This window comes from Vulpes lagopus, chromosome 6 (genome assembly GCF_018345385.1).
Source record: "Vulpes lagopus strain Blue_001 chromosome 6, ASM1834538v1, whole genome shotgun sequence".
Taxonomy (NCBI): Eukaryota; Metazoa; Chordata; class Mammalia; order Carnivora; family Canidae; genus Vulpes; species Vulpes lagopus.
This window is the reverse complement of record NC_054829.1, coordinates 65,305,025-65,371,297: the sequence shown is the minus strand read 5'-3', so window position 1 is coordinate 65,371,297 and position 66,273 is coordinate 65,305,025. Positions and strand designations below refer to the sequence as shown.

Here is a 66,273-nt window from a genome sequence, read left to right as displayed (position 1 = left end):
ACTAAATTCACATTTCCTTACTGACCCCTCCTGCAAGTCTACTTCCTCTCCACTATCCTGCTTTTACTTCCAAGTCTACATGTCTAAAACCAAAATTAATACATACTCCAATAAAAAATGCCAAGACACCAACAGAAATGCACAAAATGAAAAATGAAAAATGACTAACAAGCATAAAATGTTCAAAATCACTAGTTATCAAAGAAATGCAAATCAAAACAAAAAAGGCATACCATTTACACCTATCAAGTTGTCAAATACTATTTAAAAATTATAATACAGAGTATTGGCAAGAGTGTAAGGAAATGGTCACTTTTACATTCTGTTGACAGAAAAGTAACTTGACAAAACTTTTCTGAAATGACATTTGGCAATATGTAACAAAGCCTTAAAGTGATAGAATTATAACCCAGTAATTTCCTTTCTCAGCATATATTTTAGGTTAAAAATGTGTGACTGATATTATATATGTATGTATCTCACAACATTGTTTATATGCATGAAAATCAGAAATAATGTAATTATTCAACAGAAGGGGATTACTTAAGAATAATGGTATATCCACACAATAAAATATTATACAGCCAAATAAATGCAGTTACAGAAGAAATGTGATGTGAAAAGATGTCCTTGATACACTAATGGTCATGGTAAGTAATGTTAAGTTTATACTAAATAGAAAATGTAGGCAATAGTACAGTGCACAGAATGTAACACCGTATTTGTAAAAACATACGTTTATCTGTAAGTTTACATATATAAGTCTATATATATAGAGAGAGAGAAAAAAATAGATTTGGGAGAATATATAAAATAAAGTGTGATTTTTGGTAATTTTCCTAGTTTCTCTTTATCATATTTTCCATTTATTTCCATAATGAGTATTGTTTGCTTTTATAGTAAGAAAATAATACTGAAAAAAAAACAAATTCATTTCCCTTCCAAAAAATCAGCTTTTTCTGGATTTCTAGTAATGTCAGTGGCATCCTCATTCTTGGTCAGCCATACTCAAAACCATTCTATATTTCTGTATCTGACATGTGTATGCTTTTATCCAAATATCAAGTTTTACCAATTTGTTTCTATTCTGTACCCCACTGAGAAATTGATGATGATTAAACATTTTTGCAAATCAGTTTCTATGCTTAAAATGTGTTCCGTGCAGAACGGAGAAGTTTTGGGGTTCTGATTTGCATGCTGTTAAGACAGTAGAGGCATGCTGAGTTTGTGAGAATTTATCCACTTGTAAATACCTGTGATTTGTACTATATTGGATGTATGTTATACTTTGACAAAAAGGAAACACACAAATCAAAACAAAAATCTGCACCTTACCTACAAAGTAAAGTTCAAAATCCTTAACTTAATATTGAATCCTTCTATAATCTAATATCTATCCTCCTTAACCAGGATCATCTCCAATACTCCTTATAATAAAACCTGCTAATAGCATTGGTTGTGCAGTTCCTCCAAGAAATTCTTAAGCCCTTTTAAATCACTTATTTCATCTGATTATCCAAACCCTCGAGTATATACCAGTATTATTGTCATTAAACTGATGAAGATACAGAGACTGAGTAAGGAGAAGTACTTGTAGCTGTGGAAATTTACTAGGTTTGTCACTCAGTACTCATTTCATTTCATTATTTTCTGGTGATAGCTCCCCAATTTCATAATCCAGAAGATTTGTCACCAGGTGATTTGCTCTCTTCAGCCAATTAATGGAGCACGATTTCTCAGATACTTTTCCTGGACACAAATTTCTAGATTAATAATGAATGGACCGACTATGGCAGCATGAAGAGAATGCTTATTAGTTTCTGCTACAAACCCGCCAGAGATCCCAGGTTCTTGCCACTGGAGCAACATTCCATCTCAAACCCTTAGTTACCCACATCCAGGGATAAATTCCTTCCTTCCATTCTCTTCTCTTTCCTCTCCACTTTCCTCCCCACCTTCTCTCTTTCTTTTGCATAAAACAACCAAAGTATGTTTCTGTTGCCTGCAACTCCAAGGAATTGAATGTGACACTTGCTCAAGATTATTCTGCTAGAACATGTGTTAAGTCCTGAAATCTGAAAGTCTAGATGACTCCAAAGTTTGTTTTCTTAACCATTGTTTTACACTGTGACTGCAATGCTCAAGCGCATCTCTGGTTATTACTGCTTGAGTGCATACTTGTTCACTTCTATCCAATTTTACAGAAGCCACTTTTCCTACTAAGATATGCTTTCCTTGCTTTCCTTTTCCTCCCAATTCTATTGAAACCCTTCTATTGACTATCTATAATACCCACTTCCTCTAATATATTTATTACATTCTTTAAACCATAGAGACACTCTCTTCATGACAATTATTATTTACTGGTAGAATTTAAAACAGAAGGATCTGTTCTAGATCTTTCAAGCTGAAGAATTAGTCTTCAGCTTGAAAAACCACCATTGGTCCTCTGTGACTTATAATACAAAATCTAACCTCAGAACTTCACATGGGAAGGATTTTTAGTCTGGTCCAAATCTACCTCCCTAGTTACATCTATGCTACTTGCTCCTTTTCTCCTTCTTAGCCTGTCCTCCCCTCTCCATCTCCAATACTCTATTGGCTTCCACCTCAGCCACTCACTATTCAGCCTCTTCTCCTATTTTAGTATATGCACTGCTGAAGTGAGCACTCAGCCTCTTCTAATCAGGTGTAAATCTGGTAGCGTTTTACACCTGGTACCCTAACAAACTTAATTGTGCTCTGACGGGTGGCGTTCATTTGTTGTAAAGCTCTCTAGTGACAATTTTTTTTCATTGTCTTGAATTCTCAAAAATTTACTTTTATGTGTGGTGTAGAGAAAAACACACTGTTCAGGCAGTGAAAAGCCTGAGTTAGTGAGCCTCTTCTGACCTGCAGGGTTCAGATCATTTATTACTCTCAACTACTTTTCCACCTAGTAATCCTAATTAATTTATTAATTATGTGGAAATGTGTGGGGAGAATGGCTGCTAACATGACAAATCTGAGCTACACTCAAAGGAATATTTATTTATACTATAAAGAAATTGCATTATATCATTGTTTGAATCCATGAACAAATATTGTAACAGAAAAAAATAATTTCACATATTTTTGACATTTTATTGAAACAGTGTAAAACTTTACATCATTATTACTGATATTTTGCCTCAAAGCTGTTGGCTCATTGAACACGAAATCATGTTGTACAAAAATAAAACGGACTATTTTCCTATAGGTTAGAAGAAGTGTATTGTATGCTGCTGGAAATAAATAATCTGAGAACAAGTATATTAGGAGATACAGAATGCCTTTTTTATGCTTAAAGAAAGATGACATCCGATGCTAGAACTTGACATTAAAAGTTTATACATTAAATGCAACACCTCAACTCGTTGAGACCCAATGGTTTTTTTGCACAAAACTTAAACAGTCATAGCCTCCTTTCTCTATTTTAAGAAAAGGTGAAGCAAGTTTTGCTGCTTACTTTGTTTGGTCCTGATTCAAACAAATATCAGCATAATTTGGGTTTCCAGATTATTTTGGGCATGGGGATTGAACATGGAACTTTTTGTAACAGCATCTCCAGATGTTAAGACTTTTTCACTCTGCATAAAAATGTGAATATATTTATATATTGGAGTGACACTTCTACAGGAAGCCTAGAGACCTATTTGTTTACTATATGTCACCAAAGTTAAGGTGTAAGTGTGGGTAAATTTCACTGCTTGTTTAGACTTTAAGAATATAATTACTCAGTGTTAGACAATAAGAAATGGAAAACACTTAAGTGGCTTTCTTTACCTGGATCTGTTGATTTTGTTTTGTCAACGAGGGCTTTCATTAAGAGCCACTGAAAGTTAGTCTCTCTCAATTGATGTAGTGGTAACAATTTACTCTCTCCTGGCATAGTAAAGATAGAACCTGTCCTTCAATCTGTTTGTGGTAGAGATTTTTTTTTTAAGTATAAACATTGAATTCCTCTGCTTACTTGGAGATGGAAGGTCATTAACAGGGCACTTGAGCAGATTGGAATTACAGTCAATTGAGACGGTGAAACATCCTAAATGGCCTAATGCAGCAACTAAGTGCTTCTTAAATTCCAAAACTTTTACTTGAGCACAGCAATCATGAGTTTCCACTGTCTTTAGTAACTGCTATGTTTTATAGTTTTGTGTGAGGAAGCAACACAAATTTGAATTACTGTGTTTATATTTTTTGCTTAACAATATTGATTTGTCAAGATGTAAGTGTGAAAGTTGATTCTAACTTAGTTATGTATGGTTAAATATTAAAATTAATAGAAAAGTTAGTGAAAGGTAATTTAGTGGCACAGCTAATGTCAATGCAATTTACTTTAACTGTTAGAGATTTTACATTAAATTTATACTGTTATAGCCATACATATGGAGAATATATATATATATATGTGTATATACATATACATATATATATATTCTCTAGCTTACAATCTCTTCAATGTTGGTTTAACTCCTGGAAAGAGAAATTCATTTCCAGAACACACAAATAAAAAGATTTTTTGTGGTTCAAGGTAGAGAATGGACTACAGAACATAAAAAAGAAAAGCTAATCTAATATATTCAAACATAAACAGCTCACAGATATCAGATTTGTAATACTAATGAACAAACACTGGGAAATGTGCAAGAGAAATCCCAAAGAGCCATTGACAGAAGAATATGAGGCCTAAGAATTTATCTTAGGTCATATAAAATACAGTATATGCAAATGATGAATATCTAAAGTTTTATGGTAAATATATTACTATAGTAGATGCAACAATGAATTATTAAGATGAGCTGGATCTTAGTCCTGGTATTGCCGTTCACCAACAGTAGAATCAAGGTCATTTGACTTTACTTGCCATGGCTTTCTACATCTACAAAATGAGAGGATCTTATTAGATAACCTATAAGGTTATGTATAACTCTAAAGTCTATGATGTTAGCTGCACTTAGAAATTGCTGAAATTATTTTTTGTCATTTATGCAACAAATTCAAGTTGCTAGTGAAAATTAGTTAATAAAAGTTTGAATAATTACTACAGTATGAACTAGAGAATCCAGTATCCATTACAAACAATGGTAGAATAAGTGAAACAGGGAGAAGGGTAAGTTGTGAGGAAGGCATATTCAGTCTTACAAAATAAACTCAGAAACTGAAACAATATATGGTGGCAGGCTCTCTATAAATAATTAGTTCAAAGCCATGAGATATTGAAAGGCTGGACTTTAGGAGATGGAAACTGTGAACTAGGAAATAGGATGCCAGTGGTACAGGTGTAGACATCTCTTTGAGATCAGAGTTAAATGGGAGGCAGGAAATGAAGTGGCAACTAAGTAATCGACTACTGTCAAGATTAGATTTTTTTCAAGACAGTCTAGGGCAAGGTCAAAGGTAAAGGTAGGGTTGAGCAAAATAAGAATCAGATTTTTTAAATTTCCTAGATAAATATATCTGAAAAACATCTATAGAATTTATGTTGGGGCAGCAACACATATTTTGTAAACACACACATTTTCAAGCCTCATACTAGTAAATAATATGTTTGAAACTCACTTGTGAATACCTGGCATGGCCCAAGAATAGTACTGAGAAAACAACACCTCTTTTATCATGCTTTGGTACAAAGTCTGCCAAATAATAATATGCATTTTTTGAAATGACTAAATATATACTTACGTAGCAGACTATTCAAAGCCATTATAGAATAGTAAGCAAGTAATAAATGTTCAAAAGTCTGTAACTACACATTCATGTAATATACAGCTGTCACCTTTAGTAGGTTAAATAATGTAACTCTTTAACCATGGCCAATATCTATAACAGCTTACATAGATAACTTTCAAACTTTATCTTGAATATATATATATATATATATAAAAGTTTTTAGACTGAGCAAAAAAAATATCATTCTTATGCAGATATTATTGCAATTAATATTTGACTATTGTTTACAAAAAATTCTTGATCTTAATGCTATTGTGAAGTGTTATTTTATTGCATATAAATATTTAATAATTAAATTGATCAGAAAATTGAGAGACATAGAGAAATCATCACTTTAAATTTTCTATTATTTTTTAAAGATTAAAAAAATAAATTTATGAGAAGGAAAGAGAGCACGAGGAGGAGTTGAGGGAGAAGGACAAGTGGACTCCATGTTGAGCACAGAGCTGAACTCAGGACTTGACCTCACAAGAGTTGGATGCTTAACCAACTGAGTTATCTAGGCTCCCCCCAAAACCATCCTTTTTAATGTGTTCATTGATATTCAGTGGGAATTTATTTAAAACAAATAAATGTTTTTGCTACTCTTGATAACTTAAACTACTACCTACCAGTAGGTATAAAACAGGAATTTACTTTTCAACAGAGTAGAGGATATCAGAGTGGTTGTTATCTTCGATAATTCAAGAGGATCCATTTCCAGCAAAATTTTCATGGGTGATAAGGTATGTAAATCTTAGAATATTTTAAACTATATTTACAAAATTTGTTTTATCACTTCATTTTTGGAATTTGTGGATAACTGATTACTCATATGTCATGATAGTAAGTCAGAAGATCAAGATACCTCTTTATAATTTTTCAAGTCTCCATTTTTGCTCTAGTAGACAGTTGAAGGTAAAATAACTATATTCATTGCATTACCTATATGAAACCCTGTGTAGTAAAAGGTGGCAGGAAAAGGTTAAAAAGTTAGGAGTCATTTTCAATGCTTTCTTCAGCATCCTGTCATTTTGCTTTACTACCATTTCAGATGTAACTCTGGCTATAGTTCTAGGTTGTGGCTTGGCAGTACATAGTTTATGCATGGTGTAAACAATACAAATCAGTCTTGGCAGTAAAGCACATCCTCCTGAGGCATCTCTATCAGAGTAGGCCCTCTATCTTTCTATGTCTTAGCTACTTGGAATTTGGCTAATTTAAACCTACATATAAACACAGGAAAGATTGTTCATTAAGTTAAAAATGCTATTAATTTGTGATAATCAGAAACCTTTCCCATCACCAATATCAGGCAGCAAGATACTTTGCTCATATTTTAAGGAAGAAATTAAATCTTTTGGGAAAGACTTCTCTCAACTATCCATTCATTGTCTGAACATCTGCTTCCTTTCTCCTACTCTCTTAGCCTCTTTTTTTATAATAGTTCCTTTTCTCAGTCTAAAAACTTTTCCATTTCTTACACTAAAACTATTTTCTTTCGTATATCTCTTGGCATTCTCTATTTTATCTTTTCTTCCCATCCACACTTACTGAATAATTGGTTTCATCTCAGATATCTATTACTTTGGGGCAGCCCGGGTGGCTCAGCAATTTAGCACCTGCCTTCGGCCCAGGGCGTGATCCTGGAGTCCCAGGATTGAGTCCCACATCAGGCTCCCTGCATGGAGCCTGCTTCCCCCTCTGCCTGTGTCTCTGCCTCTTTTTCTCTGTGTGTCTCTCATGAATAAATAAATAAAATCTTAAAAAAAAGATATCTATTACCTCATCGTACATTCATCCTCCAGTGGCTTGCAACCTAACTTTGGTCCCTATCAGTCTGAGAGACATTTGTGCTAAGGTCACTGGGGATTAAACCCAATGTACAGTTCAATGCTAATCTTACCAAACAATTCTTTTTCAGTGAATATTAATGATCATTTTCTATTCCCCAATTTTCCATAACACTACATTCACTTGGTTCTTCTTTTACTTTCTCTCTCATTTAGTTTGGCCCTTATATAACTGCTATTAAGCATTACATCGCTTCCTGTGAGAATTCATCCATGATCATGATTTCAGGCATACCCAGCCTATGTGTGGATGATTTCCAAGTGTCTATCTCCAGCCTAGATTTTCATTTTCACTTTATTTAGCCTATATATTCTCAGTTGCAAATAAACTACAAGAACACCAAACTCAACAAGGCTGAAATGGAACTTACCTTTTTTTTAACCCTAAATGAACTCATATCCTATATTTTCTGCCTAATTTGCCTGGATCAATTTCTATTCCATCACTTAAGCTAGAAGCCTACTCCTTGACTTCTTTCATTCTCTCTTTCTCTCCACATTTGAAACCTCAAAGTATTGTATTTCAGCAATTATAGATGTAGATTTCACATTTTAACATCTCTGAAATCAGGATACATCTCAACAAGCAACAATTCAAGCATTGTTTTAGTTTGATTAGCAGAGATTTTATTCCCTCTTAGTGGTACAAAGAGAAATGTTGTATACTATGGTTTAGCCCATGGTGCCTTGCATTAGATGAAATATAGTACTTAATAAATCTATCTCAATATCTCCAACGTCACTACTACTCCTACAATTCAAGAGTCTTCCTGCCTTCTGTCTAACCATTTTTATTCATTATTCTCAACACTATGAGTCTTACATTTACAATGCAATTTGATGATGGAATTGTTCCACTTCAATCTTTCAGTTACTCCCCATCACCTGGGGAATGATGCCCAATGTTATTTACATGGGATTCAAGGCTGTCCATGCTCTAATCGCTACTTTTCTACATTGACCTCCTAAAGAAAAGTTTTTTCTCGTGCTCCCTTTCCCTGAAAGCTTTCCTTCATACACACAGAAAACATCTCCATCTAGTACCCAGCATCTAAAAAAAGAAGACACTTTATCTCTTTAAGCAAAGTTAGATGCCCTATTAAGACTCAGGATCTAGAAAAGGAGATACTTTATCTCTCTAAGCAGAATTAGATGCCCCACAATAACCTAGTCATATCTCCATCTTTGTGCTTACCACATGTACCGTAAGTTTTATTATTTTATTTCCTTCCCACACTTGATAGTGTCTTTTTAAAAAATAATTTTCCTATTTCTAGGACCAAATATAGTACCTGGAACCTGGGAGGATTTTGGTAACTATGTATTGAAAAAACAGTAAATGGGATGTGTCAGTGGAAAAATGACAATTAAAACATCTTTAAACATTGTTTAAAGATGTGATTGCTCATGAATAGCACATGAGGAAACACCAATATTTAAGGGGTGTACAGAGGAAGATGTGCCTGCAAAGGAGAATGAGAAATTGAAATTAGAGATCTATAATCTCGATTGGATAGTGTTGACATTAAAGGCCATGTTCCTTCAACCATATTCCCATAATCACGCTGGTCTGAAGGATGATAATTAGATTCAGAGCAAAGTCACACACACACACACACACACACACACACACACACACACACACACACTGAAATATTATTCATCCATAAAAAGAATGAAATCGTGCCATTTGCAATGAGTGGATAGAGCCAGAGTGTATTATGCTAAGTAAAATAAGTCAGTCAGAGAAAGACACATGAGTTTAAGAAACAAAACAGATGAACATAGGGAAAGGTAAAAAGAAAGAAAAAAAGGAAGAAAGGTGAAAAGAAAGAAAGAAAGGAGAAAGAAAGAAAGAAAGAAAGAAAGAAAGAAAGAAAGAAAGAAAGAAAGGAAGAAAGGAAGGAAGGAAGGAAGGAAGGAAGGAAGGAAGGAAGGAAGAAAGAAGGAAGGAAGGAAGGAAGGAAGGAAGGAAGGAAGGAAGGAAGAAAGAAAGAAAGAAAGAAAGAAAGAAAGAAAGAAAGAAAGAAAGAAAAGTAAACCACAAGAGACTCAACTATAGAGAACAAGCAGGGTTGATGAAGTGGAGGTGGGCAGGGGATGATGGGTATTAAAGAGGACACTTGTTGTGTTCGGCACTGGGTATTACAGGTAAATGATAAGCCACTAAATTCTACTCCTGAAACCAATGTTATACTATATGTTAACTAGAATTTATATAAAATTTTGAAAAAAAAATTCAGGCAAACAGCCTGGCATGTGCAAAGTTCCTGTGCAAGGGATTAAAAAAAATGACCAGTGTACTGCTAATACAGAAAGGTGTAGGTGGGTATAAAATGATGCTGGAGAGTAATTTGGGCCAGAGCACGCAAGGCCTCCTGAATCATATGATGGGATTTTTCCTTGGGGCTATGGAAAGACAGAGGAAAGTTTTAACTCCTAGTATAGGAGGTCATGTGATGCATTTTCTACAGGTAATTCTATCTTGATTGGAAGGGAACTAGAGAGGATACAGGAGAAGGATTATGTTTCTTGCACAAATAAGGGAAATCAGTAAGGTATAGAAAAAAGAACAAGGGATTTCTAGCTGAGCAGGCTTGAGATAGATCCAGATTCTGGCATTTTTATGATACTGTTAGGATAAAATGAAAGAACTTATATAAAGCTTGACAAACATTGGTTCTCTCCCATCTCTCCAAAACCAGGTTCTCATTAAACATTTGTCAAATAACTATGCGTTATGCACAAATCACATTCACTTTCGAATTTTAAAACCCACCTGCACCTTCTATTTAAGATTTGTATGTTTATTATATTGTTCTGAAAAGCTATATTTTTTTCTGAATAGCTATATTATTAGCTTTTTACTCTTGACTTTGTATTTATCTAATGTAAAAAGTAAATTCCAGTCTTACGAGTAAAAACAAAAAAAATGTAAAACTTGCTATATAGACTTAATAAGTAGGTTGAGGTAAGTAGAGAAGGTTACAATTTGGGCCAACCAACATCAACTCTAACCCCTTAAACAATGCCTTCTTTTATGTACTGCACTTCATATGGGTATCAGAGTAGAACTGTGTAATGACAGCCCTAATAGCTACCAGTCATAAAGAAACAACAGAAGAACAAATGTTGAGACTTGAAAGTTGGAAGGATCAATAGCTAGATAGCACTTGTTATATGAGAACTGAAATTAGATCTTCAAAGAAATACTGCCGAAAGCAAAATAAATTAGGTAATTTAGTATGTTCAAAAAACAACTTATTTTAAGGTTTGACTCCCAACACACACTATATATTTCTGTCACTGCTCATCTGGTTTAAAGGATTTATCCAATCCAACTTGTCTTTATCCTCTGGCTATTTTTATAGCTTAAGTTACCCTGTTTGGTGTAATTTTTATAAAATATCCTCTTTTTTTTGAGGATGTATGTGAGTTTCATCGTCTGTAGTTAGTTTCGCAAAGTTAGATATTATTTATTTTTTTATCCCTAGCATCTGAAAAATCATGTAAAACATGGTGAACACATAAAGACATAGTTAGGTAAACAGGCATTAGTGTGGAGGATCTCTGCTCAATTACTACATTTTCAGAGAGCTCCTTACTATCTACGTTCATCTTTTCCTACTTTATGTTTTTTTATGACGTTTAATGCTACCTACATTTATGTTATTTGTAGTCTGTCTCCCTCACTAGAACATATGCCATGTGAGGGTGGGAAATGTGTCTTCCTTACTTCCACATCCCTAGGGCCTGGAAGAGGGCTTGACACAGAAGAGATGCTCAAATATATTTGATAAATGAGTGAATAATCAATATTTTCAGTGTTTCTCCTGTGTTTCCTTTTCATATTTGTCAGTAGTTGATAAGATAACAATAATAATACTGGGAGATTGTTATTCTCTAATTGTTGGGATATATTAGGGCTCTCCAAAGAAGGAACTAATAGGCTCTCTCTATATATACACATACATATAGGTTATATGTGTGTGTGTATATCTGTGTGTGTGTGTGTGTGTATATATATATATATATGTGTGTATATATATATATATATATATATATATATATATATACAGAGAGAGAGATATTTATTTTAAGGAATTGATTTATGCAGTTGTGGGGGCTGAAAAGTGAAATCTGCAGAGCAGGCCAGCAGGCTTGACATTCCAGCACGAAATGATGTTGCAGTCTTGAGTTGGAAGGCAGTCTGGAGGCATAATTCCTTTTGTTTCAAGGTACTTCAGTCTTTTTTTTTTAAGGCTCTCAATGATTGGATGAGGCTCACCAACATTATAGAGAGTAATCTGCTTTATTCAAAGTCTACTGATTTAAATGCTAATCACATCTTAAAAATACCTTCACAACAACATCTAGATTGGTATTTGACCAAAAATTGAGCACCATAGCCTACCCAAGTTGACACATAAAGTGAACTCGAGAGAAGACCTTTTTTAACCCTGATCCTTAAATCTTGTTTCTCGCATAGATTGCCAACACGCAGCATTAACTGCCTATATTCGGCCCTGCACAGCTGCTGCCAGCAGAGGGCAACCTGAGGCGCCCGTTTTTTTTAGGGTCTACTCAACGTCTTCTGCAGACCCCGATCATCTATACCATCTGGGAACTTATTAGGTGCAGAATCTCAAGACTCCATCTTAGGTCTACCGAATTAGAATCTTCACGTTAACAACATCACCAGGAAATTCCTTTGCAGAATAAGGAGCTACAGTGCTCTTCCCAGGGAATTTTGAGCAGAGAAGTCTTCATGTATCCCCACCTTCTACTTTTCAGGTCCCATTTCTTTGCACTTTTTATTTGCATTATGGGTAGTCATATAACTTGTTTGAGGGTAGAGACTGACATTAGTTGGTGTTTTCTGTTTTCCTCTCTTTAGAAACAACACTGGGGCCTAACAAAAATCAGCATGATGCCAAAAGCTCTAAAAACATGAGAAGTAGGCATAGCCTCAACTTTAATATAAGCCATTAAGGAAAAGGCAGCATGCTAGAAGGTAGACTGTACTGCCCTCTTAGGAGAGGAGAGTTTTAGTGTGAGGGCAACACTTTCTTGCCATGTGACCTTGAAAAATGTTTTGCCTTTGACTAAAGTTTCCTATCTACGTATTAAGAAGTTTGGATTAGTTCATCATCTTTAAGCTGAATCCAATCTCTATATATGTGTGTGTATATATATATATATATATATATATATATATATTCTGCGAAATATATATATTATGATAATTCATAACCTGTGGAAATCCAATCTCTGTATATGTATATATATATATATTCTGTGAAATATATATATATATATATTATGATAATTCATAACCTGTGGAAATAGTATGTTGAGAGGTAGGGTAATAATGAAGAGGATTGTTGAGTATAGCGTCAGAGTATTCTCACAAAAGAGATAACCAAATCCTGAAATTCCATTTTTGAGGATTATGAAAAATTCAGCCTTAAAAAAATCTGTTTGAATGAATTAAACAAGAGGCTTTGTTTGGGTACAGAATATAGAAAGAATGTAGGTGCTTTGAATCAGATGGGAGAGAGATGGAAAATTTTGGAGGGTATAGGATGGCTCAAAAATTAGATTTATGGTGCCTATAAATCATGGTTTGGCTAGTGCTAAGCATGCACATAGTTCTATAAAAGGAGGTACCAAACCAGGGTTTGGATTGAGTGGTTTTAGACAAGCAAAATATATGATTCTGATGTAAGGTCTTTAGAGTCACAGATTTAACTTAATCCAAATTCTTACATGATCTTCGTTCTTCCTGGGATTGGAAACACTAGGATCTTGGATAGAGTTATTCCATTTAAACCTCAAAAATAAGCTTCTGAAAGGAATGAAGATTTGACTGCTTATGAGTTGAAGCAGTGTTATGCATACCTTCACCTAGGTGCCTTGATTCCAGTGCTGGATTTTTTACTTTCCCTCACTAATGATATCCACTCAATTAGATAATACTCTATTCCAAAATTGATCCTGACTTTCCATATTTCTCCATTTATAGGCTACTACTGATGAGTGGCCAGGCTCACAATCATCTTTTTTTTTTAATTTTTATTTATTTATTTATGATAGTCACAGAGAGAGAGAGAGAGGCAGAGACACAGGCAGAGGGAGAAGCAGGCTCCATGCACCGGGAGCCTGACGTGGGATTCGATCCCGGGTCTCCAGGATCGCGCCCTGGGCCAAAGGCAGGCGCCAAACTGCTGCGCCACCCAGGGATCCCTCACAATCATCTTTTACCTGGATGACTACAATAACCTGCAATCCAGCCTACATATTCACTCCTGCTGCTCTGCAGTCCACCCCCATGTAGCAGCCAGCTGGAGCTTATTACAGTTAGAATCTTATCACATCTCTTCATTTTTTAAATTTTCCATTGCACTTACAATTATACCTAAACCTCTTTCTGGGGCATATCCTCTCTCCAACATCACTTATTTCAATTTCCTAATCATTCAACATCTTTCAGATATGCTGATCTCTCTTCTTCCCCACATACCAGATTCTTCTCTCCCTAAGGAGTCTTCCTACTTGTTAGTATCTGCCCAAAACATTCTCTGTCATTCTCTGCATGGTGAGCTGCTTCTCAATCTGGGTCCAGCCATGATAGACAACACATAGTTAAATAAGGGAAGCTTAATATAAAGAACTTAACTGTGATAAAAGAATAATTTAAGCTATAAAGAAACTCTACATGGTGCACTAAGGCTGAAGAAGAGTACTCAAAAATACAAACACTTGTAAGTTGTTCAGACATCACTGGAGTATGTGTAGCCACCAGGTAGCAGAGAAGTTTGCTGATGTAACTAGCCCAGAGATAGTGTGGACTTGTTATGTGAACAAAAGGCAACCCCCTGGAATATAGGAGGGGGGTAAGATGATCAGTAATTTGCAGCTAAACACACAATAGGAGTTTAGCAGCTGGCAGTGATATAGGTCTTCAGAGATAAAAGGTTGGGAGAAGGTTTACAGAAGGAATGACTGCTAGATGGGTGACACTCTGGTGTGTGAAAACTATTAACAGGAGAAGAGACCATTATGATCCTCAGATTTGTGGTGGTTCTGGTCCAGACTGCTGAGGAATGGTTACTGCAGGCCAAGGGTGCAAGGTGACAGTTTTCTAGGCCCTTAACCAGAACAAACCCTGTTGCCATCACTCACACTCTTACCATCAACTCTCTCTCTGCTGCCCCCAATCTGCCCCCACGCTCCCACCGGAAATTAGAAGCCTCTTCTTTCTGTACATCTCTGCAGCACTCTGCACTGAGAAAGCTTAACTTCATGCTCACTTTAAAGGACCAGCTTTAAAAGGAATTATTTTTTTTTAAAAAATAAATTGATTTTTTTATTGGTGTTCAATTTACCAACATACAGAATAACACCCAGTGCTCATCCCGTCAAGTGTCCCCCTCAGTGCCCGTCACCCAGTCACCCCCACCCCCCGCCCTCCTCCCCTTCCACCACCCCTAGTTCGTTTCCCAGAGTTAGGAGTCTTTATGTTCTGTCTCCCTTTTCTGATATTTCCCACACATTTCCTCTCCCTTCCCTTATATTCCCTTTCACTATTATTTATATTCCCCAGATGAATGAGAACATACACTGTTTGTCCTTCTCCGATTGACTTACTTCACTCAGCATAATACCCTCCAGTTCCATCCACGTCGAAGCAAATGGTGGGTATTTGTCATTTCTAATGGCTGAGGAATATTCCATTGTATACATAAACCACATCTTCTTTATCCATTCATCTTTCGATGAACACCGAGGCTCCTTCCACAGTTTGGCTGTTGTGGACATTGCTGCTAGAAACATCGGGGTGCAGGTGTCTCAGTTTTTTACTGCATCTGTATCTTTGGGGTAAATCCCCAACAGTGCAACTACTGGGTCGTATGGCAGGTCTATTTTTAACTCTTTGAGGAACCTCCACACAGTTTTCCAGAGTGGCTGCACCAGTTCACATTCCCACCAACAGTGCAAGAGGGATCCCCTTTCTCCGCATCCTCTCCAACATTTGTGGTTTCCTGCCTTGTTAACTTTCCCCATTCTCACTGGTGTGAGGTGGTATCTCATCGTGGTTTTGATTTGTATTTCCCTGATGGCAAGTGATGCAGAACATTAAAAGGAATTCTTTGTTTTGCACAGAGCATCTACTGAAGAATTCATTCAGAACTAAGAAGCAATAAATTGGTGACATACCATCGTGTGTGCCCCAAGCTTAAGTGGCCCTGCAAGTTTAACCCATTATTTTCTAGCTGACCCCTCTATTTCCTCAATAACGCTTACTTACATTTTCTCTGTAATTTTATTTGCTTACTTTTATTTTTCTGATTCTCTAATCAGAAAACAAGCAAATTAAAACCGAGACAATACTGTTGTGTTCATTGCATTCCTAGAGCCAGGAAATTTTTTTAAAAGATTTTATTTATTTATTCATGAGAGACAAAGAGAAACAGAAAGAGGCAGAGCAAGAAGCAGGCTCCATGCTGGGAGCGCAACATGGGACTAGATCCTGGGTTTCTAGGATGGCGTGCAGGCCTGAAGGCGGCGCCAAACCGCTGAGCCACCCAGGCTGCCTGGGGAAAATTTTTAAAAATCAATGTTAAGTGAATTTACAGAATTGACCCCAAAGAGGAGATCTCCCTTAGACTAGCACTGAGAAGATGTTTCCACCCCAAGTTGTACAGACAATTGAAGTTGGAGAAGAAATGAGAAGAGCTGAGATGGACCTTTCAGGCCTGCTTTAGCTTGCTGTTTCTTTCTTTCTTTCTTTCTTTCTTTCTTTCTTTCTTTCTTTCTTTCTTTCTTTTTTTCTTTCTTTTTTCTCTTTCTTTCTTTCTTTCTTTCTTTCTTTTTCTTTTTTTTTAAGAGACAGGGAAGATACCATTGTAAAATTCATATCTCTTATTGTTGGACACATTTAGCCCTTCAGTACACTGCTGATATCCACGCCTACTCAGGTATTACACTAATTCTTCATTGACTTAAGGGGATAAGCCTGTGGTTTTGAATTATATGGAATGCCATCTGATGGTGGATTCATGATGAAGTGCTTCATGATTCCATCTCCACCTACCATGAATTATGGCCCAGAAAACACTGTGCTTCAAGACATCAAAACAACCTATTACTAGGAGCATTTAAGCTCACCATTCAACATATTTTATATAAATAATAATATCATCATTTGATTCCAAAGTTTCTCAATGCCCTCCCACGCCCTGGCAACTTATTTGGTTATCTCATAAGTATAGATCCTAAAAAAGGGCGTGGTAGGGAGAACCTGATTTATGCTGGTTTCAGAGAAAGCCTTTGTGAATGATATTTAAGTTTAGACTTGGAGCTTGAAAAGGAGTCATTTAAGAAAGAAGAAAAAAGAAGTGTTTCAGGCTGAAGGAAGAGCACCCAAGGAAGGAGTCTGGCACTTTCTGGGAGTTGAAAGAAGTGGATGTGTCTAAAAACAGCAAACATAGGGGTGGGGACTGAGGACTAGTAGGAAATGAGGCTTGGCAGGGTGGATCCTTTCCTGTTTAGAGGGCAGGTTAGGACGTTTAGGTTTTATTTTATCTATGCTGGTAACCCACTGGGAGAGTTTGTAGGGAGGAGCACAATCCCATTTACTTTTAAAAAATCCCACTGGATTTATGCATTATTCTACATAGATACAAATAAACTTGTTCTGATCTCATAACATAATTAATAATTTATTAGATATCAAAAACTTTACATAATTAAAATGTTTTATTAGATATTGAATGAAGTTTGTTTTAGTCAAAAAAGCAATACATGTAAAAAGTTCAGAAAAATAAAGAAGAAAATACTATTTACATTATATGGTCAACACATTAGATAAAATAATTTTGCAATGATTATATCACCTATACTTGCTGTCTGTTTCCATATGTTTCTTGATTTTTTTTTGTTAGCATTTTAACATGGTAACATTCTGATTTAAAAAAATCCTCCTCTCAACTAACTGCATAATAATTACATGATTAGATCATACTATCTTATCGGACATTTACTTATTTCTGTTTAATTATTTTGATTTAAACATTTAATGAGTCACTTATTTGTATATGGATATTCGACTATATTTTGAATTATTTTATTAGTTTAGATTCCTAGAAGTGGAATTATTGGCTCAAAGACCACAAACGTTTTGTTACACTTGTGTGTGACCGTGTTATCATACTATCCTCCTGTAAGTGTTGAACATCATGTCTATTTTAAATATTTACAATTAAATAGGTAAATCTTACATGTCTGTGTTTTACTGTTGTTTTAATTCACATTCATTCATTACCTGAGAATTTGAACATTTTATGTTTCTTAGCTATTTCTACTCCCTCTTTTCTGAACTATTCATGCCCTCTAACCATTTCAGAATAGATGCTTAATGCCTTGTCTACTAATTTGCAGGTTTGTTATAAATATCTTTAAATTCTTTTTTGGCTTGTTAATTTTGTTTATAAAGTTTTGTAAACTTCAGAGACCTATTTTATATTTGAATATAATCAATATTCAATATTTATTATAGGTAAGGAAAATAGTCTTCCTTTATGATAATATCTATTAAGTTTATGAAATTTTCCTCCACCAAAAGATTTGATAATGATTTATTTCTATTTTCTTAGAGTTTATGCAATTTTTTAAAAAGATTTTATTTTTTTATTCATTCATTCATCCATTCATGAGAGACACAGAGAGAGAGAGGCACAGATATAGGCAGAGGGAGAAGCAGTCTCCTTATGGGGAGATCCCAGGACTCTGGGATCATGCCCTGAGCAGAAGGCAAATGCTCAACCTCTGAGCCACCCGGCATCCCTAGAGTTTATACAATTTGTCTAGATTTAATCTCAGAATATTGTGTGATGTGAGAATCAAAATGAACTTTTCCAAACCAGTTTTCATTTAGCAGATACATAATGACCATCTCTCCTATGAAGACAATCTTCTAGACACTGGTTGAAACTGGTAAACTAAATAAAATGCCTTGTGGATCTTACTATGTTCTAGTGGGGATGAAATCTCATCATTATTTATTAAATAATCTTCATCTTCTGGGAAGTGGGTGGGGGATAGGTAAAATGAGTGAAGAGGATTATGAGTACACTTTCTTTGATGAGAACTAAGTACTGTGTAGACTGTTGAATCACTATATTGTACACCTGAAACTAATATAACGCTGTATGTTAATTGCACTGGAATTAAACTTTTAAAAAATAAAACAAAATGTATATTTATACCTGTGCATCAAAAAATCTGGGAGAAATGATGATAGGATTATCTCTAGTTATAATGCTACTTTTTATTTTCCCCTTTTTATTTTTTATCTTGTCTAAATTTTTAATATTTATCATATATTAATATCCTATGGTATATAAAAAACAGTTATTTCCAGTCAGGGGAAAAAGTAAAAGAAAATATTTAGAGAAAATATCTAGTGTGTTAACAATAGTTGCCTCTATACAATGATTCTTCTTTTACCCTTTACTTTTTCATGCATTCCAACATTTCTTTAAAAAAGATACATTGCTAGCTACAAACTTCCAGTTATAAAATAAATAAATAATGAAGATGTAATGTTAAATATGACATGACTATAGTTAATACTGTTATATGATATATTTGAAAGTTATTAATAGAATAGTATATTCTAAGAGTTCTTATCCCAAAATAAAAACACTTTTCTCCTTTTTAAGTATCTATATGAAATGATGGATTTTAAATAAATTTACTGTGGTAATTATATCATAATATATAAAAGTCAAAATATTATGCTGTACACCTTAAACTTTGCATACAGTGATATATGTCAACTATATCTCAATAAAACTGGAAAAAAGAAAAATAAATAATCTTCACCTTCTTTACTGGTTTTTATATTACTTTTACTATAAAAGCTTTTCATATATAGAAGAATTTGTTTATAGAATATCCATTGTTTTCCTGATGTGTCCATATTTTTTCCAAAGGTGCTCTCTTCTATTCTATTACAGTGTCATACATGTTAATATAAGGCAGACTAAGTCTATCTTGTTATCATTCCTTTTCAAAAACATTTTACTTATTTTAAGCAGTTTATTTTCCAATGAAAATTTTATACTTTTTTCTCAGTTTCAAAACACTCTATTGGAGTTATGGTTAACATTTACTTGTACCTATAAATGTATTTGGAAACATCAAACAGGTTTATAATTGTAATATTTACATCTGTGAATATGCCATTCCTTTTCATTTATTAAACATTTATTTCTCACTAAAATAATGCTACTTTTCTTCAGTTAGATTTGAAGATCTGTTAAAATTTAAAAAAAATTTAAGATTCTGTTGAGATTTCTCTTAGATTTGTTGTTTTTTCCCTCTTATTTATTTATTTTTTTTTAGATTTTATTTATTTATTCATGAGAGACACAGAGGGAGTCAGAGACACAGGCAGAGAGAGAAACAAGCTCCATGCAGGGAGCCTGATGTGGGACTCGATCCCAGGTCTCCAGGATCACACCCTGGGCGGAAGGCAGACACTCAACCACTAAGCCACCCAGGCGTCCCAAATTTCCCTCTTATAAGTACATTTTTCTTACTGTAACCTCTAACTTACCAAGGACATTTCCATAAGAAAGCTCTTATTGTTCTATATTTGTCACATGTTCATTTATTTTAATAGAGTTCCATAATTCTAATACCTATATTTCTCAGTTTCATAGATATACAATGGTACCATGAGCAAATTGCCTTTCTTTTAATTATAGCTTTGCTTAACAGATTATTGAGATTTGAAACATTATTCAATAATAAAAGTTAAAGTGGAAAATCTTTTATTTACTCAGAAAAAATTTTTTTTTCCCAAATCTGATCTAAATGAACAGGAAAAAGTACCTCCCTGAAATCTATAAACAATATAAAGCCAAACAGAATATCATTATCAAATAATGAGTGAAGTGTGAACTAATACTTAGAATTAACATAATACACGGAACAACTTGTAGTAATTTTATGATTTTATGTACAATTGTGTTCATTTTTTAAAAAGTCACAAAGTCCAAATTCCTCAAATTGTGTAAATTAAATAAATATGTGCAGTTTTTGTATATCAATTATGCCCAATAAAGTTTTGGAAAAAAAGAAATTTAAAAAATCAAAGAAAATGAGAAATTATTCTACATTATATACTTTAAATAATGCTTAATTTGGAGGAAATAATCTTTATATTTTCATAAGGCACAATGGTTACTGGATTCTTTTTTTCAATATATATATATATATTTTTTTAATTGAAGTTTGATTTGTCAACATATAGTATAACCCCCAGTGCTCATCCTATCAAGTGCCCTCCTCAGTGCCCCACTCAGTTACCCCATTCCTCTACCCATCTCCCCTTCCACGACCCCATTGTTCATTTTCCAGAGTTAGGAGTCTCTCATGTTTTGTCACCCTCTCTGATTTTTCCCACTCATTTTCCCTCCTTTCCCTTATAATCCTTTTCACTATTTCTTATATTCCCCGTATGAGTGAAACCATAGATGATTGTCCTCAGATTGATTGACTTATTTCACTCAGCAGAATATCCTCCAGCTCCACCCAGGTGGAAGCAAATGGTGGGTATTTGTCCTTTCTAATGGCTGAGTAATATTCCATTGTATACATAGACCACATCTTCTTGATCCATTCATCTTTCGATGGACACCGAGGCTCCTTCCACAGTTTGGCTATTGTGGACATTGCTGCTATCAACATTGGGGTGCAGGTGTCTCGGTTTTTTACTGCATCTGTATCTTTGGGGTAAATCCCCAGCAGTGCAATTGCTGGGTCATAGGGCAGGTCTATTTTTAACTCTTTGAGGAACCTCCACACAGTTTTCCAGAGTGGCTGCACCAGTTCACATTCCCACCAACAGTGCAAGAGGGTTCCCTTTTCTCCGCATCCTCTCCAACATTTGTGGTTTCCTGTCTCGTTAATTCTCCCCATTCTCACTGTGTGAGGTGGGATCTCATTGTGGTTTTGATTTGTAGTCTCCCTGTCATATTGGCCAATACACAGAAGGCAACTTTAAAAAAATGGATTTACTTCGAAACTACTGGTTCTCTAGCTCAGGAACATACATCAGAATTATCTGCGGAGGTTTTAACAAATATTTAAGTCTGGGCCTCCCTCCCGGAGAAGGCTGCATGGCGGGGTGGGGGGCTGGGGCACTGGCATTTTCAAAAAGCTCTTTGGAGAGTTCGGATGTTTCCTTCTGCTTGGGTCTCTTGATTTTTAGGCTGACTGGCGTACTTTGCACTTTTTGGGCCACTGCTTGGGAGTATGGAGAGCTTTTTTCGCAGATTTATTAGCAGTAGTAAAGAACCTGGCCCCTGGCGCTTTGGTTGTCTGTCTTGGGTCTTTTTTCCCCAGTGAAGAGTTTCTTTCTTTCTCTGCCTCTTCTTTGATTCTTGGCTTCTTCTCTAGGCCATTACCTGGAGTCTTGGGTTCTGCAGCCTTCGGGGTCTCGAAACCCGGAAAGGCCTTTCTCTTCTTCTTCTTCTTCTTCTTCTTTTTTTTAAAGATTTATTTATTTATTTATTTATGACAGACATAGAAAGAGAGAGAGGCAGGCCCCATGCCGGGAGCCCGACGTGGGACTCGATCCCGGGACTCCAGAATCGCGCCCTGGGCCAAAGGCAGGCGCTAAACCGCTGCGCCACCCAGGGATTCCCCCCTTTCTCTTCTTTTCACGGGGTGTGTTGGGACCAGGCCTCTTTTTCTGAGACTTCTTTCCTGCGGCATGGTTTTGCATCTCTACGCTTTCTTTTGCTGGAGTCCCTATTGGTATGAGCAGGATCTCGTCTTTGGACTCGTCTTACACCTTATGCTGGGTTTTTCCTCTACCAGCCTCTTCTCAGGAGCCTGCATCTTCTCCTTCTGGGGGTGGGGGTCAGGGTCCTTCACAGCAGCATCACTAGTTTTGGGGTCTGCGTCCCCTTCCTTCTGGGCCGATGCAGCCTTTCTAGCCTGTTTCATATGCCTTTTGTTTTGTTCTCTTTTTGTTTTTCATGATACTCTTTTTGTTGTTATTGTTGTTGTTTGCTTGCTTCCTTTTTCTTCTGACTAGCAGTGCATATTCCCTTGGCTTCATCCTGACAGCTGACAAATGAGGAAAAGACGGGCAAGGAAGCTGACGTGTCCGTCTTCACATAAAAGAGTTTCATGCTCTCCCACTTCTCTGGCAACTTTTGTGAAAGCCTCTTCGTCACAGAGATGATGTTATCAATGATGTGTTCAACCTCCATTCCAGTGTGGCCAGCATGGATAGTATTGCAAGAACCAGTTTTAGAGATGTTTAAGACAGTGCTACTTATGCATTCATTAATCTCCCTGGATACATTCTTGGCCAGAAGGTTCACAGGTACCAGCATGTTCTTTCCATGGTAGAAATGTCTCCCGAGGTGTGATGGTAAGAGCCACCTGATTCTCACATCAGTAAGGAAGAAGTCAAAACTTCCCAAGAGGCACAGCTTGGCTTCATCAGCTTTGTATGCCTTTTTTAGAGTTCGGAGGGGGATAATCTAAGAAACAGTTTTAATTCCATGCTTGTTCAAAAGCTTCTTGTAAAACCGTTCTGTCTTTTCAGGAGTTAAATTGGGTTCATCCTGGGGAAGTAAACAAGTATTTGTTAAATCTGATCGAATACCATGAAGCAAGGGCAGTCTGACCCTCAGTTATTTACTTGGAATCTTCCATAATACTACCATTAAAAAGAGATTTTCATTCTCATTCAAAAGCAATCCATTTGCGTTCTTCCTGGACCTGGAGTGTGCCAACAGAGCTTCCACCACTTTTCTAATCTGCCCTTTGTCCAGCTGCTCCAGGCAGGCCAGGTTAGCTGGAGCAGAGGCTGAGGCTGTGGCTGAGGATGACAGTGTGGTGGAAGCTCAACCCTCCATACTTCTCTTGCCTCTTGAAAGTGTGTGCAGTACCCAGGGCTGGCTCCTAAACAAGATATTTAAATTCGCTTTCAATATTGGAAGGAATTACTGTGGGTGGAAGGACATTGAGTGGTGTTTCAAAGGAAAAATTATCCAAATGTGTATATATACCCAGAATGGAAAATAAGTTGGACACAGAACTAAATAAGCTTTGTCAGTGGATGACAACCTTAATTTCAAACTCCCTTAAAATGGTCCACAAAAGAGGGAAGTATTCTGCAGATTTCAAATATGTGACATATGAACATTTATGTTATCAATATCCCTTCACCTATTAAAACAAGAAAGCATTTTAAAAAGAAGAGAAAGGACTTCCAGGAAAGATGGCAAAGTAGGAGAATCCTAACCTCACCCTGTCCTAGGGATACAACTAGATAATACTTACATCAGTGTAAATAACCCAGAAAAGGATCCAAAGATTGGCAGAACAGACTCTCCACAGTTAAAAGTAGAGAAGAAGCCACCTCGAAGGTGGTCGGAAAGGCAGGGACATGGATGAAAACTAAAGGAATCCATGGGACTGCCGCCTATAGGCAGGGACAGTGCAGTGCAAAGAGAGGAATAAAAGAAACCTCTGTCCCAGGCACCCCAGGCATGAGGAACTTGCATGGGGAAGATGAATCCCCATAACACTTGGTTTAAAAAATCAGGGACCAATTTTTGCAAGTTTTTATAATTAGTGCATGTACTAGAGGAGCTGGGATATTGGGAGAGTTCTTCAAGAACAAAGGAGCTGGTGGGGACCATTTCCCTCCCTCACACCCCAGCCTAGACATATGGACATCTGTGAGAACCAGTGCCACTACAGTACCTGCTATCTGCATTGCTAACAGCGTGTCCCACCCTAGCATTCTCTTGTGGACACACCGCCTCCTGCTGGGCCTTAGTTTGAGGTCTCCTCCCAGAGCAGAACTGCACAAAACTTGCCAACACCATATGCCCTGCCTCCACACTCTTCTGTGGATCCACCCCTTCCAGCTTAGCCTTCCTTGGTCCCTAGAAGCTGCAGGTCCCCTCCTGCGGTAAATTTGTGAGGAATTGCTGACATCATGTACCCTGCACCCGCGTTCTCCTTTGAACCTCCAATATGCCCTTGGCTAAAGCCCATCCAAGGTAGTGCCCAAACCTGACAGAGTACAAGAATCCCAGATAGCACCAGTACCACTGCAAAGTGACTCTTGGTCAGGGAAGGAAGATAATCACACACACCAGTCCAATTGTAGCCTTAGCAGTGGTTTGGGGACAGACGTCTGGTCAGATTACAAGCCCTACCCACCAATGAAAATTTCTCAGATAAAGCACTCTGCAGGTCAGTGTTACTGCATCTCTGAAAAATGTCTGGTCTTACTCAGCTTAAGCCCAAGGATGCCCCAGACTGGCTTACTAACAACACAGGGACTAAATCCTGCCCACAATAGGCAAAGAGAGCCACTGCAGAAGACTGGGCTGAAGGTAAAAGTAACTTAATCACAACAGTAGGGCACACACAACACACAGAGGAGACACTCCTGAAGTAACAGTTCTGGTGAACAGGGAACATTGCACTGTAGGGCACTAGAGGACCTCCTCTTCAGAAGGCCACTATTTTCGAGAGCAAAAGACATAGCTGACTTCACATAGACAGATACAGAAATTTAGATAAATGAGGAGACAGAGGGATATGTGCCAAATGAAAGAACAGAACAAAATCACAGCAAGAGAGCTAAATGAAAGAGGGATAAATGATGTGCTTGATAGAAAATCTAAAGTAAAGGTTACAAAGACTCACTGAACTTGAGAAAAAAAGTGGTGGACCTCAGTGAGACACTTAACAGAGTGATAGAAAACAAAGAAACCAATCAGAGATGAAGAACTCAATAACTAAAATTAAAAATACACTAGATGGACTAAACAGACTAGAGGAAGCAGAAGAAAGGATCAGTGACCTAGAGGACAGAGTAATGCAAAGCAAACAAACTGAATAGGATAGGGACAAGATAATAATAGAAAATGAAAATAGACTTAGGGAACTCAGCCACAACATCAAGCATAATAAGCATTGATATTATAGGAATCCCGGAAAGAGAAGAGAGATAAGTGGCAGAAAACTTACTTGAAGAAGTAGTAGCTGAAAAGTTCAAGAATCTGGGAAAGGAAACAAACATCCAGATCCAGGAGGCACACAGAGCCCCAAACAAAATCAATCCAAGGAGGTCTACACTAAGACATACAGTAACTAAATGGCAAAAAGTAGTTACAAATAGAAAATTTTAAAGACAGAGAGAGAGAGGGGCACCTGGGTGGTTCAGTTGGTTAAGTGTCCAACTCTTGATTTTGGCTGAGGTCATGATATTCGGGTTGTGAGATTGAGCCCGGCATCAGGCTCTACACTGGCCATGGAGCCTGCTTAGGATTCTCTCCCTCCCTCTCCCTCCACCTCTCTCCCCATCTCTATAAATAAATAATAATAATAAATAAACAAATAAACAAATAAATAAATAAATACAGCAAGAAAAAAGAAAGCAATTACATACAAAGGAAACCTATCAGTGGATTTTTCAGCAGAAATTTTGCAGGCCAGAAGAAAGTGGCATGATATATTCAAAGTGCTGAAAGGGAAAAAAACCCTGCAGTCACGAATACTCTATCCAGCAAGGCTATTGTTCAAAATAGAAGAAGAGATCATTTCACAGACAAACAAAAATTCATGACCACTACACCAGCCCTATAAGAAATGTTAAAGGGGATTCTTTGAATGGAAAGGAAATACCGCAAGTAGGAGCAAGAAAAGTAGCAAAAACAAAAGCAGTACAATAAGTATATCAATAAATATCAGTCAAGGGATTCACAAAATAAAAGGAGGTAAAATATGACACTATATACCTAAAGCATGGGGTGGGTACAAGAGGAGTAAAAAAAAGGTTACAACTTAAGCAACCATCAACTTAATATAGACTGCTATATGCAGAAGGTGTTATATTACAAACCTACTGATAACCATAAATGAAAACCACTAATATATATGCAAAAAGTAAAGAAAAAGGAATCCAAGTATATTGCTACCGAAAGCCAGCCAACCATGAGAGAAGAGAGCAAGAGAAGGAACAAAGAACTACAAAAATAACCATAAAACAAGTAATAAAATGGGAGTAAATATATACCTATTAATAATCATTTTAAATATAAATGGACTAAGTGCTCCAACCAAAAGATAAGGAATGGTTAAAGAATCAAGACTCATCTATATCATGCCTATAAGAGATTTATTTCAGACCTAAAGACACATGCGGATTCAAAGTGAGGGATGGGAAAGCATTTTTCATGCAAATAGAAGTGAAAAGCAAGCCAGAGTAGCAATACTTACATGAGACAAAATAGACTTTGAAACAAAGATTGTAACAAAATACAAAGAAAGACACTATCTAATCAGTCATGAAGGGAACATTCCAAAGAAAGCTATAACAATGGTAAATATTTTTGCACCCAACATGGGTGTACACAAAACAGCTAACAGGAAACATAAAAGAAGTAATCATTGGTAATAAAATAATAGTAGGAGACTTTTAAGGCCCCTTCTATTGGGGTAGGGGTCTTAAAATAATGAATAAATTATTCAAACAGAAAATCAACAAGGAAATAGTGGCTTTGAATAGTACATTGGACTAAATGGATCTAACAGATATATTCAGAATATTCCATCCTAAAATAGGAGAATACACATTCTTTTCAAGTGCACATGAATAGATCACATATAAATCACAAAGCAAGCCTCAACAAATTCAAAAAGACTGAAGTCATACCATGCATCTTTTTTGGATCACAACACTGTGAAATTAGAAATCAACCACAAGAAAAAAATCTGGAAAGACCACAAACACATGGAGGTTAAATAGCATGCTACTAAAAGAAGAATAACTGAACCAAGAAAATAAAGAAAAAATAAAAAATACATGGAGACAAATGAAAATGAGAACACAATGGTCCAAAAGATTTGGGATATAGCAAAAGCTGTTCTAAGAGGGAAGTTTTTAGCAATACAGGCCTACCTCAAGAAACAAGAGAAATATTAAAACAGCATAGCCTTATACCTAAAGAACCTAGAAATGGAAGAACAAACAAAATCCAAAACAAGTAGAAAGAAGGAAATAGTGATTAGAACAGAAATAGGGTAGAAAGTAAAATTCAAAACATTAGAACTGATCAGTGAAGTCAGGACCTGGTTTATTGAAAAGATCAGTAAAATTGATAGATAGGCAGACTCACTAAAAAAAGACAAAGAGACAGAAAGAGAGAGGACTCAAAGAAGCGAAATAACAAGTGAAAGAGAAGAAATAACGACCAACACCACAAAAATACAAACATTATAAGAGTATTATGAAAAATTATAGGCCAACAAATTGTACAAACTATAAGAAATGCATAAATTCCTAAAAATATATAACCTACCAAAACTGCATCGGGAAGAAATAGAAAATTTGAACATACTGATGACCAGCAATGAAATTGAATCAGTAATCAAAAAAAAAAAAAAAAAAAAAAACTCAACAAACAAAAGTCCAGGATCTTTTGGCCTCATAGATGAATTCTACCAAACATTTAAAAAGAGTTAATACTTATCAAACTTTTCCAAAACATAAGAGGAAGGAAAGCTTCTAAATTCACTCTACAAGGCCAGTATTACCTGTTACTGAAGCCAGATAAACACCTTAGAAAAAAAACAGAACTAGAAATCAATATTTCTGATGAATAGAGACACAGAATCCACAGAAATATTAGCAAACCAAATCCAACAATACATTAAAAAAATCATTTCACTACAATCAAGTGGGATTTATTCCTGGGATGCAAGGATTATTCAATTTTTGCAAATCAATCAGTGTGATATATTGCAATAGCAAGAAAAAGCACTTGACAAAATACAACATCCATTCATGATAGAAAAAAAAATCTCAACAAAGGAGGTCTAGAGGTAATATACCTCAACACAATAAAGGCCATATATGAAAAATCCATAGGTGGCATCATACTTAATGGTGAAGAAGTTGAGTCAGGAAGATGACAGGACTGCCCACTCTCACCATTTTATTCAACATAGTACTGGAAGTCTTAGCCACAGCAATCAAGCAAGAAAAAGACATTAAATGCATCCAAATCAGTAAGAAAATTTCACTATTTGTAGATGATGTGATATAGAGAAATTCCTAAAGACTCCACCAAAAAATTGCTAGAATTGATAAGTAAATTCGGGAAGGTTGCAGGATACAAAATCAATATACAGAAATCCGTTACATTTCCTTACACTAATAATGGAGTAGAAGAAAGAGAAAGTAATAAAATCCCATTTTCAATTGCACCAAAAATAATAAAACATCTAAAAAGAAACTTAATCAAGGAGGTGCAGTGAAAGATCTATACTCTGAAAACTATGAAACGCTGATGACAGAAATTGAAGACAACATAGACAGAAAGATATTCCATGCTCATAGATTAGAAGAACAGATATTGTTAAAATGTCCATACTGCTCAAAGCAATCTACAGATTTAATGCCATCCCTTTCAAAATACCAACAGCATTTTTCACAGAACTAGAACAAATAATCCTAACACTTGTATGGAACCACAAACACTCAACTAGGCAAAGCAATCTTGAAAAAGAAGAAGAAAACTGGAGTTAGCCTAATCCCAGATTTCAAGATATACTACAAAACTATAGTAATCAAAACAATATAGTACTGGTACAAAAACTGACAGATCATTAGAACAGAGTACAGGAATAAGCCCACAATTATATGGTCAATTAATCTTTGAGAAAGGAGGCAAGGATATGCCACAGGAAAAAGTCTCTTCAAAAAAGGAATGGATTTACCCCAAAGATTCAGATGCAATGAAACGTCGGGACACCTGCACCCCGATGTTTCTATCAGCAATGGCCACAATAGCCAAACTGTGGAAGGAGCCTCGGTGTCCATCGAAAGATGAATGGATAAAGAAGATGTGGTCTATGTATACAATGGGATATTACTCAGCAATTAGAAACGACAAATACCCACCATTTGCTTCAACGTGGATGGAACTGGAGGGTATTATGCTGAGTGAAGTAAGTCAATCGGAGAAGGACAAACAGTGTATGTTCTCATTCATTTGGGGAATATGAATAATAGTGAAAGGGAATATAAAGGAAGGGAAAAGAAATGTTGGGAAATATCAGGAAGGGAGACAGAACATAAAGACTCCTAACTCGGGGAAACGAACTAGGGGTGGTGGAAGGGGAGGAGGGCGGGTGTTGGAGGGGAATGGGTGACGGGCACTGAGGTGGACACTTGACGGGATGAGCACTGGGTGTTTTTCTGTATGTTGGTAAATTAAACACCAATAAAAGTTAAAAAAAAAATAACAAAAAAAAAAAAAAAAGGAATGGAAAAACTGGACAGCTCCATGCTAAAGGATGAAACTGGATCATTTTCTTACACCATACACAAAAATAAACTCAAAAGGGATTAAAGACCTAAATGTGAGACTTGAAATCTTAAAAATCCTAGAACACAGGCAGTAATATCTCTGATATTAGCAGTAGCAACATTTTTCTAGATACGTTTCATGAGGCAAGGGAAACAACAAAAGCAAAAATAAACTATTGGGATTACATCAAAATAAAATCTGCATAGCAAAGGATACCATCAACAAAGCTAAAAGACAACCTACAGAATGGGAGAAGATATTTGCAAATGACATATCTGATAAAGGGTTAGTATCCAAACTATATAAAGGACTTATGCAACTCAACACCAAAAATAATAATTAAAATGGGCAGAAGATATGAACAGGTATTTCTCCATATGGATGGCCAGCAGACACATGAAAAGATGTTCAATATCACTTATCATCAGGGAAATGGAAATCAAAAGCACAATGAAATATCACCTCACACCTGTTAAAATAGCTAAATAAAAAACATAAGAAATGACAAGTGTTGGTGAGGATGTGGAGAAAATGTAACTCTCGTGCACTATCGGCAGAAAAGCAAACTGGTACAGTTACATTGGAAAACAGTATGGAGGTTCCTCAAAAAATTCAAAATTGGATTCAGAAGGGCAGGTGAGTGGGGAGGCTCCCAGACGGAAAGGGTGGGGGTGACCTATCCCCAAAAGAAGGCCTAGTCAGCTGAGCTGCCCCTGTGTCCCTCCTTGCCACCCAGGTCCAGGATGGGAGCAGGATGGCCTTAACACTGTTTCTGGTTATGCTATGTTCCTCTATTCAATTGCAAAAAGTAAATTCTCCACGTGGGGCCCAGACTGCCCACCACCTTGGGGTCCTCACTGAGCGGCAGTGCAGCCCCCTTTGCATCCTTGATTAAACTTGGAACCACTGAAAAAAAGGGGTGTCCTGGGGAGCTCAGTCAGGTAAGCCTCCAAGTGTTGATTTCAGTTCAGGTCATGATCTCAGAGCCCTTTAATTGGGCTCTGCTTTGGGCATGCAGCCACTTAGGATTCTCTCTCTCTCCCTCTGCCCCTCACCCACTGCTTGTGCTCACTTGCATGCATGCTCTCTCTCTCTCAAAAAATTAGAAATACCATGCTATCCAGTAATTCCACCACTGGCTATTTACCCAAAGAAAATGAAAACCCTAATTTGAAAAGAGATATGCACCCCTATGTTTATGGCAGTGTTATTTAAAATAGCCAAATTATGGAAGCAGTCCAAGTGTCCATTGACAGATGAAGATGTGATACACACACACACACACACACACACACACACACACACACAATGGAATATAACTTAGCCATAAAATAGAATGAAATCATGCCATTTATAATGACATGGATGGATCCAGAGGAGAAAATGCTAAGTCAAATAAATCAGTCAGAGAAAGACAAATACCATATGATTTTACTCAAATGTAGAATTAAAAAAAAAAAGAAAAAGAAAACAAAGAAACAAAGTAAAAAAACAGACTCAACTATAGAGACAAACTAATGGTTGCTAGAGGGGAGGTAGGTAGGGGGATGAGGGAAATAGGTAAAGGGGATTAAGAGTACATTTATTATGACGAGCAGTTTGTAAGGTAGAGGAGTGCTGAGTCACTATACTGTACACCTGAAACGAATATGGCACTGTATGTTAACTATACTGGAATTAAAATTTAAAGAGCAAAAGATAGAAAGAGAGAGAGAGAGAGAAGAGGAAGAAAGGAAAGAAGGAGGAGAAAAGCTGTCATTGCCTTTTTATTTTAATGGAATAACTCACTACCAAACAGTACTTTGTATTTCGCAGATTTTTTCTATTGTTCTATAATTTACCAGCCCCAGGACAGGAAGTGCATTTTCCTAAAGTAATATATTGCATGAATATATTGCACAAACAGCAAAAATACTGCTGTTGTTTAGTGAATATAAAACAATAATTGTAGCAAAAATTATCCTGGCACCCTAAATAAGGCTGATATATGGCAATGGAAATATGCAAAGGAAAAAATAAAACAATAGTACTTATAGTACCTTTTGTTTATTGCTCTCAGACACCTATGTTACTTTATTAATACTCATAATGTCTTTTAAAGGTTCTGTTATTTTCATCTATGATTTGGAGGAAGTAGCTGAAACACAGAAGGGCTAAACAATTGTCTCCTAGTTGAATGGCAAATTAGATGAAAATCCAATATCCACAACTTGCTAGATCCCAAAGACATATTAACCTTAGCCTTAGTAGCTATTTACACATATGTATGTGAGATCTTTCTTTCAAATAAAAAGGAAATATAACCAAGAGAAAACAATAAATATTTTGTTTTTTTTTAATATTTTGTTTTTTAATATTTTGTTTTTAAAGAGCTATAAATTCTAATTAAAAATCCTTGAATAAAATACCTTAGTGTATCTGTTAACCAGTGTAAAAAAAAAAAAAAAGTAAAGAAAAATTTAGTAGTTTAAGAATTAGAACAGGGGATAAAATAATCCTGGGATGAGTCCAGTACCTTTTGTTTATCCATGGGTGGATTATCTGCTTTGTGAATTATTCATGACTAATTTTGAATCTTAGAGCTGTATTGCCCCACTGCCTGGTTAGCTTCAAGGCCCTTTCCTCCCACTACCCAGCTGGTGTGTGCTCAGGGAAGACAAACGCTTTTTAATATGAATCCAAGCAAAACACAATTAGGAAAGCAAATGTGCTAGAAAAATAATAATATCACGGATTACAAAGCCAAATATGAAAGATTTGAATGTTGCCTACCCTTTTCAAGTATCCAACTACTGTTTCCATATGATACTTACGTAACCAAGTTGGGCCAGTCATATCACAGAGACCTTTCCTCTGTAAGTGAGGCCCCTGTCATTTGGTTTGGTCACAATAATTTAATTGCAGAGTGTGTCCATATCATAGCAGTAGCTGCAAGCCTGATTCCTTTCCAGAGGCCCATAGGCTCTTCCAGAAGAAATAGCACCTTCTACCAGGAAGAACCACAGCCATAATTTAAGCCAGCCACTGTTCCCTACCCTGCTAAAAATACCCAGAGCTAAAAAGGACCTCATGCCTACATTTGAAAGACTGCAGAGTTCCCAACCACCTCACAGTCCATCTCCCCAACACACACACACACACACACACACACACACACACACACTCACTCACTCACTTCTCAGAACTTTTGACACAAAAAGGTCTTACTGTAGATTTTGTGGCTTGAGTAGGTTAGCTAGTACACATAAATACTATCATATTTTTAAAATACTATCATTTTTAATCAAATTCTGTCATACTCATGGATGTTTTACCACTTTTTGAATGATAGAAAGCTTTTAGCAGAGTTGCATCCAAATGATTTACTTCCTCAAAAATTAATGACTTGCATGTACAGGTACAAAGATAAAATATAAATTTCCCTAAAGTTTTCATTATGCAAGAGGACCACTACTTCAAATACATTTTTAAAATTAGGAAAATAATACATGCTTATTACTGAAAGTAAATTCTGAACTCTATTATAATTTGATTAATCATTAAATTCACCAAATTACTTTTCCAAATAAATTGACTCAGACGAAAATGCTTAAAACATCCATTGATAATTTTAGAATATATTTAAATAAGTAATCACTCTTTATATTACCACCTTTCTTTTTCAAAGAAGGCTTGCAATACCACTTAGTGCTCATGTTTAAGTTAATGTTTATTAACAAATTACCATTTGCTGTTACAAGTAGGGTTTCATTAAATGACTCTCATAATGTAAGGGATTTGAATTAAAGCATGTACTGTACTTCTTTATGTGTTTTCTTTCTTCTTTTGCAACAACATGTCTAAAGATTAGCATAATTTATTTTCAAGAAATTAATGCTCTTCTTCAGAGTAATAATTATTCTCATTTTGACCTGTTGAACTAGCTTCATATTTACAAAAAATAATTAAGTGTTGATCAGAATGTGCATCTTCTGAGGCTTTCTAATCACCAGCTCTCCCAATCCAGGGCATTTCTTTGCTGACCCAACATAAATATACTTAACTAATGAGTTATGGACCTTTAAGAGCCTTCTCTTTCTGCACCAAATTCTCCTAAGAATTAATTCAATTTTTTCCTTCATTTCATAGATGCATTTTCTTCTTATTCTATCTTAGTTTTTGATTTTGCTGGTTGCTCAAGGGAGCTGATATGGTAATTTTTTAAAATTTAAATTAACAGCAAAAAATTGTAACAAAATTCCATCAAGGTTACAGAGGTATGCCCACTTCATTTACATTAATTAGAAAACTTCTGTCCCCATTGTAATTTTCTAACAGGAAATGCTCTGCTCTGCAAAATTTTATGTGATTTTTAAGGTTTGAAGCATAGAACATAAAAAATGGAAGGGACCAAATATATAATCAAATTTAACCCATCTTATTTATAGATATATAGATACACTTATCAAGGCCCAGAGAAGTAAAGAAATATGCATAAAGTCACACAGGTAGTTAGTATTAGATGGTATACTATTTTTATGTAGTTCAAAAAAATATATTTCCTACATTAGTTAATCACTTTTAGATTAGTGGTAAATATATATATATATATATATATTTATTTATGAGTTTTATTAATTTTGTCAACTAATAATTACTGTTAACGTAATGTTGTATCCTGGATGTGATCCTAGAATAGAAAGAGGAAATTATTGGCAAATCAGCTGAAATCTGAATAAAATCTAGAGGTAAGGTAATAGTCATGCACAAATGTTCATTTCTTAGTTTTGGCAACTGTACAATGGTAATATGTTAACATTAGAGGTATTAAAAACAAGATAACAGGTCCAAAATGAAATTGCTTTTGCTAAGTCCACATCACCAAACTGAGGCTTAAAGTTTTGAATCTCCCAGAAATGGAATCTTAATCAGGAATCGTTTGATCATCACTAGTTAGGTAACCTACGTGATAGATCCCCATGATCCCTAAGGGAATGTAACTTTGCAATCAACAACTTCCTTTTTTGTCTAACTTGCTTGTTCCCACTCCCTTCTGCCTGTAAAAGTCTTTCATTTTGTATAGCTTCTTAGAGCTCCTCTTCACCTGTTAGATTGGATGTATACTGATTCAAACAGATTTTTGTTCAAATAAATTCTTAAAACTGTTAATATGCCTCAGTTTATCTTTTAACAGAAGAAACTGAGTAAAGAGTACACAGAAACTCTGTACTATTTTTGTAACTTCTCTGAAAAACTAAAATTATTCCAAGAATTATTTTAGATAATTTTATATTAAAATTGTTATTTATGATAATTCAGAATTACAAATAAGGTAATTTATCTTAGACATTTGTAAAAAAGAATAAGGGGGGCACTTGGGTGGCTCAGTTGGTTAAGTGCCTGACTTTTGGCTTCAGCTCAGGTGTGATCTTGGGGTCCTGGGATGGAGCCCCACAACAGACTCTGCGCTCAGAGTAGTGGAGTCTGATTGAGATTCCCTCTACCTCTCCCACTCATGCTCTTTATCTCTCTCTCTCTAAAATAAATAACCTTTAAAAACAGCTGTTCAAAGATGTTCCAAAGGAGTCAAGATCTTTGTATTCACCAAGTTCACAGGTTATTAGAAGAGGGCTACCTTGAGTACATCTTGAGTAGACAGCATTCTTTGGTCAGCTGTAATTCCTGGAAAAGGACTCAGCTGTAATCTCTTGGCAGGGAACACCTCTGGCAGCTCGAAGAATGAACACATTGGTCCTGAAAAGGGGAGCTGGTTGTGCCATAGCAGCTACTAAAATGAAGCCAACTGTTCAGCACAATAATTGGTCACAGGATGAATGTGAAATTAGGCAAGGAGGAAATTTTGCTAGGCACAGGAAATTAAAGCCAGGTGAATTTTGCTTAAATTGTTCTTGTTCCAAGTACTTTTTCTCTTGAGTTTTTCATGTTTGTGCCTGTAATTATTTATACATTTTGTAACATCTATCCCAAGATGTCAGTAATTGGAACTGGAAAGGAAATTTAAGAAATTTAAAAAAAAACACAAAACTTTTGGATCTTGAAGAGATATGATTTTAGATGTGAGAACTACATAAAGAAAGTCCACTGAGTTTTCCTAACCAAGGGTATAAATCCTCACCCCACTTTTAGCTTCTACATTTGTCCCAGTGAAGACATCTTCATTTTCATTAGATATGGTGAAATTATGTTATGATAGCAAACCAATCCCCAAACCTCAGAGGTTTAACACATCAAACCTTATGTGTCTAATATGGGTTAGCAAAGGTACACAGAAGACTATCGCTCCGTAGTGGCTCCATCGGAATATACAGATTCTAAGATCACTGGTGAAGAAGTAGAGAAGAATGGGAAAAACATACCTGTTCTTGAATGCCTAGTATCAGAGTGATATTTTGAGTGATGATCCATCGCCTAAATCTTGCCACATGGCTCCAACCTAACTGCAAAGCAAACTGGGAAATGTAGAGGAGAGCATGGAGTACTAACAGGCTTTGCCAAAAGTGGCTAGTGAGCCTTCTGGAATATTGTTATACACAGCTCCAACCCAATAAAAAAAGAATCAATTTACAGGTCAATCGCCTTTATTTCATTACTGGCTAGATTCTTATCCATTAGTATCATCTCCTCTGAGCAAAGAATAAGGTCAATCTTTGTGCCACACATATTTTTATATCAGCTATATCGGTTAGGGAAGCAACAACTTGAACATTCAGACAGTTAACATTTTTAGGAACACACATAAAAGCACTTTGAAGAGTTGCATAATCATGGGAAGGCAACTTTCATTTAAAATATCTTTTGCATTTGTTAGGGAAATTATCTTGATAATTCAAAAGTCCTGGACTTAAAATACGTAGGCAGGGACAATATATGCGCTGGTTGTTTTATAAGGAGCCACAATGTATTAGGACAAAGAGGATGTACAAAAGTGGCCGGCAAATATCCAAACAGGACATTAGTAAACAGCACCAGAGGGGGAGCCTTTAGTATAGAGGCATGTATTTCCTTACCATATGGTCCTAGTTTTTCAGTTGAAATGTTTTCCCTCCTGAAAAAAATTGCTTCTCTTCCCTGCTAACGATACAGAAGACTGGTTTTATAAATTAGAATTACCATTTGTCATGAGTACTGATCACTGGCCTCGAAGTCTTTTTATTACAGATGGATAAAGTAGTGGCTAAACACCTGGGCCCGAGAGTCAGACTGTCTGGGTACAGTTCTTGGCTCTGTCACTTACTATGTCCCTGGGTAATCAATTAACCTCCCTGTGGCTCAGTTTCTTCATCTATAAAATGGTCATACTACTATTACCTACCTAAGGGAGTTATGTTGCAACAAAAGAGTTACTATTTTAAAAATGTTTAGTAAAATCTGTTTATTGTTGTTATCACTAATGTTTAGCCCCTTATAAATGGTTTTACAAGAGAGGAAGCCTTTACAATGAAGTTAAGTCTAATATAAAACTTACCAAATAATGGTGCCGAAATGAAATTTCAAATGCTGAAGTAAGTTTTACCAATATTATTCATTTTTTTCCTGATCCACAGTTTTTCTTTTCCAGTTCTAAGGGAAAATATGCTAGCATGTTCTGTTTATTAACCAATGTATTTTCTCCTGTCACAGTTCAAGAGGGCAATTAAGGAATAAAAAAAGGACAAGAAAATCTTTCTGTTTTTCACATAGTGAATTCTACATGGCCCTGCTCTATCCCCGCACACATACCAGTTTGCCCACCATCCCACAGCAATACAGTGGTTGACACTCTGGCTGGAAAGACAAAGCCTCATGAACGGAATAAATTCTGTCATTTCAGCTACCCACTCTACAGAATTTGTTATGGCAGTCCTAGTATGTGAATACATCGTATTTTTTGATTCAGTAAATCCAACCTATTTGCTTCCTATCTACTCTCTGCCAAGCAATCTTATGATACATAATACGCTTTGTCTCCTTCACCATTAGTACTTCTGTTGGAGAAAATAAACTAAGTGAAGAATCATATACTTCACTGGTTCACTTCAGAAAAAAAATATTCTCACTCTGAAACTTTGGAATGATGATAAACAGTTACATTTATGTTATTTAAACTCTATCATGCATTTATCCATAATAATTTTTAAATTTGGAAGAAGTGAAGTTGAAATTGTATTTAAATTACCATTCTTTGCCCCCTCTATTGTACTCCCCCGAGCTAAGTTTATTAATATCAAAGATTTCTATTCATTCTATGTAAATTTACTAAAGTCTGTTAAATCTCCTGATTGCTGACATTTTAGAGTTTTATACACGTTTTGTCTCTCTTTTGACAAATCACACACACATCTTCAGGGACTCTTATTACAGAGCTAAGTACATTGTCTGACAAAAGCTGAAGAATTTTAATAGATAAATGACAAATTTTAACAAAGAGCTCTACTGAGTTAATTTCTAAAATCGTTTACTATATGTATAGAAAACTGGCAGAAGTAATTTGATGAAGTGCAGGTTTTCTATACATAATAAAAGGAAAGACAAAATTATTAGTAGAATATTCGATAAGATCCATCTATTTGATGGATAACCACAAAAATAATCTATCAATACAAATATATCTTCTTGCTTTCTTACCAGGTTCTTTTTTTTTCCTAGACTAAAAAAAAAATAATGTCACCAGTTATTAATGTCTATCATTTCCATCATTTAGATTGCTGCCTTAGTAGGATTTAGAATGAATCCAGAAAGGTCAAGTTCAAATGAGAAAAAGAAGCACAGCTCCACTACTGCAAAATCATGACATCCTAGATTTTAGAGACAGAAAAGCTTTATAATTTAAATATATCCCTCTGAGTAGTTACACTTTCTATTGAATACTTGGTTTACAGTGTGTGTGTGTGTGTGTGTGTGTGTGTGTGTGTGTCTATTTGTGAAGGACTGTGCTTGATGGGATCACTGCATGATCTATTCTCTGCAGGTGCCAGACAAGGTCAGAGAGAATCATCATCACAAAGTGAAGTGATTTTCTTCTTTACAAGCTCCTGATGTAAACAGACTGATGAACACAACAAGATCCTTACTCACTCTCATGATATCATACACAATCACAGCTAAATGTTTGTCTGTCAAAGCCTGGAGAGTCACTACCAGATTGTTGCCTGATTAGAATATAACCCCAAATGGTGTTTCCTTGGTTTTAGTTAGTGCTTATTTTTGCAAGATTTCTGAGCTCTGTAACAAAAGGTCAGAGAGTGAGCACTGAGGCAAGGTGAGAGTTTAGCCAGCTCAGAAAATGAGCAGGCTGTGTGTGTAATCGAGCAGCAACAGTACTGACATTTGCTGACTGAAGAGCAAAAAATAAGTAAATACAAGACACTTCTTATTTTAGGATCAGAAGTTACATAGCTCATTCCTTGAAAAGAGAAGTTTTGTAAGCATGTGGCCCTTAATCTTCGCTAATAATTTATGCTTACGTTCAAGACATTTTTAATACATTTCCTTATAGACTCCAACTTTACTCCTACATTTATTGCCAGTCAAGCAGCAGCTTTTAGTATATGGAAGCCTCACTAAAAATTCACCTTTTACGTTTCCTACCCAAGACATTTAATCAGAATCTGGACCCAATCTGTCACATCATAGTTAGCAGCAAGTGAGGAGGACTCAAGATCCTGCTGGTATAAACACACTTCTGGAGGGAACAGCCAAATAGTTTGGAAGTTTGGATTTCTCTTAAGAAGAAAACATTCCATGGATAAAGAATGTTCCAGAATACGTTTAACACGTTTGTAGACTTTCTGGGAGTGTTAAGCAATTATTTTTACTTAAAAATGGAAGTATAAAATGACATGTGTAAAATTTACAAATAAGTCAGATCTGAAGGGAATGGGAGATAGTTTCCTATAATTTAGTATAGAATTTTCTTCTAATAATTATATCTTAATCTTGTACAATGTCTTCCTATGTTTAAGAATTATGAGCAGTAGGGCAAATTCTTGTTTTTAAGACATGGAAAATAAGATGGAAAACTGTAGCAGCTGAGTTATAGTCTACTCCAAACATATGCCAAGTCTTTGTTTTGGTGCCAATATCATTATCTAACTAAATACTGAAAAATAGGCAAATGAACGATAAAGTTCATTTTATATGAATGATATGCATCACATGTAAATATGGATTAAAGCACCATGTATCTTATTTGCTATTAAAAACAAAACATGCTAACAATATTTTTCTCTTGTTTTCTCACTGCCAAACAAGAAAGAATATTACGTTATCATATAATCGATGATTACATCAGAAATGATGGGTATTTTCTAAAAAGGTTTTTAATGGTAGGCTTCTAAATTCATAGATTTTCACCTAATAGAAAGCTGCATCAGTTTCCCAGAGTCAAAGAGAAGTTTTCAGTAGTCTGAACTTTTGATTGATCTGAGCCATGTTTAGCTTTAATCTATCCTTGCACATGACTAAGAAAAGAGATGTTCTATCAGATTCTGTCCTTGTGGCTTCAAGTCTTTCTCTGTGTGCATCTAGAGTGGGAAAAGTTTTCAAATCCAAGTAGGAGTCAGGATTTAACCCTTACTTGGATATCATTGTGACCAACTGATGAAGGACATGCAGCCTCACCAAAGAATGGGTCAGGGCCTAGTAGAAAAAAATAGGGGGTTTAGGTGGGGTTGTGACTCTTGGCTTGAGCAAATACAGAGTTAATGGCTTGGAAAAGGATTTCAGCTTACTCTGGTATGAAACTCAGTGCTGAGTCACAGATGACCCAGAGCTGACAGCTCCAAACAAGGATGCACTGGGAGCAGGGCAGAAAGGAAGCTGATGCTATGTGGAGAACAACAGCAGGAGTTCAATGCAGGGCTGGAAGAGACAGAGTGTGTTGTGAGTCGGGGAAGAGCAGATGGGAAGTGACTGTCGGTCAGCCTCCTGGCTACATAGAGAATACGGGTTTGTTAAACCTGAGTCTAACAGAAGAGTCCTGAATGTGTATGATCTGACAGGAAGGACAATTGATTAATTTTTTTTCATAAAACACATTCTGAATTCTTCCATAATGATACTTTTATTTATTAACTGTATGTCTGTATGTTTCTATGTCTTGAAATGATATGTCATCTTCTCTAAACAAGAAAAGTCTTCCACTCAAATTTTCAAAATAACTTACCAGCCAGAATTTGGAAGGAGGTGTAATGTCTCAAAATATGATACAAGAGTAGTATTGTTTAATATTATATTAATGTATAATATATAATTAAGAATGACTTCTTACTTGTTTTTCACCTGAAAATGACCTGGTTCATTCAGAAATAGTAGTTTATAAGTTAGGAACAAACCATGTTATTTGGGAAAATGGATTCATCAAATCACTTTGATACATTATCTTCCTAATTAATCAGAACATAACTCATTGTGCATTGGATGTACAACTCGAATTTCAAACAGGCCCTATTTTAGGTTCCTGGACCAAATTCCAATGTGTGTGTGTGTGTTAGGGGATGCTTTCCACATAGCATCAATTCTCTGACACCAGCTGAGTGTTGAGAATTCAACTCCATTCTGACACTATCCATTTAGAGATTCCACAATTCAAGGGCTCAGTCCCACAAGATTGCCCCCACATTAAGACACCCCCATCGTCAAGCCCAGACAATTACCTGTGCTTCTGACCAACCAGCTACATGTTGGAGATTGCAATGACATCCTCCAGCTTAGGATGCCAAACACAGGTCCAGGGTGTTACCTATACTTGTGACCAAATGGCTCGGTTCAAACTTACTCCCTCTTTGGATTCAATTAACTTGCTCACAGAACACAGAAAAACATGTTGCTTATTAGATCACAAGTTTAAGTTAAAAAAAATATATATATATATATGAAACAGTCAGATGGAAGAGCTGCACAGGGCAAGACATGGGGAAGGGATGCAGAGCTTCCAGGTATGCTCATTCCAGGTGTGCCCTTCTCCCCATATCTCCAATTGTTCACCAACCCAGAAGCTCTCAGAGTCCTTTCCTTCGGACTTTTAATGGAGATTTCATGACAGGCATGATTGATGAAATCATTGACCATTGGTGATTAGCTCAATCTCCAGCCCCCTTCTCCTCCCAAGAAGCTGGGGAGTGGGAGTGAAAGCTTCAACCCACTGTTCACAAAATTAGTTCTTCCGCTAACCAGCCCCCATCCTTAGATGCTTCCAAAAGTCACTTCATTCACACAACAAAAGACACATTTAGTGTTCTCTTCACTTTGGAAATTCCAAGGGTTTTCATTCTATACCAGAAACAGGGACAAAACCAAAAAATCTTTTTTATATATCAGAGACCCCCCTCCCAGCCTCATGAGTCCATCTGCTTTATAGAAGCAATAGTTTAATTGACAGATTTGGAATTGCATGCACCCTGGGTACTGCACTAAATCATTGCTGGTGATTCACTTTCCACTCTGTTGAAAGGTACACCATATTTAACAAAACACTCTAGCCTGATTTACTCATTATTATTATCAGCGGCAGTGGTAGTAGTACTAGTAATAGTGGTAATGGTAGAACTATTGCTTGAATGGCCAGAGATTTTTGTTTTTTGTTTTGTTTTGTTTTTTTACAGCTTTGTATATAGAAGTGATATACTTAAACAAGAGGTATTCATTCTGTTCTTTCCATGGAAATGATTCCCTGACCTGGATATTCATATTACCAAGATAAGGATATCTTCTAGATAACTATAAAATGTCTAATCCTTGAAACCACTGACCATTTTGGATCAGAATTGAAAGGTACCTTATTAATTCCTCTTGTGCTATATTAGGTATATTTTAAATTTACTTGCAATGTCGCCAATTATTATCTTTCTGCAGAGGTGCCTTAAGGCAGTAGTTTTCTTTAAATAATTTATTAAGAAAATACAGAACATTAGGAAATGAAAATATTTTTTCTCTTAAGGGCAGCAAATCCAAAATAGCAGCCTAAAACTAATGGCATAGACTAACAGGTAATGATGTCACCTGACCTCTGAAATTGAAAAATCAATACTGAGGAGAAATTGCTAATGTCCAATAACTTTTCTCTCTCATTTTTAACAAATGGCAGACATAAAAAAATCTCAAATTCCTGATAAAAATATGAAAAATGTCTAGATAGAAGAAATCTCAGATTATTCAGATCAAGTTCTGCATTTTATTAATGAGGAAACTAAGACTCCAATCTTGTATTCATCACTTCTTTGCTTCCCATTCTTTCCTCAGCCTCTCCAGTTAAGCTTTTGTCCATACTAGTCACTGAAACCTTGTCGAGGACATCACTGACATCTATCAGTTGCCAATTCCAAAGATCTATTCTCAATCCTCCCCATACTTGATTCTTTGCAGAATGTAACAGAGTTGCCCACTGGCTCATTATTGGCATACTCTCCTCATTTAGCTTATGAGACACCACACGGTTTTTTTCCGCCTTCCTTACTGATTTTTCCCCAGTTGCTTTGCAGGCTCCTCTTCCTTATGTTAGAGAGCCCCGAGTCGTTGTTGGTATTCTCTTTGCTCTTGATAGCCATTCTACAATCTCTTCTAGCCCCATGACCTTAAATCATGTAAATGCTGATGCTGACTAAATCTTGTCCACCAGTACAGACTTCTCCCCTGGGACCTAGATTTTTATATTCAGTTACCAACATAGTATTCCTTTTCTCGTGTCTAATACACGTCACACACTCAAAGTTGGAACTTTTTTCCTCCACCATCCTCTGTAACCTGTTCCTCACCGCAGCAAATAATGCTGCTGTTCACCCATTTGCTCAGACCAGAATCCTTGGTGTCATTCAAAGATTTCAACCAATTTTATATCTCTCCTCTACATAGAAATTACTAATGGTTTCTCATCCTATTCATGATAAAATTCAAACCCATTGCCATGGCTTATGAAACCTGAGTGCTCTGGCCCTTGCCTAATTTTCTACCATGCTTGGTTCTCACTCTTACTTTAATGCTAGCCACCAAATTTATTTTTACTTCCAGTCCTTTGTATTTGCTATTTTCTCTTTCCTGAAAATTCTTCCTGAGATCTTTACATGGTTCCCTGCCTTAACGTCTTTTACATTTCTGTTCATATTCTAGCTCCTCAGACAGGCCTTCATTGATCTCCGAATAAGGAATTAGTGCCTACCTTCCTTATCAGAGATTGTCAATATCATGATCCTCCTTTATGTTTCTTACCAGCATTTGAGACTGCTTGAAATATACAATGTATTTACTTGTTTATTGTATGTTTCCTGACTGAATTTTAGGCCTGAAGGCATGGTCTTCATCTTGTTCGGCATTATATCCACAGTGTTAAAACAGTGTCTTAAACACAGATTTTTTCTCAATAAATATTGGTAGCGTGAATGATGAATGAATGAAGTATATTACTTTTTTTTTTAGGCTATTTTGAGAGAGAGTGAGTGAGAAAGAGAGAGAGCATGAGCAGGGGAGGGTCAGAGGAAAAGGGAGAAGCAGACTCCCCACTGAGCAAGGGAGCCTGATGTGGGGGGCTCTATCCCAGGACCCTGGGGTCATGACCTAAGCTGAAGGCAGATGCTTAACCAAATGAGCCACACAGGTGCCCATATTACTTGAAAGTTCCACTTGACTCAGTTCAGCAATTAGGTTTGGAAGCATTGGCATTTCCCAGAGTATGGGGAATTTGTGGTCACTGTGCTTTGTAATTACTTCCTGGAAGATGGCTCCTCACTTATGTCACTTCTTCTCCTCCCTCCTCCTTACATGCCCTCTTATACACAGGGTGAGTATAACCCTTGCCTGTCTTCAGCAACCCTTTATTACTAATTCTTGAGATCACATATGCGACAGTAGAATAAAGTCGCTCTTGTTTAGCTGTGAGTGGTGGTGGCATTACAGGCTAGATGCAAGAACTTTAGCTCAGAACTCTGTAGTCCCTGTCCTACATACATGATAGATCTTGTTGGCCCACCTACAGAGTGTTTCTCAACTCCTCTGTGCCCGGCCAAAACAAGTATGGCATCTCAGTTTCTATGAGTTCACCCTCCCTCCTTCCTTTCCAAAGTTTCTCATATTTTTGCCACTGCTGCTGCTGCACATTTCTTTAAAAAACTCATAACAGAAAACTGAGTTCCCAAACAAAATCCCATACCATATGTAAAAGAGCATGTCCCTCTCTCAACTGGAGGTGTATTTTGAAATAAGAAAGTAACAGCTCAGCAGTCATTTGCCATAGCTTGCTGAGTAAGCTGGGCTCAGGTTAAAAGGGGGTTATAGGCTGCCAGCCAAAACACTGACAGCATTGCTGAATTCAGAGATTCAGAAACTCTATATGTCCCAAGGATTCTGTGTGGATGCCATTAATTACACTCCCTCTGCTCTATCATTGAGAGTATCTCAGTTCGGTTACATCACATGGATCAAAACAGATATGAATTTTAACCTTAGAACTTGTTAAATTCCGCTTTTAAAAATATTCAGCATTAACGAAAAGATCATGGAAAAGTAATGCCATCAGATTGAAATGAAATCAGAAATGGACATAATCACACACATTTGATTTACATCAAATCTCTCATCAACTTGGATGAAAGATGATTTATACAGAGTATGTAGGTCGTAACTGAAAGTGGTAAGAGCCAGTGGTAACTCTTGATGACATTAGAGATGTAGTTATTGGGAGTAATAACAAATTAAAATATGTCAAAGGGAAATAACTTCAAAAGTATATTGTGTATATGTTACAAAGTGACTAAGTATGGTCAACACCAGAAACTTAAATTGTTACTTTTTACTTCAATTTTTATACAAGTTCTTGCAACGGAGAAGGAGTTCTTGAGGGCTCAGTGATTCCTACCGTACATTTAGATGAGTCTATGTTACTCATAATAATGATGCCATTCATTGTCATGTGTGATTCTCTGAGTAGTAAATGTTTTTTTTTTTTTAAAAAAAGCACCCTACTTATTTCTTATAAAACTTCTGATGACAAGAATTCTTCTCCCTCCCCCAATAATATACAAACACAGTAAACTGGGACAGGTTTCAAAGTAAAGTTTCATTCTGTAGGAGCTCCAATCTGAAACTTGGAGGCATTTCAATCAGCATTTACATTTTAAAAATTTGTACATCCTAAGAAAATATTTGCCTTCATGTATTTAAAGAGTATCTAGATATAATGTTATTTTCTATTAGAAACAACATTTAAAAGGATAACTGAGAATGAAGTTTACCTTGTGAATCAACGCTTACTTTTGTGATCTTTATCTAAGATATTTAAAAAGTAAACGTACAATTCGTTGTCATTATAATTGAGTAGACAATTTTTTCCCCACAAGGTTACATCTGTTTACGCTATTTTATTATCTGTTGAATGCTGTGATATAAAGTCTCTTTATTGCAGTTTAGCTAGAGAAGTACCATGCCTGTGATGGAGCTGTCAATCAGCATTTAGTCATACAGTATCTATTTCTATCCCTGTTCTTCTTAGCACAGAAGGGCTATTATAGTCTACATTACGGCATAGCTACTTTGGATATAGATATCCTTGAGGGGCAGGATTTATTTTGAAAGAAGATACTCAACATAACATGACACATCATTCAGACATCTTTAAAAGTACACACGCAGGTATTTCAAAGCAAAATATAGCAAAGGCTAATTTTAAACATTTAACGTTTTATGAATGCATTTCCTTTTTTTTCTTACTTTAATAGCATTGAAAAAGACCAAATGGGGTCATGTGACTTTCCTGTAATTGAAAATGTCTATTTAAAGCAAACCTTTGTGGCATTATCACCTACGAAGGCTAGCATTTGTAAGATATCATGCATATCAAAATTAACAAGAGAGAACCATTCAAGGCCAAAGAGAAAGAAAAATAGTGCTGAAATGCATTTACAAACACCTGAAAAGTGAAACTTTTCCAGCTGTCCAATAATATATATCTCCAAGTACACTAGCATATATGGAATATGACTAAAAATTAACGAGACTGATTACAAACCACAAACATGAAAATCAGTCATGCAGCTGTATACCACACTGGATGTGCTTCCAGATGTGATGATAAAAATGGATACAACCTTTTAAAGCTTGAGCTTTGGATATGCTGTGCATGTGGCACTCATTAGCTAAGCAAATGGAAGTTAATCTTTATGACAGTCGATTGCTGTGCTGCATTCCTACAGAGAGCTTATCAGCTGGTCTGACCCGATCATCAAGACCATCATGACTTAATTTACAGGAGGATTATTTTCCTTCCCCTGCAATTCCATGGATTTAAAATGCACAAGAAAGTTTTTCAAAAGAAATGGCTGAAGCATTTAAACTTTCCTATTCCCCATAGCTCTGCAGTAAATAGGTAATGGCATAAAAAGATTTAGATTCAGGGATTCCATTAGGAATTCAGCAAGATTGAGTATCTAATTTTGCATGTTCAAGACTGAAAAATTAACCTCATTTTCCCAACTGATTTGATTTCCATTGAATAGCTAAAGTAATGCTCATATAAGAAAAGATTTAGTCTTTCAAAAGAAAAGGCATTTTCAATCCATACCAAATAAACAGTATCTTCCATAGATAAATGGTTAGAGGAGAAATGTCATGGCACAGCTTAGGAAGAATCAGAAGCCTCTCCCTAGTGTTCTAACAAACATTACTGCTCGTAGCAAAGTCATCATATTACCATATTTGCCTACATACTCATGGTATTACCATCAGGAAACTTGTTGCTTTGGGCTACCTTGGGATAATTATAAATAATTATAGAATACCCAATCTACCCCTCTGAAACTGAGTGCTTGACATGCTAGACATAATGCAGGAAGAGGCAATTCAAACTTCTCACGTAACTCTGCCAGCACACATCAACCTATTTCGACAGCAACTTCTGTTTCTTAGGCAATTTTAGCTGGAGACAACTATTGTGCCAATATTTTCTCTTTGTGATGTGCTTCATTGTCCCCCAGGGGTAGCTGATACCAATAAGCCACATTTGTATTCTAATAATAACAGTTAGATAGAAACTGAAGATGGTCTCTTCAGAAAAAGACTGAATCATCTCTATTTTTGGTAAAAGCCTAGAGTATCATGAGCACTTAATTAATGAGTTCATGAAAGTAAGTAAATCACTTCCTTCCAGAGTTTTAGGTGCTTTGGGAGGAGGTTTAACTCATTCCGTTCAATATAAAGCTATTCAATGTCCTGAAATTGATACAATGCTTTTTTAGTGGTCTGGACAAAGAACTTTCCAAAATGTCTGACTCTCCATGCAAAAGTCATGAATAATGCCCAAATCACTAAATATTAATGAAAAAATCCTAAATTTCAAAACCAGTAGGGCATTACTTTTTAAATCAATCTATGAAGAAAACTGAACCCCAAATTGTGAAACATGCACTGACCATTTATGGGTAGAGTGGATCATGATACACACCACTGAAAAATAAAAGGTGAATGAGGCAGATCGTTCCCTCTTAAGAAATGATTATGTACTGAATAGCCTGTGATACATGGTACAGCGAGAGCCTTGGAGGGCAGGGGCAGGAAGGCTGGACTGCTGACAAAGAGCCAGAAGAAGCAACTTTAGCAACTCCAGCACAGTTTCCGCCCATGTGTATTCTACAGAATACATGATTCAATACTAGATTCTTAAATATATTACTTCCTACTACCCTTCATGTGCTAATATTTAATATGATTCTTCACAAACAGGTTCTAACCCGCAACATTAGTCAAGTATTTTTGACTCTTCATTTTTCTTCTCCAAGAAGGATCTCTTGGAGATACTTCTATTAAAAAAAATTACCTTGGAAAATGAAATCCTACTGATGTTTAGTTTGGAGATGCAAGGCTGAAGGCCAGAAAAATAAGTAACTGACATTTGATTACAAGAGAGATATTTTAGATCTGAGCTAGAGTAGGGACACATGGGGGAAATGATAAAGCTTCAAGAGGTATTTTAATGGTAGAATGAATAGATTTTAGTGATTAATTAGTAAGACATTTGTATGGCAGAGCTTAGCAGGCAGAGAGAGGTGCAGGGTTATAAGTGAAACTCGGGAATCACTCACATAATAATAAATGCATGATGTTGCCAGGGCTGAGGAGGTCACAGTGTTTGTGAAGGGCGAGAAGAGTAGAGAAATCTATCTCTAACTTTGGCGGTATGCCTGCTTAGAAGGACCAGATACAGTGAAAAGAGTTTTCCTAGTAAACTAAAAAGTAGATAGAGTAAATAGGCATCTAAGGAAACACTGGGACAATGGGAATTAATTTAGTGAGGTTTCAAGGGGCAGTCTGATTACAGAAAAGACTAAAAGATAGGAGCGTAGGAAGTTGGGCCTTAATACTGTTGGAAACAAAATCTGGTTGGCAAAGCTTTAAGGTGTAAAAAAGGGACAATGAATACATACTTTTTCTCCCCTGGAGTGGATGAAAAATTCCTGAGGAGAACACTGGGTTGAAAAGTAAGGTTTTATTGTTTTTGTCTCTGCCTTTTTTTTTTTTTTCAGTTTTTATTTTTGGGATATGTCTTTACTGAGTTTATATAATAAGAAAGGGTCTTTTGAAAGAGAAACAATGGAGATAGAGAAGATGTAGAATAGCTATAAAATTCTGATTGATAATTCAGTATAATTCCTATGTTTAGTGAACATAGAAAACATATAGAAATTAACAATAATCATTGTATTGGATATTACATGCAATGAAATAGAAAAAGTAGCTTTGAAAATCAATTTTACTAAGTTCTTTCTAATTTTTGGATGTTTTAATGGCCAATCAATATAACCTATTCATCCATAATATGGAAATGTAAAACCTATTGTGTCTAATCACAGCTAATTATTACAAAACAGAAAAGAGATTTTAAAAGCTACATGGCAGGAGAACGATAGCAGATGGAAGATACCACAAACTTCCATCTATTTAGTCAATCAGCTATTATTTTTTGAACATCTATTATTTGTAAGAACTCTGCTACATGATGAGAAAGATACAGTTACAAACAAAATCCATATTTAAAGATCTTATAATTAATATGGTGAGACAAATCATATATATATGATATATGATTTGTCTCATATATATGAGATAAATCATATATATAAAATATATCATATATATAGAATACATCTGGCACTTAGAAGAATGCCAGCCTCTAGTGGAAAAAACACTCCGCATAGGAAAAGTATCTACCTTGCCCAAGTACTTTACTTCATAAGAAAGAATGTTGGACCTTTGTCATTTTATTATTATTTTGCCAAGAGATCTATGTGAATAGACTTAATTGAATAAATGCATAACATTTAGAATTTAATAATCTTTTTATTGACTATATTCCATTTATTTATATCTGTAGGCCTTCCATTCCTATGGCTTTTTCATTCCATAACTGGAAGCCTGTATCTCCCATTCCCCTTCACCCATTTTGCCCACCCTGGGACCTCCACCCTTCTAGAAACCACCAGTTTGTTTTCTGTATTTTTAGGTCTGATTCTGCTTCTTATTTGTGTATTGATTTGCTTTGTTTTTTAGGTTCCACATATGAATGAAACCATATAGTATGGCCAACAGATACATGAAAAGATGTTCAACATCACTAATTTTCAAGGAAATGAAAATCAAAACCACAAGGAGATACCACTTTATATCTGTTAAAGTGGCTACAATAAAAAGGACAGGAAATAACAAGTGTTAGCAAGGATGTGGAGAGAAAGGACCCCTCATGCACTGTCGGTAGGAATGTAAACTGATACAGTCACTGTGGAAAACAGTGTGGAGGTATCTTGAAAAGTTAAAAGTAGAAACACCAAGGTGCTTGGGTGGCTCAGATTGTTAGGCATCTGCCTTCAGCTCAGGTCATGAGCCCAGGGTCCTGGGATTGAGCCCTGCATCTTCTTGCTCAGTGGAGGATCAGCGTCTCCCTCTACCCTTGCCCCTCCATCTCTCACCACCCTCCTTGACCCAGCTTGTGCTCCCTCTCACTTGCTTTCTTTCAAATAAATAAATAAAATCTTTTAAAACAGTGGAAATACCATATGATCCAATAATTCCACTGATATGTTTGGGTTTAATCTACTATTTGTTTTTCTATTTGTCTCAACTGTTCTAGGTATGTTTTCCTTTCTTGCAATCTTTTTGAAAAGTTTAGTACTTTTTATTATTCAATTTCTCCATGCTGTTACTTATATTCATTTTTCTACTACTCTTTTAATGGTTATTCTAGATATTACAATATAAACCTGACTTATTAAAGACTAATGTAAATTGATACTTTTACTTTCCAGACAATGTAAGGACCTTAGAACATTTAAAACATTTTAATACCATTTATCATTTTTCTGCGTTTTTGTTCTTGCTGTCATAAAATTCCACATATATTTTAGTCTTTTAAGAAATTTTTTATTGCAACTTATATGAAACATAAAAGTTCTTCTTATAAGAAGTTTAATCATTGCAGAAATATATAATATTCAAAGTATTTTCCTTAGAGGAACTACTGTAAACAATTTGGTTTGTTATTTTTTCCACATATTTAACATGGTTTAAAAAACAGTTTTGTACCACTTTTCCCAAATGCCTAGACAATACGTTTGTTACACTTTCTCCTCTTTTTATTTGGTCTTGTGGAGGAGGTCTTATACTGGGATGTGGAATAGATAGAATAGGAAAATTATTACTATCTTCCTCTCATATTCACTTTAAGTTGTTCATTCTGGCCTCACATTATCTGCCTCTATTTCTTCTGCAGGCTTTAATTTGGGGTTTGTAGACATAGAGTTGATTTATTGCTTCAAGCATTTAATAATATATCAGTGAGCTCTGCTTCAGGGCCAAGGCCAAAGCCAATGGAAAGCAGGACCAATCCTCCTGCTTATGTATTCATATCACTCACATTCTGGAAGAATTTGCCTTTGCCCCTGATTCCCCAGACATTCAATATTCATGATCTATCTCCTTACCTTTCAGTGCCTCAGTTTTTCTGTCTGTAAAGTTAATGAGATTTCCTCCATCATTCCTGCCCAGAAGCCTCCCCCAGTGTTGTGACTGTTTGTTTGTATGTATGTATGCATGTTCGTATGTAGGTATGTATGTATGTATTTTTGTATTACTCTAGCCAGCTATTTATCTTCGGGAGTGTGTGTACATCAGCACTCATTTTCCATTAGGAATACACTCAGGAGTAGAATTGTTGGATGTTTACTGAGTGTATGTTTACCTTTAGATACTGTCAAAAGATTTCAAAAGTTTGTACCAATTTATACTCTCAACTTATACACCTATCAACGATGTTTTCACTTGCAGTTGATCCATTTTTCTCATTATTTGGTATTGCCCATCCTTTTTACTTTAGTCCTTCCTGTGGGCATATCATGGTATAACATTGTGATTTTAGTTTTCATTTCACAACTTAGCAATAATGCTGAATATGTTTTGATACACTTATTATCAATCTGGATATTTTTGTTTGTTAAGTACCTGTTCTTTTGATCATTTTAACATTGAGTTGTCTGGGTTTTTTTTCCTATGGAATCTCAAGCATGTTATGAATTTGAGTCTTTTGTTGGACATAGACATTTCAAATACCATTTCCCAGTTTCTGAATTGCTTTCACTCTATTATCTTGTTTATATAATTTTGTTTTAATGGTTAGTTTTTTATGTCTAGTATAAGAAATATTTGCCTATCTCAAAGTCATTAGTATCATTGCCTCTGTTTCCTTCCAGATTTAGATTTTTTAAAAAGATTTCATTTATTTATTTGAGAGAGAGAGAGAGAGACAGAGCACAAGCAGAGGAAGGGGCAGAGAGAGAGGGAGAAGTGGACTCCCTGCTGAGCAGGAAACCCAATGCTGGGCTAGATCCCAGAACCCCAGGGTCATGACCTAAGCCAAAGACAGACAGATGCTTAACCAACTGAGCCACCCAGACGCCCCAAAGATTTAGACTTTTAATTTCCACGATTCTATATGATCCATCCACCCTGGACTAATCTTTGTATATGGTGTAAAGCAGGGAAGAATTCCTATTTTTCGTGCAGTTATTCAATTAATTAACCACCATTTATTTGTAAAGATATACTTCCCCTCCAGAATGGTAGCTGTGGCTTTGTGCCAATCCTTGTGCCTAATACCTAACACCAACACAGTCTTAATTACTGTAATTTTATAGTAGTTCTTGATATCTGGTAGTGTATATCCTGTAGCATTATTCTTCTGCATGGTTACTTTGATAGTGTTTCCATAGAAACACAAGAATCAGTTCTTAAATTTCCATACAAAATATCTTCTGGAATTTTGATTAGGATTCTAGTGAATTTGAGGTCATCCTAAGAAACAACTGACATAACAATAAGAGTATTCTAAATAGTAAAGATGGCATATTCATAATTCTTCTTTAACTTCTTTTAATAGTGTCTTACAGTTTTTAGTATTGAGGACTTACATCTTATGTTGGATAGGCATATTTTAAACCCCATAAGATAATTAGTATTACTGACATCAACATTCATTTTGATTTACCCATATATTCACTCTTTTTGTTTTGTATTTCTTCCTGTATGCCTTTGCTTTTGTCTTTCTGAAGAACTTCCTGAGTTATTTCTTTAATATGGGTCTGCTCAGTTTTTGAACTTGTCTCTAAGTAAAGACTTCTTTAATGGAGAATATTTTCCGTGTTTGTAGAATCTACATTGGAAAAAAGTGCCATTTCAGTGTTTTCTGGCCTCCATTATAACTATTGGAAATATATTATTAGTTTTACTTCTGATATGAATGTAATATGTCAGGATCTCTGGATGTCTTTAAATAAAAAGGTAAGTTTTCCTTACTCTTTGGTGGCTTTACATTACAATTTGTAAGGGCTTACAAATATCCATCTATCCCACCAAATTAGAGCCCCAAATTAGAAGGATTAAAAGAAAATGTATTAAAGTGGATTAGTTTTTTTTTTTCCCCTCTGGAAACAGCAGATGAAGACGATATTATAGGAAAGTTTGCATCTGAGACTATGTGATTATGAAAATTACATAATGGGGACAGGTATTGGAGTCATGTTAACATACAAAAATATTGTAAGTAAGACCAACCTGGAAGACTTCTGAAGGGACGATGACCAGGGCTATGGGGTATAAAGTATAGCAGAAGTTGGACAATTAAGAAACGTATAAAATTATGCTTGCTTGAAAACTTTCGTTTTTCTAAAAAGAAAAGAATCATTCAAGATTTCAAAACATTATGTCTATAAGAGTTTAAGGTTTAAATGATATTACAGCACTTAAAATCTTAGGCTTTATCTTTTCCAATAATCAAATTTGGCACTTTCTCAAATTTTCATTTCTTTTCTGACCTGAATAAGAGACTGGCGTGCTGAATTTAATTGCACTCAGTTTATTTGCTTCTTGATTTTTGACTCATTATTTGAGTTGAATAAGTCAAAATGTTAGAAGTGAGCAGGGAGTTCTGAGAAGTGAAACTCTGAAAGCATGCCTCCTAGCCAGCATGTTAGAAAGTCAGAATTGTCAGAGGTCAAATTTGACTGTACATATTTTCACATATTTGGAAGGACACATGACAATTTAGTATTTACTTTTCTTGAATCTATTCTCCTTACTCTTTATCACAGTGGGGCAACCATCATATATCACACTGACATCTGAGTAGAGGTAGACATGTGGGTGCTGATGGAAAATGTACTCCAACCAACATAAAAACATGTCTATTACTAAGGAATATAAATGAGACTTTCAAACCCCTGAGCAATTTCTGGATTTTTTTTCTTGGGTCTATGTTCACGAGTTAGAAGAAAGAAAGAGAGCATATTTACGATTATGTGATTAATAAGATAACAACTGAGTTTTCAGTATAACTGTGGACGACCTGAGGGACAACTTCATAAGGCAATTCATTAAACCAACTGGTTGCTAAAGGCCAAACATTAGTCAGTTTTATTCAATCGCAATCAGTTCACATTCAATGGGACCGAATTAGGCTAGAATCAAATGTTTAAAAATTAGAATAATTATTAAAAGTACTTCCTGATGAAGAAATCTGTAACACTTGGGAAATTATCTATACATTTATTTAGAGCCAGTCGAGATAGTTTGATAGGATCTGGTGAAATGAATTAAAGAATTGCTTTAGTGAAACTGAAATAGGATACTAGTCTAAAAAAAGTGTTATATTCATATATTTTAAATGATTTTTTTCTGTGTGAACCCTCAAATATCTGAAGACGAATTATTATGTATATGTGTGTGTGTGCAAGTGTATGTGTGTTTTAGCTTATTTACATGGGGAGCAGTCAAACAAGATTAAAAGTTTATGTGAAACCAAGAGTTCCACTGATAAATAAGAGACTGCAAATGCACAAATTTGGAGTCACTTTTCACAAATGGGCTCTAATAACTGATGAGTATATTTTGTTGCCGTTACTACTGTTATTGTTTTAATTAATACCTATGATGCAAATTCATCCAAGTTTTAATATCTTTCTGGTCTTGTGATGCTTTACCCCAGAGAATAGAATTAACTTTTTCTTTCCTTTTGAAATACTTATCTTTAGATTGGTCATGCCTATCACATGAAGCATTGTTCATATGAGAATCATGGTATCAGTTCTCTTCAAAAACCTCCCCTTTTATCCCACTGGCAGTGGATAACACAGTATGGAATCTGTGCAAACGAAAACTCCAGAAACCAAATTCTCCCAGATGCTAACAATGCTTCCCTGGGGCATAGTGAGAAGGATCTCAATTCACCTCCTCTCCATGTTCTAACTAGACACAGGAAGCCCTTTAGCCACCAGCAATGGAGTTTCATTAAAGCCACTTCACTTTAGGTATAACAAAGCTCCTTCCAGGAAGCAAACCAGAAACTCTAGTCAGATTGTAGAATTGCCCAAACATTGGGGTCCCTGCTTTTACACAGCACAAAATTGTGTAATGGCACCAGAGGCTCCTTAACAAGCTAAAAACCCTATGGAGCAACAAAGATCAGGCTAAAGAGTCATGGAGTTTCTGATTGAAGCTGAAGTTGAATTGCCATTTCAATTCTTCCCTCAAGAAAATTATCCAATTAATCTGCATGGATCTTTTTGGAAAAAAAAAAAAAGTCCTGTTATTCAAATGATTGCTAAGGAGAATGAATGGAGCTTTTTTTTTTTTTTTTTTAATTGCTAAATCTGGTACATTTAAAAACTTTTACTTCTCAAATCCATCAGGGCTGGAAATCCTTGGAAGAGGTATTTCTCAGGCTTTTTCTTTGTACTCAACTGGTATTCAAAGAAAGCCATATAAAAATCCCTTAGACTAGTAAAACTTGAGGGATGATTATTAAGGAAATCACAAGTCAGAGATCTTCCCCAAATGGGCCTTCTTTCTCTAAATCAGACTTTAAAGTAAACTCCACTGTGGAGACAGTCAGCAGAAATTCCATTTATCTTAAATTCCCTATTTGTTGTCAAGTCCCCTCCAGGAAGGGCAGGAACTAAATGATACCCAGCATGACTTAAGTTTGTAGCCCTGATTCCTTCTAAGGATTAGGCACAAAATATAGTCATATAAGCAAGGAAGCCAGCCAGTACTTCACCTTTACTAATGAAAAAAGAAAATGATAGATCAGATTATAGCAGCACTTTACTATGGGGGCTTTTACAGTATCCTGCAAAATATCTAATATCCTTGTGTCCCTCCTTTAGTTCCTCTGTGTATAGAGAGAGACCATTTACCTCCCCTTACCCTGGAGCCAAATCCTTAGTTGGTATCATTTCCTCATCCCTCCTTGTAGCTTGGGTCAGGTTGCAATATGTTTTTGATGGGTTTTAAAAATAAGTTTTGGGTAAGGTAAGAAAAGCAAAAATATTATTGTATGAATCATAGTTTGCTTTAGCTCACAAAAATTACATGGATCTTAACCCGAAATTTCATATGCAGTTGATATATATTTCATGCTCCTATCTAGTTTTTCTTCATTAGTTTGTACCCAACATTTGGGATAAAACAGCTACCTACTTTGACTTCTAGGACCTGTTCAACTTGCAAGAGTCTTTCATGGTCAATTCTGAGATATTTGTTTATGCAGACCATCACAATTATTAAAGGACATATTGTTTAAGTGTGGATTAAGAATTTGCGATTATTCAGTGTTACGAAAATTAAATTCTGGTGGAATATCCAATTGTTGTGATTATAGAGAGAAATCTAACATTACATTTCAATTAGGGTATTGGCAATCTCATATTTATTCAGTGAATACGTGGCAAAAGACATTTCTAAAATATTTTAGTAGAAGATGCTTCTATTCCTGAGAACAAGTGTTAAATCTTAAAAAGATTTTGTTAATGGGAATTTAGAAAATAAGATTACTATATATATGTAAATATATATATGCACACATATATATATAAAACTTAATATACTACATATTGTATTTTTTTATTGTGAAGAGCCAGCAATCAATAATCACCATTCTCCCTGGAGGAAAAGAGCTTGTGCCTTCTATTTGAAGAAACTAAGGCAATAAGATGCAACAGATTTGCTTAAGGTAATATGCTTCAAACAGAGGGGTAAACCTGTCTTTTACCTTCCTGCTCCAATAAACAAAATGATCCTACTGGCTTTCCGTGTTTTGACATACCTGTGTCTGTCAGTGCTCTTCTCCTGGACACTCGCCATATGGATCAAAAGCCTTGATCAACTAAAACTGCTGTACTGACACTTGGTGATGTTAGAGCAAGTGAAGATAAACAACTGGTAATAACCATTCCTTTCTAATGATATTAGAATGCAAAGTTATTAGAGATGGTTTTTCATAATAAGAGTCTTCTTTTTTTTCTGGATTAGATACAGTAAACAAGAATCAAATATAGGCAGAAATATGTAATTTAAAATTTTATGTTACATTTCGTTGAAATGTTAGCTGAATAATATTGCTTTGGCACATATGTTATATTCATGTCAATATGTTTCATATGCTAAAAAGATCTATGCAAGAGTGCCTAGCCTTCCCTGTTTACAAAAGAACTAAACAGCTGTGTAAGTTCATAGAAGAGGAGAGAAATTGAAAAAGAAAGTTCTATATATTTTTTTATAAATTTGTTTTTTATTGGTGCTCAATTTGCCAATATATAGAATAACACCCAATGCTCATCCTGTCAAGTGCCCCCCTCAGTTCCCGTCACCCAGTCACCCCCAGCCCCCCGCCCACCTCCCCTTCCACCACCCCTACTTCATTTCCCAGAGTTAGGAGTCTCTCATGTTCTGTCTCCCTTTCTGATATTTCCCACTCATTTTTTCTCCTTTCCCTTTTGCAAACTGGTGGTTGCCGCAGGGTAGGTGAGGGGGGGAACAGGTGAAACAGATAAAGGGGATCAAGAGTACCTTCATCTTGATGAGCACTGAGTAATGTACCGAATTGCTGACCTGTTACATTGTACATCTGAAACTAATATAACACTGTATGTTCAATATACTTGAATAAAAGAAGAGAAAAAGAAAAGTAAAAGAAAGTTCTAGGACCTGTTCAGATTATTCAACTACACTTATCTAATGAATCTTGTGATTTAATGTAGAAAATAAAATGTGCTTAGGAAGAATATATGCACTGGATGCTCCAATTGAGAAAGAGGAGCCATTTGATTGAACTAAGTATCAGAGGGCTCTTTCCCTTTCTCTCTTTTTTTAAAGCTAAGTTACAGATTTTCCATTCAGGTTTTTTTTAGGCTTCACTTTGTTAATAGGTTAAACATATAATAACACTAAGTATCATACACACACACACACTAAACATTGCATATATATACACACACACAAATATACTCATATAAGTTACAGTGAAAGCTATGAAATTTCTTAATATAGTGTTTGTATACTTAGTATAGTATACACTATACTTCCAAAGTATTTGACTATAGGAGGAATCCTGAGGCTTATCCAATGTTATAATCCAGCTTGGGCTCTAAAATCAATTGCTGGATTTAAGACTACAGCAATAGCCACAACAATGGGGAATCATCTCGAAATCTTGTAGATAATATCCTGGTAACTTCTTATAAAAGTTATTGTTTTTGAATGGTTCCAGATCCAAATTTGGCAGCATAGTATTGTAAATTTGTGAATTGTCATTTTGCCTAGTTTTGACCTATCCACCTTTTTCTCCTCTTCCTCTCTCATTTTAGAAAATTAATTCTTTGTTGATTCTTTAGCAAAAAGATACACACCCGCAAATCAGCTAGGAACGTCTGGAGTTATTCTCTATCAAATTAGCCTCCACATGACATCTTATAATAACCCATCAAATATTTTATCATAAAGATTTTTGAAAAAGTCTTCCATACTATGAGAAAGAAAATAATGAATAACATTGGTTTGTGCCTAAATATTGCAAAGATAAAGTTATTTGCGCTGTTAATAATATTTTTCAACAATTTACCTCAAATTTGTGAATGAGATGAAGTTTATATTATAGTCACATTATTTGTTTGTTTGCAATGTTTGTTCTTTTTTTCCTGAATAGTCAATGAAATGCTAATTACCTTTCTCTTTTTATAAATAAAACCTATTCAGACATTTTGAAGTAACCTGTATCTTTTAATCTGAATAGCCATTTCTTTTTTGTGATCCTATAGGATAGAATTTCCTGGCTGTTAAGTGCCTTTTTATTTCTCTGAGTTGATCTTGGAAATAGAGTGTTTGAGATTTTAGTTTATCTTGATACAAGCCAACCCATTCCTGCTTAGAATACTTCGGTTTTATATCTGGGAGCTTAATTATAAGATCCTTGGATAGAAGTTGTGCTACAAATTCTAAAAAAAAAAAAAAAAAAAAAATGATGACAAGATAATTCTAAATGAGACTTTAACCTTATTATCTATATAACTCAGAAATCCAGACACTAGAAAGTCTGGATTGGGGAAATAAAAATTGAAGATTTCATGATATTAATGGAGCATTTTTCATCTTTTTTGTCATCGAATATTGAGCAACTAATAGGTTGATAGCATTATGCCATGCATATATGGACAGTAATTCTTACGTTTGTGATTATAGATATCCCAAATATGAATAATGTATTTTATATTCCTAATTTTTGAGTTGATAATAGCCCAGATAAATTTTGTTTTCATGTTCAGTACAGAATTCCATTCTATAAATATAACTTATAGAAAGCAATTTACCATTTTAAGCACATCGATGAAAACAGTGCCACATAGAGTGATTGGGACTTATCCTAAAAATAAATTACTTCAGTGATGGGGGAGAAAGCCCCCATGAGCAAATCATGAGGTGGAAACAGACCACACTCCTATACAACAAGAAACCTTTTAAGTGTGAAGAAACTGTAATACATGTGGCACTTGTAGGTACATTAAGATAAAACATCCAGGAGCCAGTAAATTTTGTCATGCTGTCAGAGTATTCAGCAGTACATCTGAGCTGTCGTACTTCAGTCATCAACATCCGAAAAAGCTTAGCATTTTAGAAAACAACTTTCCATAGAAACAATTCAACTTCGTACTAACAGGCATATGGATACTAACAGAATAAGTAAAATAGCAGTTGTCAGTCTCTCAATCTTTACGATTCTTCTTTCATCTCTTATTTGACCAGAGCCCTGTTGTCCCCATGATCAATATTCTCCTGTTCTTTTTGTGAAGACAGAAGAAAAGGAAGAAGGGAGAGTGAGAAGGAGATGGAGAAAGAGAATCAATCAGAGATGCTAAAGAGTACTAAAGACAACAGGGCTTTGTGGTTACCAGAATTCTTTGTGATCATTTTGGTAGATTTGCATTGGGTTTTACTATGGGTTTATCTGGGGAAAGAGAAGCAGAAAAGGAAATATTCAGAAAGTATGTGTGCCCATCACGTTGCCTGGTGATGCCTTAATTTACAGGACATTCTGGTACCACCTTTCATATAAAACACTGACCCAGATGTGGTCTTCTGTATGAAAGTCAAAAGAATCTAGGAATTTTTTAAATTAGGAAAAGAAAACTCTATCAGCTCCTTCACACCCACACCAAAAAGCTTCTGATATAAAATATTTTGGTTTCCCTAATGCTTAGAGTTAGTTCAGTTTTGTAATTCTAAATTCAAAAGCAGGAAAAATATTAGAGTGGTTGAACTGCACTTGTTAATTCTATAATTCTTGACATTTTATAGAAATCCATCCTATATTCTTAAAATATAATAGCATATGCAGCTAAAAATAATTAATGCATCAGCATTGCACTAGTTATATCTTCCTTCTCTCTTAAGATTTTTCATAATTTTCATTGAAGTGCACTTTTATGATGCTATCATTTTGGGATAAAGTATTCAGATATCATTCCACAACAGGAATTCCAACACAAAAAAATTAAACCAAATTAGATTACATTTTTTTAAATTAAAAAGGAATTCCAATAGCATGGTTTTAAAGCCAGAAGCATATTTTGGTTACATATAAGTATAAATACATTTGGTTCTGGAGTTCTCATTCTGCATTTATAGAAAACTAACATGGTATTCTCCTACAAAACAGAGAATGATTAAAACCTTTACATTATTAATTCACCATTAAAATATATTTATCATTTGTGACTAGGAACCCAGAGATAAGCAAGTCATAGTTCTTATCTTCAAGGAGCATATAGTTTATAGGGAAGAGAGACAAGAAATTTAATTTCTTGCTATTCAAAATGTGTTCTAAAGACCAGCACATGTGCATCATCTGGGAGCTTGATAACACCGCAGGATTTCAGGACATACACTAGACATGCTGATTCAGAACATATGTTTTCACACAAAATCCTCAGGTAATATGTATGCATTTTAGAGTTTGAGAAACACCAGTTTAATTGGAAGCTGAGCAAGATTACTGTCCTAACACTTAGGAGACACATGGAGATGGAAGAGTTTGAAGGTGGGAAGGTGGCATGATGGTATGGAAAGATTCTGGTGCCTCCATTTTATTCTTCAAACAGAGGACAGAGTGCCAGTCAGGCTCCTTTTACTAGCATAAAAATAAATGTTTTAAAAGGAATATTTGTTTTTGAACGTTTTTGGTTTACATATTATTTGGAAAAACAGTCATATTACTGTTGACAGTATGCCAGTTTGACAGAAATATGATTGTATAAATCCACATCAAAAGAAAGTTTTATTTTTTTTTTTATTTTATCCACCTTACAATTTGCTGAGGAATAAATGACCTTGGTGGCTTTTTTTTAAAAAAAGATTTTATTTATTTATTCATGAGAGACACAGAGAGAGAAAGAGAGAGAGAGAGAGAGGCAGAGACACAGGCAGAGGGAGAAGCAGGCTCCATGCAGGGAACCCGATGCGGGACTCAATCCTGGGCCTCCAGGATTATACCCTGGGCCAAAGGCAGGCACCAAACCACTGAGCCCCCCAGGGATCCCCAACCTTGGTGGCTTTGTCAGTTCTCCAGTTTTGAGTGCAGTGACAACACAGGAAACTTTGTTGCCTTAAGATCTCAACCCAGAACACATCAGTAGAACCAGCTCACATAAGATGATCATTTGGAAATTGAGACATTTAAACTCCTTTTCACCTTATTTGCAAAGCTTCAAAGAGATATGGGAACAAAGCAACATTTTTTTATCAAGTCTGTCTGTGCACATCAATACCTCAGCCACACTCCCTCTGCCTCTTTCCATTGCTTCCTCCATTCAGGACACCATGAATATGTTGTCTATGGCCAGGATAGAGTCTTACAGGGAACAGACCATTTTCTCTGCTTTTCCTTTCCATGTTATATTAGTATGTTGGAATGTTAACTCTTTTATGTGAGAGATCAAATAAGGGATGCTTTCTGAAATTATTTTCTGAATGTGACTATGTGTATATACGTGTGTACATGTACATATATATAAATGACATGCAAGAATCATATAGAAGGGTTGACAAAAATACATAGCATATTAATGCATGATTCCATGAGTAAGACTCAGATACAAAAGTAAAAACAAAACCTTAATTTTTTTTAAAGATTTTATTTATTTATTCATGAAAGACATAGAGAAGAGAGAGAGGCAGAGACACAGGCAGAGGGAGAAGCAGGCTCCATGCAGGGAGCCTGATGTGGAACTCGATCCCGGGACTCCAGGATCACACCCTGGGCCGAAGGCAGGTGCTAAACCACTGAGCCACTCAGGGATTCCCAAAACCCTTAATTTTTTAAGGCATACAGAAATATTATTTTAAAGTAATTCTTGTTAACACTTGTGTTATATATCAAAAGGCAAAGATATTTTGTGATATAATACTTATTACCTAGAGCCAAATTAGGAAAATATAAAATAGTTACAAAGGAAAATGTCTTATTTCTGGAACTTAATCCAGTTATATTATTAATAATTATTTGGCTTAATTAGGCATAGACACTTTTAACCTTTGTATGTCTTTTCTATTCTTCATATATCAATTTGCAGATTATAATTTATTGTAATTGTTTATGTTTCACATCAGTTCAACTGAGATTCTCTTCCTAGGATGAAAAAAATTTAGGAGGAAATTCTTGGACACAAAAACTGACTTTATAAATTGGAAAAGGTAAATGAGTTTTTATAAACCATATAAAACTGTCTTACAAAGGACCCAGTTGCTTTTTTCAGTAAGTTTTAAGCATCTCAAATATTTCTAAATATCCAGTCCAATTAATCTCCTTCTGAATTATAATCCCATCAGGAACTTTTTATATTATTATTCTTAACAGTAACTTTTATTGTAAATCTATGATTAGAGTTATTCAGAATGTACAATAGCCTTCATAAATCCTCTTCTGCAACTGCCAGTGATAAATTTATTAAACTTAAAATCTTTCTATTTATATCTAGCTAAGAATTGATGCTTGTCCAGTTGGGGTCTGGACAGCAAACATAATCCGCGTCAATACTTTACAAGAAGGCAAACTTCATGCAAGAAATTAATTGCACAGGTAATGGAATAGCGGAGAACGATAACTGGTAACAATAGGAATAGAGTAACTTACAGATTTACACCATCAGGAATTCACTAACGTCCTTAGACTGGAGAATCAACGAAAGGAAGGTGGAAAACTGGAACCCAGGATCTGTGTGCCTCTCAGGTTGGATGACAGAACCATGGGGGACCTGATGGTGGCAGCTGGAGTCGCAGAAGAGAGGAGCCACTACCAGGGAAAGTGCTTAAGGAGGGGATATTCTAGCCACCTCCCTTATCCTGCCCTCCATCTCTCATCTTCACCTTCATGACCAACATAAGCCAGAAGTCAAAACAACCTTGCGAGCCAAGAAAATCAGCCTTTAGGGGTCAGAAGGATAAAGAATTGATCTGCCAGCAAAGAGGCCCAAGTCCGGCAAAATAATCCTCCAGGCTTTTATAAACAAATACGAAAACTAAAGTTTTAAAAGCAATTTGTAACAGTAAAGGTAGGGATGCACACATTGCCCTCAAACTTAGCCCTCCTGAGAGAGAAATCTAGCACCTACATTTTTCACTCATCAAAGAGGGCAGTGAATAGCAAAAGAAATCACAGCTGAAAGAGAATTATATTAATCAAAGCAATTTCTGGTGAAAGGAGGCATGGAAATCTCTAAGCAAGTTATAGAAAGAAAGCTACACTCTTCAAACCACTGAATTGAAAACAAAGCTTCAGATGATAACTATATGATTTGACAAAGATACTTCAAATTGCTCAGGAAAATCTTTTTCTTTACAGTAATGTTTCAGGCTATTTAAAACAGAATCTCAGTCGAGGAACTAAACAAAGATGCTAGGATTGGACATAGAAGACAGATGAGTTTGGCTGTTATCCACATAAGAATAGAAGCCAAAATTATGCTGACTATAAATGGAGCCAAGCGATGTCATATAGATTTGAAAACCATGTTGTGCCAAGGAAGATGTTAATGTTTTTCAATTTTCAGGTTTACTAAAGATCATAAGTTGTTTGATTTCTTAATCTAGTTTACATATCCTAAATACCACTGCAACTTGCAAGCACCCCTCCCCCCCCACATTTGTTTTTTAAATTCTAGATTTGACAGTTTGGTCTAGATTCCAAGCCTAACTAGATGGGCGGTATTTTGGTTCATTCAGATATATCTTATCGATTTGTTTTGCATGACTTATCAGATACAGTTAACTCTTTGGAGTAGAGATAATTTAAAATTATTTACAGCTCTTGTTTAGACTAGTAACTGAATCTATCATGCCCTTGTAGAAGATACACAGGGACTTTACTGGAGGTGAAAATTTCAAAGGATGTTTCCTTGCTTTCTCTTCCTTGCACCCTGTATCTAAGATAAAGAACAAGGATCATCTTTGCTTCGCATAATGATGTGGAGCAACTAAACCAAATAAATATGTGATGAAATCATTTGCAAGCATGGAATTTGTGAGCATATTTTTGAACATGTTCAAAAGCTCATGCGCACATGTATATTTATACATTTGGAGCCTGTTAACATTTCCTAATATTTTAAGTCTCTGAAATGATTATTATAATATTTGATATCCTCAGATAAAGAATGAAGTTTAACTGGAAAAGGAATCTTCCATAAACCTTTTAAAGGTTGCCATTATTTTCTTTGTAAATCTATGGATGATAGCTAAAATAATCAAAATCTTCCAGAAGATAAACCTCATAATGTTAAATGGCATTTGTATATTTGTACCACTACTTTGCTTTAGAAAGGGTTTCCAGAGAGTTGTAAAGGTATATAACATGATACAAAGTAGCACAAACTAAAAAGTAGCATTAACAAAAACTAAGTGGGATTAGAAAAATATGTGTGTGGGTGTGTGTGAGTGTGTACTGTGGTTTGTTTTCATTGTTAACAGGATGCAAAACAACCCAGGCAGTACCATTAAATGTTCAAGTTATATAAGGCAGTGATAATGATAGTAATATATGCCAACATATTTGTAAATATTATAGAATAATACACATGAAATATTATTATAATTATCTCATTTGAGCCTAAAAACACCCAGAAGAAAGAAAAACATACTGGATCCTATTATTTGTTTCAATGGATTTAAAATCAGAAAACCTGTAACATTTTCCTTAAACCTTTAAACATCATTTTCCTCTTCCCCAACTCTGTTGGTAACACGACTTTCTTACTATATCACATTTTCATAGAATTTAAGGTACTCTTCAGTCATTAGGTCCCCCACTTCGGGAACCTGGAATCTACCTCAAAGCCTTAAGTCACCATCTAAATCCTATCTCCTGAGCTCTGCTCCCTGTCAACTGGCAGGTGTCTAAAATGCCTCAGTCTGCATCCCTGGATCCCTCACACTGCTTT

The 66,273-nt window shown here is 35.6% G+C and overlaps 1 pseudogene; it reads right to left on the bottom strand.

Moving 5' to 3' along the window:
• Positions 1 to 21,863: 21,863 nt before the first annotated feature.
• On the bottom strand, positions 21,864 to 36,415 carry LOC121492571 (annotated as a pseudogene).
• Positions 36,416 to 66,273: the final 29,858 nt, after the last annotated feature.